We start from the raw sequence: 64,869 nt of genomic DNA, 5'->3' as shown, positions 1-64,869 counted from the left end.
TAGCTTAGACTTTTGGATTTTATTGTCCTTTCAACCATACAATACAGTGCGACAAAACAACATTTTCCTGGTTAATGGGGCGAGATAGAACCACACTACGAGACTGAGACCACACAGACCAACACAGGACTGCATGCCAAACAGGCCGACCTAAACAGTGCAAAACAGTACAAAATGGCAGCGCCGTCCATAGACTATACTGTTCAGGGTGGATAAAGTGCCATATAAGCCCATAGCAGGTAATGCATAGCCTATATAACTATGTTTTTATTTTTATTGTATCTTCAACAATCAAGGTAAGGATGATTGGATATATGAACACCAGAATGTGAAACTCATGGATGGTAGAGGTATGTGTTAGAGATAATGCCATAAATCTGATGGAAAACCTTTAGAGTGGCCTTGAAAGGAAAGTTTTATACCTTATATACTTGACTTGCCTCTATGACATATCTACTTTCTACAAGTGGTATAAAGGCTTTTATAATCGTTTTTTTCTCCAGGCTCCTTTTTCTTGTCTTGGTGCTTTTTATTTTCGCTCGGAACATTGTGTCTCTAACGAGTCACGTCCATCGAGCAATTATGATGAAATTAAAGCTATTTTCCATGGCTGGTGTTTGCCCTGGTAATAACCACGGTGAGATAGGCTTCATTCATTTAGCATTTTAGTTCAGCTCAATTCCTGTCGCATTAGGAAGAGGAGCAAAATCAGACTGTCACTCTGATAGTCTTCTTAATGGTTTGGTGATGGCCTGAATTTTTTTCCTCTTTTCCTTTCTCGATCCTCCTAACCCTATCTCCCCGCCAATTACGCTGTTTAATCTATATGTAGATAATGGTGTCCGGGACCTCCCTGTTGAAATGTCAGGTGTGAAGAGGTTATTAGCTAACTTTTAATTACTGTCCATCATTCAGCAGGCCGTCTGCTAGATGGGCTCCTCTGTCTGTCTGCTTATCTGTGCCGTGAATGCTGCCTGCGAGCAGGGAGGAAAGGCAGCCATTTAAAAAGCACTGGGTCGCTGACTTAATATCGCCATTTCCACACCATTAACAGGACTGTTGGCTGTGCGGGAGTGAGACAGGTGTGGGGGTGAGACGTGTGTGGGAGTGATACATGTGTGGGGGTGAGACGGGTGTGGGAGTGAAACACATGTGGGAGGGAGACATATGTGGGGGTTAGACATGTGTGGGAGTGAGACATATATGTGGGTGAGACATGTGTGGGAGTCAAATGTGTGTGGGAGTGAGACAGGTGTGGGAGTGACACAGATGTGGGGGTGAGAGGTGTGGGGTGTGGGAGTGAGACAGATGTGGGAGTGAGACACATGTGGGGGTGAGACATGCGTGGGAGTGAGACACATGTGGGAGTGAGACAGGTGTGGGAGTGAGACAGATGTGGGAGTGAGACAGGTGTGTGAGTGAGACATGTGTGGGGGTGAGACAGGTGTGGGAGTGAGACAGGTGTGGAGGGAGGAGACGTGGGAGAACAGTCAGATCGTGTCAAACTGTGTCACGAACACAGAGATGAGAGAGAGGAAAAATAGGAGGAACAGTAATACAGAACAGAAATTACGCGGGGGGTGCATTTCAGGGCTGGCCTCGTTTTCCATTTTGGGCCCTGCCCTGAAATGCACCCCCGCGTTATTTCTGTTCTGTATATTCCAGCATCAAATTATTCTTGCTGTACATTGAGGGGACTAGTATGAGTAACCAGAGTACGTTTTATGTATGTGACACTTTCCGAGTTAGTCAGAGTCAGAGTTAGCGGGGGGTGCATTTCCTGGCAAGACACCTGTCTCTCTATTGGGTGTTGGGTGCTTAGAATAAAATAGCTCTAGACTCACAGTCTCTTAGTGCTAGCTTATGTCCGTGCTGCAGGTTATTTTGGCAAAATGTATAACACAGGAAGAAACATGAGATCACCAAGCATTAAGAAAAATTATAAAAATTTAAGGAAAACATTTTAATTTTAGGGGTGAGATGTGGAAGAAAACTCTTGCGGTTAAACCTCTAAAAGGCAGTTTGTTAGAAAAATTAGAAATGTTGTGTTCTTCAGGGGAATACTTTTTTTGTAAATGGCTATTTACACAAACTATCTCGGACTCAGTCCTTCTTTGCAATTTTGTCAGACATTTTGTTCGTTTTTGAGAGCCTCCAATTATTGTAATACTGACAAAATGGATCAATAAAGCTGGTCAGGAGTATTTAGCTGACTGCTGGTGTATTAAAACCAACACACTTCATCATAGCTTTGTTGAGGCTAAGTACATTCCAGGGTTTAGAGGTAATTTGCAATCTGTTATATGCAATATGTTTCATGAGTGGTAGCCTTGGCACAGAGACTTCTAGGTGTGTTTATTGGCTGTTTTAGAGGAATGAGTAATATTGCTATTTAGGTGCATTTAGAAATTGTGCCAGCTGGGGAGTTGTATAACTTGCCTGAGATTTTGTGGGGGGAAAACAACTCAATTTACCCCACCCACCAAACACACACACACAGTAAAATGTGTGTGAAATCTTTTTTTGTTTGTATGGTGGCATCCGTCAAAGTGGTAAGCATGTAGATACACACTGCTTAACAGACGCACACACCCCAGAACACGGACACAAAAGACAACTCTTGCTTTTCAGCCCTTGAACTGTCTTTGAGCGGATTTACTATTTTAAACTCTGCTGGGCCAGGCACTGCCACAATGATTAGAGCGCCGGGGAAATGAATATTTCCCCAGTTTGGTTTCTTTTCTCCTCCCTCGCCATCTTTTACAGCTTAGAGACAAATTCCGTTTGAGGCGATCTGCTGTTATTCCAGTCGACAGCTTCTCTGTGATGGAGGCTCTGGTTACAGAGCGTGGCTCCTGCTCTGCAAACACACACATACACACACACGCTCAGACACACACACACATGCACACACACAAATGCTCACACAGACACACACACACGTGCTCACACACACACATTCCTGATGATCCAAGGTTCTCCCTGTTTCAGCGTTCCAGAGAGGAGTGAGTAGTGTTAGATATAAGAACCACAGGATGAAAGGATTCTTGTAAGATGAGATATCCGTACACAAGGCTTCTCCCCAACCAATCATTTTGGCTTCACACCTCACACTACAAGCATCGCGGGTGTAGAATTCAAGTATGTAAAGCCCATGACAAACCCCCCCGACCGTCTCAGCACACGCACGGACACGCGACACGCCTCGACTCTGAGGAAGCCGTTTTTTTCTCTCCAAAAGACGGCATTGAGAAACCGGCGTATGGATTCGCATGCTGTTCGCGTCACGTGCTGCGAATGACCTTCTCTGTGGGCGTCGGGGTGTGGATGGTGCGGTTGGAGGCGGCAGTTCCTGCCTCTCCTCTGGGGTGAAGGACTCCTGTGTGCTGCCTCTCCGAGCTCTGTGGTGAATTACAGCTGACCTGTGAAGACCCCGGCCTCGCTGATCCTACCTTCGGAAACCCCCGTCATCTGGATCGCATTGGGCTCAAATGGAGACCAGAACCTCTTTGTCTGGAACAGGGAGGGGAGAGGTGGGAGAGAGGGGGATGCCGGGAGTGAGGGAGGTGAGGGAGGTGGGGGGGAGGGAAGGGGAGGGGGGAGGGGAGAAGTGGGAGAGAGGGGGATGCCGGGAGTGAGGGAGGTGAGGGAGGTGGGGGGGAGGGAAGGGGAGGGGGGAGGGGAGAAGTGGGAGAGAGGGGGATGCCGGGAGTGAAGGAGGTGAGGGAGGTGGGGGAGGAGGGAAGGGGAGGGGGGAGAGGTGGGAGAGAGGGGGATGCCGGGAGTGAGGGAGGTGAGGGAGGTGGGGAAGGGGAGAGGTGGGTGTTTCTACTCAGGAGTACTGGTATGTCTAAATGTGTCAATGTGCAACCCAACACCTCTCATTCACACACACACACACACACACACACACACACACACGAGACAACGCACACTACACACACACACACACACACACACACACACACACGAGACAACGCACACTACACACACACAACAAGGACAGACAAATGCACCCCCTTTCAATTCACGTTAGGGAACTATATTATCCCGTGGAAAAACAATTACCAAGCGAGGGAGGAAAATGTCAAGAGAATGTCTGTTGTGTGGCCCTGTGGAGGCCTGCTGCATGGCTTTATCATCAGCAAGCCCTTCAGCCCCTCTGCCTCCAAAAATACAGAGCTGACCTTTGACCCTGGTAGTCGTGGCAACACGGATAAGAACAAAAATTGTTTCTGTAGGTTTTTTGTGTGTGTGTGTGTGTGTGTGTGCACTTTTCCCCCATCTTATAAAACTACCAGACAGAAATATTGATTAAAACAGGTAAATTATGAGGAATAGTATTTTTTTTATGAGACCAAAAAAAGGATAGGAGAATAGCTAAGTGTAGCTTCTGTTCTAAATTCCTGAAATCTTCTTTGAAATAAACTGTCAAAAAGGCTCAAGAAGCCCACACACTGTAGACCAAGAGGTCTGAGCCGGAACATTCTCTCTCTGTGCTTTGATAGTGACGACCAGAGCTTTCTCCACAGCTGTGTGAGAGTGAAAAGTAGATTTCTTCACAGAACATTGGTTTAGTCGGGCCCTCAGTGGCATATTTCTGGAGCGCTTGACGGAGCAAGCTCCAGGAAAAGTTAAAAAGCCTTATAACAATCCTGGCTAGGCTTGGTAGTGCAGGCTGTATCCATGCCAGAACAACACATCGAGACACAAATTCACCTGGCATCGACTAGAGGATGTCTGTGTGTGTGTGCTGCCTGTAAACCTGGGTGACACTTCTACAATGGGGAAACACATTAACTACACAAACACGTGTATAGCTATTGAGCGTGTGTGTGTGTGTGTGTGTGTGGTTTTCTTTCTAGAATTGTTCTTTGCGGTCTGTGTGGAAAGGTTAATTGGTCAGTGCGCTACAGCCAAAGTTCCCAGCCTCCACCCTGCCCCATTGCGCTTGATTAGCATGAAGCTTTCCAAAGACACCAAACAGCAACATGGCTACCATCGCTGTGAGCCTGGTTAGTGTCTGATGTTAAGCTATGATGGTGAGCTCTTACCTTAATCAGATCAGTCAGCGGGTAGTAGAAACCCCAAATCCTCTGCAGGGAGCAGCAGTGGGAGGACTAAAATGGGGTCTTACTGCCCCCTGCTGTTTGAATTGAGAAGACATCCTTAAGGCTGATGGTGTAGGCTTGTGAGTTTGTTGCGTTTTTGATGTTCGTCAAAATTTGGACCGTTTACCACTCTTGAACAGGCTCGATGCTATAATCAAACACGAACGCACCCATTCCTCCTCAACATCCCGGTAGCGATTCTGAGCGTGTTATTGAAAGAGAAGGGTCCTTCATTTGGGCTGCTTAAGAACCCCTTCTGAGACAGAGACAGGCTGAGGGTTTTTGTAATCCCAGGTGTTGTAAATCAGGTTGTAAATCAGGGAGTCAGGTGGCTGAGCGGTTAGGGAATATGGCTAGTAATCAGAAGGTTGCTACTTCGATTCCCGGCTGTGCCAAATGATGTGTGTCCTTGGGCAAGGCACTTCACCCTACTTGCCTCGGGGGGAATGTCCCTGTACTTACTGTAAGTCGCTCTGGATAAGAGCGTCTGCTAAATGACTAAATGTAAATGTAGAATGTAAATGTAAATACTTGGTGCTCTGCATGTGTCTGAAAGGCAGTAACAGTAATCACCCCCCCCCCCCCCCCTCCCCGTGATTGCAGCAATCAGGAGAGCTGAAAACGGCACCCTATCAGCAGCCGATCCATGCATACGGAGCTGGCCGAGAGACATAGGTACAGCCTCTCCCTCTCTCCTCTGTTCCCGTCTTCCTCTCTCTCTCCATCCCTCTGCCTCTTGCTTGGTGCCAACTGCCCCCTGCACACAGCAAGGGGCAGTTTCTGGAGGGATGGGGGTGGATTGGGGGTGGGGGGGGGCAGAGAGATGACCCTGCAAGGGTGGCTGTGGGGGTCAGTGCTGTTGAAAAGTCTTAGGCACCCAAGATTCTTGACATGAACATTGCAACGCTGATAACGTGTTTTGTTTCACTTCATTCGTTTCTTTAAAGCCTTTTTAGCTTTACTCGCTCTACATTTTTTATTTGTGCCTTGCTCCAGTACTGTACACGACCTTCGTAAGAGCAAGACAAACCACTGTGATACGCTTCTTTTCTTAAAAAACATTGTTTATTCCACTTTGAGGACAGTATTGTGTATTTGACAAGACAATGGATACATAATGCCAGAGCATACACTGTATATAATTACACTGTTGAACCAGTGACGCAGTGTTGGTCCGAGTAGGTGGGTCTATTTATCGAGAATGTTCTTTGTACGTCAGACCCCCCTGTGCCAGCTCAACACCAGAACACCGCTGCTAACTCCATCATTTCAGTCAGCAGAGCGCAGACTTTCACACATGCATGGCAAATACACCGACAAAACACCGACAAACTCTCACTCACTCCCTCAGACATACACACGGACGCATACACAAACACCCCGACAGTTTTTCCACAGAATTAACGTCAATCCCAATCCATTTGCTATGCTATAACCCCTGCAGCGTCTGAGGACTGACGCAGTGTCACAGACAGGTACGGCTGCTCCAAAACCCCTCAGCTTTCAGCACCACAAGCATTCCTGGTAGTTATATTATTAGTAGGTTAGTGTGTGTTAGTTCGTTAGTCTGTTAGTCGGTTAGTTAGTTAGTTAGTTAGTGTATGGAGCTATCCTCTGCTCCAGTGGTTAGTGCTTTCTAACGCCACTACAAGAACAAGGTTAGTAGGGTAGTTAGAAGACCAGTCTCACATACCAGACCTTCTCCTCCTCAGCACCGTGGAGTGACCTCCCAACGGCTCGGTTAGAGAGATGCAGACGCACCTCCTTCAAAACACGGTGCGCCCTAAAACAGTCGATAAGAATTCAGCAATAATCTATCCCATGCTTTTTGATCGTGCTGATTGCACGGAGGAGAGAAGGTGTAGAATGCTGACATGTAACTGAAAGACAGTCACGGAAGTCCTGTTAGTAGGGGTGCGTCTTCTCAGGCTGTTAGTAAGAGGCTATGATAGCTCAGTTAGCCCTGCAGCAGGACAGAGACGCTGGGTGCTGCTCCAAATAAGCCGCAGAGCCTTGAAAACCACCCTGTTGGCGTCGTTGGCCGGACTCCAACGGCTTAACGGGTTGGCCACAAAATAAACAAGGGGTAACAAATGTGACGCAGGTCGTTTGGGATACAATAGGGGAATAGAGAACAAGGTTCAAAAAGCAAAAAGAAGTGTTAGGTACACATGGATAGGCATAGCCAAGATTTGAAACATTCCATTTCACTTTTTCCGGAGTTCCCCATCGTTAGTGTGGGGCCAACTCATTCAGCTGGTCTCTTCCAAACTCATACCTCGTGGTTAACACTGTGTCTCATCCCCAAATCCTGAAACCATTCTCTTCATTTTAAGGAAGATAATGTATTGTTTATTTTGATGCACTGAAAGTTAGAACTAATTGTGTAAGGCGTTAGTATACCTATGTCAAAGTGACCCGTATCTGGCATCAGAAAGGTTGCAGGACCATGGGAGAGGTCAAACAGAGGGCGGAAGGGTTAGTGAGGGTGTTAGAGAGATCAGGCCCAGCCTGGATCAACCAGAGGACAGATTAGTAAGATCTTTGAAGGGCCTTTCACACTAGACGGCTACGATCCACACAGACTGAGTCGGCATCGATCTGCATCCAGGAAACCTTCCGATTTTTGACGCCTGCAAATTGCTTTTCGCCGCTTGCTGTGACAAAGCGGTCCACCTCAGCCTACTGCTGACGGTTACAGACCATCTCCAAAGCAAGTCTCCTGGACTAGCCCACACACGCTGAACGTTTGTTTTGAAGGCAGAGTGCATGACTGCACCCTGTGAACTGCTATGGAGCCCTGTCAGCCAGTGTGGATGGCCCTTGAGAAGATATTAGTAGGCTAGTTAGATGTATTAGTCTGATTTAATCGGAGCATTCGCTGTTGAGGACCTACAATTCTAGACCCCACAGACCCTTTGTGGTCTTAAAACAGATAACACATGCAAAAACACACCATATACATATGTTCACACGCACGCACCTACAAACACACACACACAAACAGTCAAACCTCAGACAAGACACTTAGCAGATGAATGTTTGTTTCGGTAGATTCATGAAGCTGCTGTACAGCCATTCCAGTGTTAACATCATCCTGGTACTAAACAACTACAACAAGAGCTGCTCCATCTACGAAATAAAACAGCTCATATCGACCCCATTTCAAACGCAGTAACAAACGCATAAACAGCTATTCACATTCAAATAAAAATAAACACAAAATGAGAAAAGGTGAGCAGTTACGAAGCCGTAATGACACTGTCCTCCAGCAGATCGTTAAGCAACTGCAGCAAGTCAAGCTGCACACTTCCTAACAGCCTAATTCAGATATTTACATAAAGATTAGTGAGGGGCTTCGGGCTCGACTCAATCATGTGATTAATGTTAGACTTGCATCCACAGGAGGAAGTCAACAAGGTGTTAAACAGTGTTGCCAAGGTTACCGGTAGATCAGGGCACAGCTGACAGGGTGAGGAGAAGCAGGCTCTACAGAGAGGTGTAAAACGGACTGCAGAGATGGGCTTCGTTCGGCACTGCTATGCCTGACAAAAGGGTTGTCGTGGCGCTTGAAGCAATAAGCAGGGTTAGTTACTGAGAGAGAGAGTGTGTTATTTAGGTGAATAACTGAAGGGAACATAACAGGTTCTGTCTTGGCCTTGGGTGTGGTCCTACTGAACACACGAATGAGAAGACAGCTTCTTCTAACTTGATGAAGTGAGATTGATATCTCACTAACAGCTAGCTGATGTACTTCCCTAAACCGTTTGTCAGTACCTAACACACACAGCAATGAAGTCAGCCCTATGCAGTAGTGTCCGTCTTCCAGTGGGTGAAAGGCCGGGGTTCCAGTGCCCCCTAGTGGAAGCCATGGTGATGACAGGTGACAACTGCAGAACAGAGCAAGAGGCCACACTTTTAAAACAAGGCAATCAGTTAATTTACCATCATCCTTCTCCATTTCTAAATCTCCCTTCTTGTTTCTCCTCCTCTGACCCGCTTGATCCAAACTGACTATTTTTTCCAGCATGATGTTTAAATCCGGCATTGAACCAACATTAAATCAGCCACACCGACAGATTTCAGTTTAATCAGATTTTGCTGTGTTTTTGTCAGGTTTTTAGCATTCTCTAGAGTGTAAGCTTTCAGTGTATAAATAAACACTCTAGTACTAATCTCTCACATTCTCTTTTTCGCCCTCATAAGCTTTTATCAAACCACATTTCAACACAGTCTAGGTAACCAAATATATGAGTCAGTTGGCTGAGCGGTGAGTGAGTCGGGCTAGTAATCCGAAGGTTGCCAGTTCGATTCCCGGTCATGCCAACTGACGTTGTGTCCTTGGGCAAGGCACTTCACCCTACTTGCCTCGGGGGAATATCCCTGTACTTACTGTAAGTCGCTCTGGATAAGAGTGTCTGCTAAATGACTAAATGTAAATATGAGCGTTTGTAAAAAAAAAAAAAACTTATATATAGAGAGAATTGTTTTACGTGTTTACAGAATTGCCCTTGCAGTAGACAGCTTCTCATCATGCAGGCTAACGTCGATGAGTCCTCCAAGGCCACAGGGTCTATCCCACAGTCTTCCTCTGCAAACCTGAAGAAGAACACAGAGCAGAGACACAGAGCAGCAGAAAGTAGAAGGCACCCTCCTCTAATACCTGCCCCCCGTAACGCCACACCTCGGACAGTGTTCTGTCCGAGTGTTCTGTCTCAGTGTTCTGTCCGAGTGTTCTGTCTCAGTGTTCTGTCCGAGTGTTCTGTCTCAGTGTTCTGTCCGACTGTCCCAGTTTTTCACAAATCAAAGATGAATGGCAGGGCATAAACCTGTCCATAACTGACCTAGGCCAGGCCAAAAAAGCCAGCCGCAGCATCATAAAGAAATACAACACCTGACTAGGATCTTTACCATAGTTTATTCTAAGCTCATATCAAAATCTTTTTTCAACTGAGGTCATCGACTGATGTATCAAATCAAAATGTATTTGTATGACAGGCATTAATAGATGAGACACCATGCAGAGCACATACCCTTTCCTCCTCCTGCTTCCATCAGTAACTTCATATGCCCCTGTGGTCGTGAGGAGACACACCACCTGCTGGACCATGCTGGTGCGTAATTATTTGTTCTTGTGAAAGGGAAAAAAATAGATTGCAGATGAGATAAGACCTGGTTAGCTAGGGGTTATGGATCATGACTGCATCTGAACAGGTGTAATTCTCATGGAGATTCCAAATTGGCCTCATTATTGGCCTTGTGATTAGTATCGGGCGATCCAAGCTGACAGATATCCCGGGCAAAGAGAATAAACTATATAGGCTAGGTCTGCAGGTCTTTCTCGGTCGCTGTCTATTAATAGCCAAAGGCAGGTATCTTAGCTACCCTATCCTACCACTGTTCAAACTATAACCTGAAATGTGATATTTGCGGTTCTTTCATTACACACCTGCAGAGAATTTGGATCTTGAAACCGTTTTGTATTCATTATGTTTATAGGCGTGCCTCGTCAACAGTTTATCTTTCAATTAAAGTCCAAATGAAAAAATTGGCATTAAAATCTTATCAAGACGTACAGAATCAAACTAATGTGGACAGAGAATACATTTGTCAGTCGCATATCACTTACCATTTAAACTACCTTTCAACGTCAGCAGGCTATCATAACCCACACCTGGCCCGTAGTCCTCTCGTGACCTAACGAAACGATCTTGTTTGGAGGATAACGTAATGTATCAGCGTATTGTATCTTCTTCCAAAATCATTTTAAATACGAATCGTCTAGGTTGCGAAGCCTCAAGAAGTCAGATGATCATGACCGTACGTGGCTCGACCAGGCTCGGCTCCCTACCTCTTCCTTGCCCGAAGACCGAGTAGGGAGTGCCAAAAAACAGCTGCGCTCGTCTAGGTTTATGGGGAACAAATAAAAGCGGAAGGCTGTGAACAAAGAAGTATTTGGATTGTGCGTGGAATGAACCAGTGCGCAGATGTCCGCATTTTTAAAGGAGCCTGTGCGCGTATCCCAGCTGCCACGGGTTCCATTGTAATGCTGTCTCTGTCGATTTCCACCATCTGCGTTCCCTGAACAACCGAGCGTGTCCTCGGGCGCACAGTGCGCACTCGTGGAACCTAGGCGCCACAATACCTGTTCAACACAATATAGGCTACGCATGAAAGTATAATGTGCGTATTTGTTTGAGAAACGTTTAGAACAGAGAGTTGCATTTCTCGTGCGTTTGATTCCGCTATGCCATCTAGGAAATAATGCATTTTAAAGATAAGCTTTGACAAATGACACTCGTTGCTCCCATATAATAATTTAGCAAATACCGTTTTTGTTTTATATATTAATCACAAAATGTATGTGTAAGCAATATAAAAACGAATATTAGTTTATTTACATCCATTGAAAATCTTTATTCAGGGGGATACTATTACATTATCTGGCAACCCTGTTCAAATATAAAGTAGGCATAATTGAATCTTGGTCGTTACTGGCCACCGTAGTCGTCCAAAACAAACATACGCCGTGTTCGTCTTTTTAAATCAGAATAAGACTACGCTGAAGTGGACCACATTTTTTAAACAACCTTAAGATTAATCAGACTTTATTGAGCCTTCACACGTCCGCTGTGACATCGGTTTTTCTATGCATCGATCATCTGCGCCGACATTTGCTGGTTTGTGTCAAGTTACCGATAGCCTTTTTCTCAGCAACAGTCGAGTTGCAAATGATGATGCCGTTTTATCGAAATTTAACATCAGCTGTATTGTTAGTGCCACTGAAAAGCTCAGGCCTTCCAGTTCGACTACTTCTGAAGTGGAGTATGTCCACGTGGCTGTCACCGATTCACCTTTGACTAATTTGATGGATCACTTCGATGTGGTGGCAGACAAAATCCGGAGTGTTGAACTGCAGCATGGACACACCTTGGTACACTGTAACGCTGGCGTAAGTCGCTCTGCGACTTTATGCATAGTGTATCTCATGAAGTATCGTAACATGACACTTTTGGAGGCCTATACATTTTTGAAATCTTGCCGGCCAATTGTGAGACCCAACAATGGATTCTGGAAACAACTTATTCGATACGAGTTCAAGCTTCGTGGAAGTGCCACTGTGAAAATGGTATCTTCTACCCTGGGAGATATACCGGACATTTATGAAGAGGACACCAAAAACATGGTGCCTTTTTAAAAAGCACTGCGTACTTAAAAAAAAAAAATTGCCATCAACGGCATGTGCTACAAATACAAATGTGTGTATCCTAGTACGAGTGTTGTATAAAAACAATCAGTGCAAGGAATTGTTATCGAAACGATAACGAAACCAGGCTCATTATAAAACATGATTGAACCTTACCGAATACACCAAACATTTAATTTCACACCCCATTCATCTTTAATTGGTCCAGCATTCAAAAAAACTACGAAAGTTTGTAAGCAACAAGTTCTTTGGGAGAAATCTTGTACAATAGTGACAAATTAAGAAGCAGACACACAGTTAACATGTACATATATTGGCACAGTCATTAGTGTCCACTTGTTGTCTATAATAGACAAAACTGTTCAGACTGTACATTTGGCACAGTTAATTCTAATGTAACTATGTGAAATAAAATGTCTTGCATTCTGGATCAGCAAGAAAAGCCCATCTCTAATCAAGGTGAATTACAGCGTTTTGGGAACCACCCTAGGAATGCTTAAATGACTCATAATCCATGCCATCAATCGCACATCTTGTCAATTAAATCCTTCAAGATAGCTTCAGTGCAAATACTAATAGCAGGCAACTTTTAAATCCCCTCAATAATGGACTCACTTTAAGTAAGCAATAAATACACTACTCTACAACGTTGGGATAGTAGGTTCTGCCCATTACATTCATTTGGCCATCATGGCAGGTTAGAAAGCACTGTCCTGAAATACCACCTGTAAAGTAGGATTTTGACCAAACCCTATAAGAAATGGCTTTGCGCAGCAAGACAGAAGTTGGACACAGAAAAAAAACATTTTCTCCATTAATCCCCCCAAAAATCTAAGAAAACACCCCTGAGTTGGTACTGTGTGGTGGGATTAGTCAATACGAAAGGCTGACAACATAAATGGAAATGTATACAGTCGAGAATTCTCATTTCCACATAGTCCCTCAATAAGGCCACAGTGACCACTGCATAGTCATGCAAAAAGCAATCCATAAAAATAAAATAATTTGGCCTACATCGTCTCACAACTCAAATCACAGAAAGTGGAATCAAAGTTAATCTAATCACACACCAACAATCAAATCGCAGATTTCTAACCAGCAGCTGTATGTTGACTGTCTTCTACATATTCTGATCCAACCCACTGATTTTCATGACAGTAGAAAACTTCACATTCACAGCAACAGGGAGGACTTAGTAGTGGGTGAACTTAACCCCCCTCGTTTGTACACACATGGACTGTTCACTACTGTTTGAAAATCGTGACAGATTTCGACCAATTAAAAGCCTGCATGCTGTTCCAGCTTTTGGTATTCTGTGGCTTTGGGTCGACGTGAAGATCTGGACTTCTGTCCCTCCACAACACAGGCAATGATCTGGAAAAATGAACAGACAGTCAAACAATGTTTAGCGATGCGCTAATGATGAAAGCTCCAACTTAATAAATAGGAATATATCAATTGGTATTTTACTCAAAGCCCTGGTTTTTTGCCCTCACTCATTCCAAAGAACAAGTATCAGCTCTGTTGAGATTCTGTGAATGATCATGACATTTAAAAAGCGTCTCACATACCTTACGCTTGTTGTGGTAACTAATGTAGAGGACTGCCACCAACACAGCTGTAGACACGAGATAGGCAAAGAAGTGGCTGCTTTTGGCATCCTCAGGGGCGAGAGCTTCCCCAGGGTGGTTCTTGTTCTCCACATCCTCAAGTTCTTGATTCTCCACTGGCTCTGTCTCCTTCTCCTCTGGCTTATTCTCCTCTGTCTCCTTCTCCTCTGGCTTATTCTCCTCTGGCTTATTCTCCTCTGGCTTATTCTCCTCTGGCTTATTCTCCTCTGGCTTATTCTCCTCTGGCTTATTCTCCTCTGGCTTATTCTCCTCTGGTTTATTCTCCTCTGGCTTACTCTCCTCTGTCTTACTCTCCTCTGTCTTACTCTCCTCTGGCTTATTCTCCTCTGGTTTATTCTCCTCTGGTTTATTCTCCTCTGGCTTATTCTCCTCTGTCTTATTCTCCTCTGGCTTATTCTCCTCTGGCTTATTCTCCTCTGGCTTATTCTCCTCTGTCTTCTTCTCCTCTGCCTCCTTCTCCTCTGGCTTCTTCTCCTCTGTCTTCTTCTCCTCTGCCTCCTTCTCCTCTGGCTTCTTCTCCTCTGTCTTCTTCTCCTCTGCCTCCTTCTCCTCTGGCTTCTTCTCCTCTGTCTTCTTCTCCTCTGCCTTCTCTATCTTCTCCTCTGTCTTCTTCTCATCTGCCTTCTCTATCTTCTCCTCTGTCTTCTTCTCATCTGCCTTCTTCTCCTCTGTCTTCTTTTCCTCTGCCTCCTTCTCCTCTGGCTTCTTCTCCTCTGGCTTCTTCTCCTCTGGCTTCTTCTCCTCTGTCTTCTTCTCCTCTGCCTCCTTCTCCTCTGGCTTCTTCTCCTCTGGCTTCTTCTCCTCTGTCTTCTTCTCCTCTGCCTCCTTCTCCTCTGGCTTCTTCTCCTCTGTCTTCTTCTCCTCTGCCTTCTCTATCTTCTCCTCTGTCTTCTTCTCATCTGCCTTCTCTATCTTCTCCTCTGTCTTCTTCTCATCTGCCTCCTCTATCTTCTTCTCCTCTGTCTTTTCCTCCTTTGGCTTCATCCCTGCCCCCTTTGTGTCAGTATTTAGCTCTGCCTTGCGTTCATTTTCATTGGCTTGAGTGTCTGTCCCGGACACATCGCGTTTGTCTGTAGGAAAACATGCACAGAAGACACAAACACGGGCATGTTAGAAGCACATTCAGTAAAGGCATAGAAAATAGGCACCCTAGCTGATTCCATTGAAATAATATCTATTTGAGTTGCCTTATTGAGCTAAACAGGCTGTGAACAGAATAGAAAGATATGCATAGAATCAGAAGAGCACTCTCTCCACGAGATCCAGTTTTTCTAGTTGAGTTCCGCATGAACCACATCCGTGAACATGTTCCGCAGTGGTGGGAGGGGAAAGTACCTAAACTAACTATGTTATTAGAAAAATATTCATAGAGTTGCTATTACTGCCTAACACAGTAAACCGAATGTTGCAGAATTTATTTTACAAATACAAAACACTTACCTCTTCTGCCATAAAAACTGACCAGCAAGAATAATAAAAATATAGCCCGCATAACGGCTGAAAGCTACCTTCAATCTCGAAAACAAATGTACTGATATGTCAGATACGTTGTCAGCGGCTGTGTTCTTCTACAGTCAATGAAACTGCAAATGTAATGACAAAGCAACTCTCTGCTGCCACGCATAGGTCATTAAAAGACATTCAGCCTAGCAAAATATTAGCAACGCTGTCTTCCCGAAACGTTGCTTTGTAAAATCCAAGACAGACCCAATGCCCAACGGTTTAACTCGCTTATTTATGTTCGCAATAAAATAACGACCAGACGAGTTAAAATAAATGATTACATTTTTCATCACTAGGGCCTACTCCAGCAGAGGGCAGTAGCCTACAGGTCTACGGAGCAAGGCCGCGCAGGTTTACAGTAGGAGAAATCGCTTGTGCAATTTCCTTAACATTTTAAGCAGCCTCTAGAGGCTATATTGACAGAAAGCTCAGAAAATGAACTGGATGTCGTGAATCATATGGTATTTCAGCATGAAATAATTGTCCTACATTAATTTGAAATATCATGTTGTGATTTGATTGTTTGATCGAAAACTAGGCCTCTGTCTGCAGTATAGTAGCTAGTTTAATTTCAAATTCTAATGCAATTCAGTTAGTAGCCTAGCATTGGTAGCTCTATAGTGCGTATGTTTTAAGAGTAGCTTCACTAACACTGGTTCTATATCAGTGAAAACATCAACATGATTCTTCTCATCATCCATTAATCTTTTTTTAATATACATATATATATTTTTTTTTTTTTTTTTTTTTTTTTTTTTTTTACATAAGACAGCATGAGGCTGAGATGGGAGAGAGTATAAGCATCCTAACTTAATTCCGAGGCGTTTGGCTTCTCAGCAGGGCTCTGGAGACCTGCGGATCCATGTAATGAATGTGTCTTAATTACGGTGTTTGACATTTGAAAACTCCAATGATCCCTCTCATTCTTGAGAGACATTTGCATTTCTTCTTTAAGGTCAAATGCATGTGAATAATACATTAAGGAGGGTCTTAAGCTCACAGCCTGCCATAGTCTTCATAGAGGTGCCAGCTGAGTCTAGTCGAACTCAGTCAACGTTGGGGAAACAATCAATTAATATCATGTTGGGAGATCAGGTGAAGAGCAAACATGCCTTCTAAATAGTTCCTGCATCCAGTTGTGACTAGATGCACGCTAATAATGAGAGCAGAGATGCATTTCTCAAATATAGTATATATAGCTATAGCTTATTATTTATTTTGTGCGTGAGTGTTTTTTTTTCCTGGTTTCACGAAAGAGCATGGATGTAATATCATGTGACACAGTGAAGAAAGCACACTAATGGAAACAATAAACGAAATCAAATTTAACAAACCACGCCCGGGGTGTCCATCTGGAGAACTGTATCGTTACAAATTAGCCGCACTTGGATTTCAAACCGTTTTCACAATTCCACCTACCTATTATAGCCTACATTTCATTTGTAAAGGTAATATGGATCTTGGTTTAATTTCTTGACGCTAGCTTGCTGCTTTTCCTGCATTGTTAAACACTCACACCCTCTAATTTCATTTAATCATTTGTGTTTCATCAGGACATCGAAAGGCCCCTGCAGAGGGACATGTCTGTTCAATGTCTCCACATCTTACATTTGCAATATCAAAGGGTTAACCTGGAATGTATTCAAGATCAAAGGAGTCCCAAAAAGGAGCCTTGGCAAGAGACTGAAATAATTTAATGAGCAGAAATTAACATGTATTAAGTCTGGCCTTTCGCTTACATGGCATGTGTCTAGCATGAAGACACTCAAACACAACAGTATTATTGGGTAAACTGTGATTTGTAGGGAACGATGGTTTTGTGGGGAACCAGAGAACACAATAAAAGTAACTAAAGCTTATTAAAGAACCGTGTTAAAATCTAATTATAAAAGTAATATCCACATGCAATGACACGAGACAACTTATTTTCAAGTCCACAACATAAAGTATTGGAAGTCTGTATCCAGACAATGTTTATATTAGGTAACGAATAGCATTAATCTGGAAGGAACATTTGAAGATGTATTGACAGCAGTCATGCACAGGCCAGGTGTGCTATTTTGCACTGCCAACATCCTACTCTTCCCACATAACTTATCGGTACGCTACGATGCAATCATCCTTGTGAAGTTGGCTCACTTTGACAGAAATTTCTCGAATGGTCCGGGTTTTTGGTCGGACACAGCTTGCATATTTCAAGCCCGTCAGTCACCTGGAGACTTGATTTCATAATTTGTTACTGTCTGTGGAGAGTGTAACACTGCAATAGAGGTGTAGCCTTAAGGAGCCTGTTTTACCAGCTGGATTTGACAACTCATTACCTGCAATTTCAGTGACGTGCTGGGGAGGGGGTGGAGGGCTGGTAGGCATGGGACCACAGAGCAGGGCCTCTGTCTGTTACGGTGGGAGACAGAAAGACAAACAGGCAAGGTCTTATTACCGCTAACGATTGGATAAAACATGGGTGTGAGACTGACAGCTTGGGTTTTCACCGCAGGGCAAAATTGGCAAACAAATCCTCGGCGCATCCGTCAGTTCTTCAGCCTGATGCTGGAGGTCTAGAGCGCGAGGCCCGGGTGAGAGAGGGGATGCCCTTGTCTCGGGCTTTGGGCCTGTAACTGACTTGATGTGATACGACCCTTCTGAGACTGTGGACAGTATTGATGAGGAAAACATATAACATCCTCACAGCGCGTCCTTATGGGGAGCCAAGTATACATTTTCCTCAACTTCAACCAACAAACTGTACCTGCATCCATTATTCCTCTAGAAAGACTTTATTCTTTTGGCAAAGTAAGAAAATATCCCATGTGGTCGAACTTTATCTGGAGTCAGGTGGCTGAGCGGTGAGGGAATCGGGCTAGTAATCCGAAGGTTGCCAGTTCGATTCCCGGTCATGCCAGCTGACGTTGTGTCCTTGGGCAAGGCACTTCACCCTACTTGCCTCGGGGGAATGTCCCTGTACTTACTGTAAGTTGCTCTGGATAAGAGCGTCTACTAAATGACTAAAATGTAAACTCTAGACAGTCTCCTTATGTCCCCATGTTCTATCTCTGTACCGGTATCGATCTTTCAATGACTGGAGCTCAGACAGGCCAGACATTTCCACCCCAGCACCACACAGGACCTCTGCTCTCTCCAGTCCTCAAGATATGTCTGGATGAAGTCCAGAAAACCCTCTCCACACACTGCAGACACACACACTTCCCATCACGTGACGCCCTCTTCAGCTTGGTCCCTCAGCCACGGGATAATTGGTTCGTCCCTGGCATCCGTGCCCATCTCCAAAGCCACCAAAAACTGTAACCTACCTTGTGTATTTTTCACTAATTGAATTGCCTAATGAGATCCCAGGGGGTACATCCTATTACCTCGGAGTTAATTAAAGCGTCAGCGGTGTGCCAAATGGTGAATAAAGAAGCAAGAGAAGTGAGAGGATCGAGGGAAGCGACTGACCTGCTTTTTCTGTCGTTATTGTGGGACTGTCTTCACTCCAGGAAGGAACAGATGTCTATTATTTTTTTTATTATTTGTATTTATTTTTGGCTTCACATTTTGTTACCCTGGCACAGCCTTATATTTTCCAGTGTGGTTAGCCTAAATTCTCCTTATTAAAAATTAAGCTGTGATTCCCCCACCCTATCCGTCAGACTTTCTATGAAGACATTCGTGGTTATTAACTGAAGCTACAAACACATAACTTTATTAAACATAAAGTAGATTGCCCATTCTGTCAGCTTGTACAACTTCATACTATCATATAATTTTAGTAGATGCCTAGTATGTAACGATTTCTGCACAATCATACACGAGTACCCAGTTAAATACCTTCAGACGAGCGTTTCATGGCTGTAGTATCAATTTAAAGAGTGAAAATAAAAAGAATTGCCAAAAAACCCATAAACTATTTAGACATTACTCTTGTGTACAGGAAGGAAAAGAGAACCAAGCACGTTTAAGAAACATTCTCAAAGGTTTATTTAACATGTCAAAGGAAGGGTCACACACAATTTTAAAGGAAGGGGGGGCGAGGCCTGAAAGTTTTGACCAGTACTATGAATAAACTCAATACTAACATTAATTAAGTTCCGGCTAAAAGATAGTGTTTTTGTTTCTTTTTGTAGTTTTTTTTTTAAAGAAACTTTTATACATTGGTTCTTTTATACAAGTAGTTCATTGGATAAATGCATCAAAAAAAGAAACCAGTTCTGCAGTAAACTTTACAAAAAAATACATTTTGTTTCATTGACAAGTGTTGAAAAGGAGGTGATCAAATATTGACCAATAATAATTCTTCCTTTTCATTATTAAAAAAGTTGTTGCTAATATCTATTTTTTTAAAGTAGAAGCAATATACAGCACGATAAATGAGGGGGGGAAAAAAGAGAATTGCTTTTTTAGACTTAGTCAGTTGATTTGGTTACCAAGGAGAGGGGCTGTGACTGGAACAAGGCATGGTGTGAGTGCAGTGCAGCCTGGTGGAAGGGAGAAGGCGGGGAAAGCATCGAATGATGCAGGGAACTAAACGGGATTGGACGAGTGAGGATAGACTGACCACCTGAAGAACCAATGGGGATGGAGATGCTTGGATGAGAGGAGGAGGAGGAGGAAGAGGAGGAAGAGGAGGAAGAGGAGGAGGATGAAGATCCTGGAGGTTTGCCTGGTAGGGGGAAGTGATGGTGCATGCGTCCCTCTGGCTTGGTGGTGAGGGACAGGGGCTGGGCCTGCTCCGAGTGGGTGGCGGCCGGGGCGGCAGGCGAGGCCAGGGCTGCGGAGGGCGTGGCCGGGGAGTCCAGCATGCTGCCGTGAGACGAGGCAGGGCTGTCACACATCTTGTCGGAGGTCAGGTACTGCACACACTGTTTCTTCCTGATGGAGAAGTCTGAGGGAGACACAGGGGGGAGAGGGTCAGAGACTTCCCCTGTTGACGACTTGAAACTAGAAACCCATCCACTGGAATTCACAACAGAGTCACAACCGGCCCAAATAAATCTGTAACGGACCACAACAGAGGACATGGACACAGACCCATTCAAACAAAGGGAACGACACGGACACAAGAGGACAATGACACAAAATTACGCTTAATTTTGCGGTCTGATTATGAAGAACGCATGAGACCGTGTGAACAGGGATATTGGAGGGGGGGGGGGGTTGCCAGGGGAGGGTGATCTGAAGGCTCCTGAGAGAAGCATCAACCAGACATACCTGCCACTACTAGCACTGAACCTCATAGGCTGCTTGAGTTTAGAGAGAGGAGAGAAGTTAGTAGAAAAACGGCACTCGTCGTAGAAGCATAAGAAAGGATAGAGCATAAAAAGGTGTTATGTTGTGGCAGGCTGAGAATAACCCCCAATCATGTTGAAGAGACAAAGTGAGGCCTACGACAGTGGTTAAAAGGGTTAGGGTTAAAAGGCCTGTAGGTGGACCTCTCTGGCCCTGAGAGAAGAGAGTGTAGAACAGAGAGAGAGAGAGAGAGAGAGAGAGAGAGAGAGAGAGAGAGAGAGAGAGAGGGAGGGAGAGTGAGAGGGAGGGAGAGTGAGAGAGAGAGAGAAAGAGAGAGATGGAGGGAGAGTGAGAGAGAGAGAGAGAGAGAGAGAGAGAGAGAGAGAGAGAGAGAGAGAGAGAGAGAGAGAGAGAGAGAGAGAGAGAGAGAGAGAGAGAGAGAGAGAGAGAGAGAGAGAGGAAAAGGGGGGGAGAAGTTCTCTTACCCTCTGGTGTTGAGTCTGGCTTATTATCTCTCTTCCTCTTTTTCCGTTTTCCCTGTGTGCAGATAAACATAACAATGTGTTCAGAGAAAACAACCGTTCTTTATCAAAGTGAAAGCAACTTGGTGTCGACCCCGCGCGACAACCAAAAAAGCGAGTCCGATTGTTCTCGTTCCTTTCTGGACGCCGTGGAAAACGAGAGCAGCGTTTCCGCCACGTCGTGTCGGAAGAGCTTTTCCTACTCACATAGTTGTCTCTGGCGGACCAGCCGGGATAGAGCTGCGAGTGGAGTTGTCTCTCCTTCCTCGCCAGCTCGTAGTATTTGGCTTGATCCTCTCTCGTCAGCGAGTGCCACTGCAGGACACAGACACGACCAGAGTCAGGCGGAGGACAGTGTTACTCGTCCCCACACAGACACACACACCCCACCCGCATGCACCGACACAACCACACACACACGTACACGACCACACACATACACAACCACACACACGTACACGACCACACACATACACAACCACACACACACGTACACGACCACACACATACACAACCACACACACACATACACAACCACACACACACACACACACACACACACACACACAACCACACACACACATACACCACCACACACACATACACACACACACACACATACACACACACACACACACATACACACCCACACACACATACACAACCACACACACACACACACATACACATACACAACCACACACACACTCTTACCCGTCTTCCCAGGATCTGGTTGATGGCTGCGCTCTCCTTCAGGGTGCACTCAGCGACCACCTTGGCCCTCATCTCCTTCATGTACAGCATGAAGGCATTCAGGGGCTTCTTGATGTGAGGCTTCTTATCCTCCTCCTTCTTCGCCGGCCCGGGAGACTTCCTGCTGCAACAGGAAAACACACGTTTCAAAAAACCAGCCAATCACAGAGACGATCAAATCAAAACTAGATAAAAATAGATATAAAGATAGAGAGAGATAGAGGTAGAGAGAGATAGAGGTAGAGCTAGAGAGAGATAGAGATAGAGAGAGATAGAGGTAGAGAGAGATAGAGGTAGAGAGAGATAGAGAGAGAGATAGAGGTAGAGAGAGATAGAGAGAGATAGAGGTAGAGAGAGATAGAGAGAGATAGAGAGAGATAGAGGTAGAGAGAGATAGAGATAGAGAGAGATACAGGTAGATAGAGGTAGAGAGATAGAGGTAGAGAGAGATAGAGAGAGATAGAGGTAGAGAGAGATAGAGAGAGATAGAGAGAGATAGAGGTAGAGAGAGATAGAGATAGAGAGAGATAGAGGTAGATAGAGGTAGAGAGATAGAGGTAGAGAGAGGTAGAGAGAGATAGAGGTAGAGAGAGATAGAGAGAGATAGAGGTAGAGAGAGATAGAGGTAGAGAGAGATAGAGGTAGAGAGAGATAGAGGTAGAGAGAGATAGAGGTGGCACGCCGGCTGTGATACTTACGAATGCATGGAGGGGCTCATGTGATCTCCGTTGGGCTCCTGCTTGATGGCTGGGGAGACGATGGCAGGGTGGGGGATGCCCGTCTGATGCAGGCCGTGGGGGTGATGGGGCACCATGTGGGGGGAGAAGCGACTGGACACCAGGCTGTGGGGGCAGAGGAACCACAAGCAACGGCTCAGTCTCTCACCCAACTTCCTCGACCGCGTGCGGCGTGAGACGGGATCACGCGCCTCTGAGCCGACAGTTTAGCCCCCCCCCCCCACACACACACACACACACACACCTCCAGAACGTCAGTCTAGACTTCAAGGTAACGCGTGCCCGATGAGCGACACATTGGGTGTTTTTTCTTCTTCTTTCAAATAAAGGCTCGTTCGGGAGCTCGCTTTTACCACCACCCCTGGAGGTGAGCGGAGTGTGGTGTTGCCATGGTGACGGAGGGCAAGGGAGGCAGGGGTTAGGGCTGAGGGGTGTCTGACACCTGAAACCACTTTCTGTCGCCACGTTCCAAAGTACAGACGGAGCTCTGGAGCCCTGGCTATGGAACACCTTCTCCCCCTCTGCCCCCTCTCTCCCCCCTCTCCCCTCTCTCCCCCCTTTCTCTCCCCCCCTTCCTCCCCTCTCTCCCCTCTCCCCACAGGAACACAAAGTAACACTGTCGTTGACAGAGAAGAACAAAGTTCTTCGACCTCACGTTCTGGTTCTGACACTTGGGAAAGGCTTTAACTGCTTCATGAAAATCCATAAAATCAATCCCTGATACGAATAACGAATAACAACAACAGCATTGTTCGTTAGTGCACTGGGAGGTTTTCTCTATTTGAACTGAAACATAACATGTTGTGATAACTCTTCATCCACGCTGTATCCATCTTTAAAGACAGACATCTTGAAGACAACTATGATCGAAGCCCATCATAAAAGATTTTGTACTTAATACATGTTATTGTTTCTGTTGCAAAGCGCTAGGAAAAACTATAATTGAGACGTCACTTTGAGACTGTAGCTGAGGAATTGCAGTAGTTATTACTGAACAGTTTTACTATTATTTTTGTTCACCCCTCGTTAATCAGCAAGCCCCTGTAATAGATTTTGATTTTGTCGTAATTGTTATTGCTATACTTTAGCAATTGTTACACTGTATAGCATTATTGTAGTATAATTACTTTGGTTCACCGCGCCTATTAGCTGACATGTGGTCATATGTTGCTGCCATGCGGCTAGTAAATAAATGTAGAAATAGGCAGTTCTGATCATTCATCTTCTACTGTAGTTTCTACATGCACTGTTTGGATGTCAGTTGGATGCATTTGTTATAAGCGTCCCTTAAATTAATAACATTTAAAACTTTAACGTAACATCATCAGCTAGATTCTCTTATTCACAAAAACCTTCAAAAGGTGCAAAGTAAACTTTACGAAACTCCGGCATGGGCTCCAGATATTGATCACAGAGAGAAACCTCTCCTGAATATTTCATTCGCTACTAACACCGGAAGGCTCACTACAAATTTTTCCAATTTTGACAGTTGGGCAGAGAGTTAAGTCTGGTGGGACTTGTCAGTTCAGATGAGCTTTGATTTGTCCTAATCGATCCTCAGCCCCTTTCATCTTAGTGTGTGTAGCAGTACGTCTCCCAAGATGGGCCAGGCTGAGGAGTATCTTGGAGAGTAAGACAGTGCTGTCAGAACAGAGCCCTCCTGAATGCCAATACTGTTCTGTCTTCGGAAGGCCGAGCCCGTCTCGGAGAGACTAAGAGCCCAGAGATCCTTTGTAGTCTTGACACCGCTGGCTGTCTATGATCCGATATTCCCGGTGCCCTAACGCTGCGAAACACTGCCGGCGGACAAGAGCGTGAGGAACACGAGAGCGCCGTGTAATGGAAGCGGTAGATATTAAATGTCGCTGTTCTGGAGAGTAGTGGGGGGGGGGGGGGGGGGGGGTGTCAGGGGCAGGACCGACCACTCACCTGGACATGGAGGCGTTCATCGCCAACGCAGGGTAGGGGTGACGGAAACCGCCTGGGGGGATAGAGTACATGGGCTGGCCTTGTCTGGGGGGAGAGAGGAGGAGAGTGGAAATATCACAAGTTAATCACTCATAAAAATGTCAGGAATGAGGTTTCTGGCATGCTGAGGGTGTGTGGTGTGTGTGTGTGTGGGGGGGGGGGGGGGGGGTACTTACTGAGGCACCAGCCAGCCCAGGGGGTGTGGGATCTGCCCCACGGCGCTCGGAGACAGAGGGTAGTAGGGAGACAGCTCCGACGGTGGGGGGTCCGGGGGATCCCTACAGGGGGGCAGAGAGGGGGGCGCGGGGGTCAGCCTCTCCATGCTGTGGGGGTGGAGAGATGGAGTGGACGGTACCGGAAGCCGGGCCTACCTGTCTTGGGGGTCCAGGATCTCAGGGGAGAGGTGTGAGGGAGGGGTGCCCGGGGAGAAGTGTTCATTGCTGTAGGTGATCAGGGGGGTCAGCGGGTGCACGTGGTGGGCATGCTGCACCACAGGGACCTTGTTCGACTGTGGGGAGGGCGAGAGGTGGGGGGGGGGGAGGGGGAGGAGAGGGAGGAGAGGGGGAAGAGAGGGGGGGGGGGTTTAGAGACCAGGAAGGAGAGACCAACCTCTCAGAAGAGCGTAAAAACTCAGTTTCAAAGACGCGTGAACACCTTTTGAAACATAGTAGCAAGCGTGTACAGTCTCCCGCCCGTGAGCCTGGAATAACAGCTTTTTCAAGAGAGACCAGCAGCCATCCTGTGGGAGGATGAAATGAGTCCTGACAGAGAGTATTCCCTGCGTCTGGGACTGCTCCTGTAAACAACACAGGCTGGGTGTGTGTGACGGTCGCTGATGCAATCTGGAGCGCCACCAAGGAACACTAAAACGGCGTCGGACACATGCCAAGACCATTAGCTGAGGAGAGAACAGTCTGTTCAACCCAGCGTTTTGAACAACAGGGTGCGCCTATCCAGGATTTACACTGGATAACCCCCCCACCTCCTCCCACCCCCCCCCCCCCAGACAAAGGGTAGAAGGTGGTAGTAGGAAGGGAGTGGGTGGGGGGGGGGGGTGCACCTGCCAAGGAGCAGATATCTTATCTCTCACTGGTGACACCTGGCCCACCTCCACTGATCCGGATGCAGGGAAATGCTGCCCTTTGGTTCGCGGGTCAGGTGGGGGAGTTCAACCTGTTCACTCAGATATATTATCTGAGCGAAGACGACGAAAGGATACTTTTACTGTGGTAAAACGACAGCAACACTGATTCAATCATGGAGGGGGGAAACTGGAAACAGATACTTTGCAGAACTGAAGAAATGTTCATATCCCGGCAGCGCTTTGACAGCTAATTCACATAATTTATTTTGCTGTCAGAGAATATCCAGATCTCACTGTGGCCAAAGTGCTGCGATCCAGCAGGCCTGCTCTGGACCAGGGGCATGGTGATGATGATGATGATAATAACCTGTGTCTCTTACTTTCATTAGGACACTGCGGTGGCTCCAAGTCATTTCCCCCGGCCGTGCGTCCTCAATGGGCCGCTTGTTGGCCTAGCGTCGTCACAAGAGAGGGCCAGAGGGTGAGGGGGGCGGGGGGAGAAAGGAGTCTTGTTCCTCCAACCTAACCTTTCTTCAGGAACCCTCCCTTCCCCTCCCCTCCCTCCCTTCCCTCCCTCCTCCTCCCCCCCCCTGCTCTCAGTTCACCAGCGCGGTCTGGGAGGGAACAAGGTTTGCATTGAGACGCCAGTGCACGCTCCCGCTTCACGCTACTTAAGAATTGTTCCAAATCCCGGGCATGCTTTTTCTGTCACTTTTTCTAATGCAGGTCCAACCTGTTTTTAGACACTTTTGAAAGCCTTGGTAAACTTGCTGCTCCTTCAACTAAAGCCTTCTTTGATTTCAGTAATGCTGTTTGGATGATGTTAGTGTTAGCAGATAAAAATGTTTGAATCATGAGTCATTAAAAATGACTTAAAGGAGATCAATTGGAAAAAGGTTTTTAAATATATTTTTGTATATGTTGTTTTTCAAAGATTTTGTAATTCAATTTTTTTTTTTACCGGTCTGGTTGGATTTATTAGCAGTAGGATAAAAAGGTTTCTGTATTATATTACTATTTCAAAAGGTTGAAATTTTGAAATCTTTGCATCCATGCTCCATGTCTATTTCACATAGGCTTTGTTGCTCTACTTCATGTACAATGGGGCTGAATATTATTCTGTATAAAACACTGTTTGGCACTCCTAGGCAAGAGTGCAAACACATTGTGGGAAGCACTTCAGTGAGAATCAGAAATCGCGGCCATGAATAATTCATACGTTGAATTCACCAATCGTGCATTCGCTCTGCACATCATTTTAAGTTAGAAAAACACTGGATTTTAAAAAATCCCAAATGTTTTGGACTATGTAGAGAACGTCCTGCACGGGATAAACCCTTCTGTGCTGCTGAGCTCTCTGAACCTCTGTGAGGGAGGGGGGGATATCTCCTTACCTGCCTCCAGGACATAAATGGTTACCTCGTCCACCGATCACTAACAACTGCCTCAGAACCCACAGGGAAAAAGCGTTCGGAAAGAGAATAGAATGATAGCGCTCGTGTAAAAACGGATTCATTTGGGCCGTCGTTAAAGAACAGAAAAGCAGTCGAACACACGACCTCCGTCGTGTCAAAGTGAGGATCGCGGCCAAAAGTTTAATCACAGCCTTTAACTAAGCGGCCTCACTGAGGCCCATCAATACCTCCATTCAGACGGGGTGTGTGTGGAGGTAATGCGCACCCAGCCCCCGACAGCCTTCATGATCCATGGACAAGGTGTAATAAGGAAACCGCAGGAATACGAGCCGTGTTTTAAATATAAACAACTCGCACGTGACAGAGCCGTCTATAACCAGTACCCCTCGTTAACTGACGAACATCGACCGATTTTAAAACAAAAGCCATCCAAAAAAATGTTTGGAAGTTCTTAAGATAGACCTAAAACAGAATAACATGTCTCCTGGCTGTCTCCAGGCTGAGAGTCAACAGACAGCAGTCACAGGGAGATGAAACCTAGCAGGAGCTTGCTGTGCCAGGACCCAGAGACAAGGTGGCTGCCTGTTCAGCAGCCTGTAAGGCCCAGGATGGCAGCACCTTGCCTGGACGTTAAACTTGGAACCTGGCTAAGAAAAGCATGGGCCATGGGCGGAGGGGAGGGGGGGGGGGGGGGGCAGAGAGGGGGGGGGGAGGGGGTAGAGGGGGGTGGATTTCATTCAAGCAAACATGTTTTTGGATCCTGCACATCTGAATTGAATTACTAGGCAAACAGAGCGCAGACCAAAACTGAATAACCCTACCCTGCTTTGTGTGTTCCTTTCTGCAGCGCCACCGCTTCTGGGTGGGATGCTCAGAGGCCTTTTCAAAACTCCGGGAAAGAAAGAGCCCAAAGAATGCCAGGCATGCCGAGGAATCCAAAGCCTTGTTTGTCAACGGCAACAGGAAGCGGACGCGAGCGAGTATGCGACCGTGTCGTTGTGTCGTATGCCTTTAGAATCCAGACTGCAAGCTCTTGGTCAAGGACAAAATATATATGTCTACGCTGTTACATGTTTGTTGCTCCCAAATGCAGCACCATGTTCCTGAATGTGTCAGTCATTGCAGCATAGTGTGGGGCTACCTAGGTGAGTCTAGATCTCAGATCAGTATTCAGCACAGGGCTATCCAAGCCTTTGATTTTATGAAGGACTCTGGTTGTTCAATGCCTACTGGAACACAGCCAACCCTCGGACAACTCCCTGTCAAAGGTCTGGGGAGTGTGTGTGTGTGTGTGTGTGTGTGTGTGGGGGCCTAGAAGTAGGTATCACGTCAACAAAAACTTGGGCGCTTCACGGTCAACTTGGGCCGTGAAAACCCTCTCATTCAGGCCGGCGTGTTGAAAATTGTAATGGACGCTCAACGGACTAGCCATCTGTGGAATGCGAATGCGTGTCATTGTGCCACTTCAATTCACTTACCGAGCAATTTGGAGACTAAGTGAGTTATGACATGCTGACACAAGGGACCCTCGCCAGTTGTCACAACGTCTCAGGTCTGCGACACAACAGAGCACCCCCCCCCCCCTCAGCAGTGACAGAGACCAGATCCGGTGACTGCTCCTGGGACACTAGCCTGGTCAGTTCCACCTCATTAAGCGCTCACTGCTCTCCTTGTAAGCCAGTGAGGTGGCCAGTCACTTGATAAGCGATGCTAGCTTTTCAGGACTGAGTGTACGCTGGACACATGAACGAATGACTGGGCTGGGTGTGGAGGAGTATCGACGACATGATGGTGCTATTCGCTGTGTAGACACATATGCCACATTCAGACACTGGTCTCCACCCTCCGCACCCTAGCCTTCAGACCCCAGCCTCCATACGTGTTCATCCTCCAGCCTCTACTCTCCAGCCCAGCTCAGGACCTGCTGGTGGACTGACAAGCCTGAATCACCTGGACTAGGATGGTCTTTGATGTATTATTCATGACCAGGCAGCCCTCTGAACACTGGGGCTTGGTATGGGGGGCGATGGGTATGAAGGGGCATCCATAGACACGCTGACTACCCCCCCCCTCCCCACACACACACACACACACACACTTTACTAGCAACAGCAATACCAACTGAATGCTAAACAAACCTGTCTCTTGAATAATTGAGGCTCTCTGGCCGAAGCAGGCTCCGATTAGCATACAGGCCTTATGGACCCCAATCTGCACCGCGACACGACAGACTTCCCCCGGCCTCTCACATCGACAGCAGACTCTGATTTCTATTTCACAACCCTCTATTCTGTTCCCCAGAAGACACAAAAGAGAGGGAGAGAGGGAGAGAGAGAGAAAGAGAGAGAGAGAGAGAGAGAGAGAGAGAGAGAGAGAGAGAGAGAGAGAGAGAGAGAGAGAGAGAGAGAGAAAGAAAGAAAGACCCCAGCTCCATACTAACAGTCCATCCTTATTTGTGGGCATTAGGAGGAACGATTGCTGATCAGGAGTCAAGAGGAACTTGATCAAAGGCGATGATATCATCCCCTGACTGTCACGGTTCAACAGCTGACCAATCAGCTCAGACCCTACCGTGATCACATGACCCAGATCCAGCTGGGTCATCCTCTGGCTATAGACACTCAACATTTACCCCCCGTCGAAGGGGGTGTGCGCTGCATGTGCGCACTGCCCCCTGCATCCCACCCCCCCGCTCTCCGCCCCCAACACACACACAAATATTCCATGTAGTCAATATGAGATGAGAACACACTCCACGGCCAGACGTCATGAATATACAATGTCAGGTCATGTAATGAGCGCTCGGCAGAAGAATAGCACGAATATATATATACCTCTAAAACGTGAGTGCTTGAGGAGACCCGCTGGTGCCCCGTAACTCCCCCTCCCCAGACTCTCTGGCTTCTGTGTGCCCTGGGCGGTAATCTCAGGCCCCCCACACGCGTCTATCCGCTCCCCCTGCTCTCATTAGTGCAGCGCTGGGCCCTGGGGGCCCTGTAGGCCTGGGGAGTCAGACTCCTGAACCCCCCCCCCCCCCCCACGCCCCCACACTCACCTCCTCCTTCCTCACTCCTCCCTCCCCTGCTCCCACTCTCACTCATTCGGCGGGGTAATGAGCATATAATCAGCCTGGATCCCTGTCAGAGGGTCTGGCTGGGATTAAGGCCCAGGGTAGGGGGGGTGGGGGGGAGGGAGTGTGTGTGTGTGTGGACTACAGTTGGGTGTTTCGGTCCGCTCTCCCTGGGCCCAGGGTATGTGCTGGTGCCTCTCTATCAGAGCTCTGGAGAGGGGGGGGGTTCCAGGTCCTCTGAGGAGCTGTGTGTCTGGGACGATGGGATCTGGGTCACGGACCTCCCCGGATCAGACGGGGGGCTGGACAGCAGGCCAGAGTGTGGTCACGGGGGTGAGGGGGTGGGGGGTGAGGGGGTGAGGGGGTGGGGGGGCGGCGGAGGCTGGGGGGGGAAGTGTAGGGGTGGGGAGGCAGACCTGAAAAGTTCGACCTGAAATGTTTGGCCACATCTAACCTTTAAGAGAGGTCTGAACAAAGCCAATCCGTCATGGCATGGCCAGCTTGGACAAACAAGCACGCCAATTAAAACATTCCCTTTGGACACAAATTCAGATGCGACACGTCAAATGGCATTATCTATAATACATCTCTCCACTGGTCTTCGTGGTTTGCTCGATGCAAAGTATGCGCATAACGTTCAGACACAAAGCTAGCCAGCACACAGCGTGGTCTATGTCTCTTTGTACATGGATCCTGAGGCTGGGGCATCCATGACTTACTACTGTGGAAACCATCCACACACAGAGACACTTATTCACCACAAGTCTTCAATGCAACCTTTCATTTTCTCCTTGATTCAATTGGCATTACCCCGCTGCCTCACTGTGACTGTTTGCTGTCCCATGCATTTCATAATGTTATATATTAGGTAAATAAAATAAAAGAGATTGGCTGGAACAAAACACAGCACACAGGGTCCTGTGTCCAGCAGAGAGAGAGAGAGAGAGAGAGAGAGAGAGAGAGAGAGAGAGAGAGGGGAGAGAGAGGGGAGAGAAAGAGAGAGAGAGAGCTGAACTGTCACTGACAGGTCAGCACTTATTGAAATATCTTTAATTGGCTTCCAATTGGGGGTGAAGTCAGTCATAGAGCAGTCACTGACTGCCCTGGGCTAGCTCTGCTCCCTGGCTGCCTCAGAGACGAGCCCTCAATGAGGACTTTGTCAAGTGCATCTCTGCGTTTGTCATCCAACCAAAAACTAACTGCGAAACCAAAACAAGAGCCGTCTAGCCAGGATCCCCACGGTAACCGGCTGAGTTACGCCGTCGGCATGGTTCCCCCCAGCGCCTGTCTCACCACAACAAACAACCGACAACATCCCTGAGAGGAGATTGTTCATGGTATTACCCAGTAGAGGCGTATCCTGGTGTGTTCACCACACTGCAGGACAGGTCTAGCTACTGTGTTTATCTAATCTTGTCTCCTCAGTTCCTCCTCCCGCTGCGGGTCGACTGACCCAACAGGTCTGCTCAGGTCACACCTCGCCCTCGGATGACTACCGAGGCTGGGCTCGTCACCACTCTCTCCCCCGAGGGTGGAGGATCGCAGGGAGCAGGGAAGAGGCGAGCTACATGCTGAAACGTTGGAGGGCGGAGGGAGCGTGTGGGGGGGGGGGGCGTGGGAGGAGGGGGAGAGCGTGCTGGTGCGGAGGGATGGGAGGGGAGGGGATGAGGGTCGGGGTCAGTTACTCACCAGGTGTCCAGGGGTGGGGGTGCGGGAGTCTTTGAGGCCTGCTGCTCCTGGGACGTCCAGCCACTTCATGTGTAGGTACTGCAGGAAGAGAACGGGAGGATTAACAAGAAGAAGAAACTGTCGCCATCGACAACTTCTACTCTGAAACACAACTTCAACTACACCACCCTTCTAGCCCATACAGATATAACTCAACACTCTCCTGCTCGCTCTGGGGCACAGCCAATCAAACACCAAGCGTTCCAAGGCTGAGGTGTGCGACCTGGCACCGCTGGACCAGAGTGGACGGTGTCATAAGTGGCGTGACTGCCAGCAAGGAGGGAGCCTCCACTCTGACAGGCGTGCGTGTGCAGAAGACCAGGCCTCCACTGGAGGGGGGGGGAGGGGGGGGGGGAGGAGGGAGGGGGGGGAGGGAGGAGGGGGGGGGGAGGGAGGGGGGGGGAGGGAGGAGGGAGGGTGTGGGAGGAGGGAGGGAGGAGGAGGGGAGATGGGGAGAGGGGGGGGGGAGGAGGGGAGGGAGGGAGGGAGGGAGGAGGGGGAGAGGAGAGGGGGGGTGGGGGTGGTCTGGCACAGGGGGGAGAGGGCTGTGAACACAGCAAACTGGAGCAGGACTGTGAAATTGCCGTTTGTCAGGGAAAAACCAGCTCCCAGCTGTGGGTGTCTGTCGAGGTGCGGGTGGGGGTGGTGGAGGGGTGGGGTGGGGGGGGCAGCTGGAGAGCGGGCCCAACAGGAGAGGGTCTGGCTGGGTAGCAGGGGAGAGAGAGAGAGACCCGGCGGAGAATCCAGAGTGAGCCCCCTCGATGGTTTTGGCCTTTTGACCCGGACCACACTAATCCCTCCTCATTGTTAGCGTCATACTATTAGCATTAGCATCAGGGTTTTCTATGGCATTTTTCACGTGGCTATCAAAGCTGTTATCATTCGCTTTAGCATGGGGTTTCCATGGCGTTTCCTAGTAATAACTACAGACTTTTGAACACTATTGTATTGACTGATTGTTCCCGCGATAGCAACGTCTCCCAAGCAGGACCTTAGTGGACTGGATCATGTATAAAGTGCTCAAATAGTCTACGGTCTCTCTGCACTCGTTGAGGCCCTCCCGAGCTGCAGTCCTGCACACATCCGAGCTCAACCATCTGGTTTGTGAATCAGTTTAAACACCGGATACAGCAGATTGTCATGCATGTGGATTTTCTCGATGCTATCCAACGATTTCAAATTAATTAAAGGGGTTTTTCCTGTGCAGCTTTTGCATTTGCGCGAGCACACGTGGATTTTCTGTATCACGATTCATCCAAGTTGCCTTGCGGGCATGGAATGCTAGCACTGCCCAAATACTTTGTCTCTGTTGCAAAGGATGTTTTATAATGCAAAGGATTCTAAAAGGAAAATGCCTCGTATTTCTGGTTGCTTGACACATGTCTATCAGGCAAAATGCAACTATGTCGGCATGAGCTACCGCAGAAAAGATACGTCAAGATATTTATATATATGTTTTGAATGAAAGCCTGGTTAAACATGTCAAAAGACTCCCCGAGAGAGCTGACAATCATTTGAACAAGATTTTTTTATTTTTTTTCAAAACGTCATTCATCATGAGAGTTTTGGGGAGGAAGGAAGCTTGGACGACTTCAGGTTAAAAATGGCAAAGACATTACAGCAGGAGAGGGGGAAAAAAGCGAAGAGGGAATAAGGAAAAAAAGACATTGTGGGCACAGGCTCAGGGTATTGTTTCCTGACAGCTGGGGTCCAATAGAGCACAGAGGGAGGAGGAAGGGGTTCCTTTTTCCCATCCAGAAGGGGGGAAATTCTTAGAGTTGACATCAGCCCTCCTTATTTCAACCATACTGCTCAAGGCTGAATTGCAGGTTCCAACTAATGGGCCCTCGTCCATACAACTGTCAGGAGCCCGTTGCTTTTAGGGGCTGCTAGCTCCCTATTGAAACTCGGCTCAGCTCGGAGCATGCTGCCTAATGAGAGCTGCTTTCTATGGAGAGAGGGGGAAAAAAATTCACCAAAACAATACAGTTTTCACTGTCTAATCTATGTCAATCACGAATCCCCTGCACAAATGAAACCAGCTCCATTGTGAACGTTTGCTCTTGCATGACCGTACCCCGCCTCCCCCCCCCCCCCACCGTGCCCCCAGCTCCCCCCGCCCCCCTCCCTCCCCTTTTTGACAGCTACTGCCAGGACAGGGGAACATACCCTCAGGCACTTTTATAAGAGCCTGCTTTATATAATTGCCATCGCGCTCCATGGCGCTACCGACTGCAGACACCCGAAAAACTCTCCAAGCTTCCCCTGCAAGATCCAGCCTCCCACACTCTGGCCCCCCTCACCTCCTCACACTCTGACCCTCCCCACCTCCTCACACTCTGACCCTCCCCACCTCCTCACACTCTGACCCTCCCCACCTCCTCACACTCTGACCCCCCCCACCTCCTCACACTCTGACCCTCCCCACCTCCTCACACTCTGACCCTCCCCACCTCCTCACACTCTGACCCTCCCCACCTCCTCACTCTGACCCTCCCCACCTCCTCCCACTCTGACCCTCCCCACCTCCTCCCACTCTGACCCTCCCCCACCTCCTCACACTCTGACCCTCCCACCTCCTCACACTCTGACCCTCCCCACCTCCTCCCACTCTGACCCTCCCCACCTCCTCACACTCTGACCCTCCCCACCTCCTCCCACTCTGACCCTCCCCACCTCCTCACACTCTGACCCTCCCCACCTCCTCACACTCTGACCCTCCCCACCTCCTCACACTCTGACCCTCACCACATCCTCACACTCTGACCCTCCCCACCTCCTCACACTCTGACCCCCCCCACCTCCTCACACTCTGACCCCCCCCACCTCCTCACACTGTGACCCTCCCCACCTCCTCACACTCTGACCCTCCCCACCTCCTCACACTCTGACCCTCCCCACCTCCTCACACTCTGACCCTCCCCACCTCCTCACACTCTGACCCCCCTCACCTCCTCACACTCTGACCCTCCCCACCTCCTCACACTCTGACCCCCCTCACCTCCTCACACTCTGACCCCCTCACCTCCTCACAAGTCTCTCCCCAGTGAGGCGCCGAGGCCGGGGCGGCGAGGCCGGGGAGTAGAGGCCGGGACGTAGAGGCCAGGGCGGCGAGGCTGGGTACAGGTACTGACCAGCAGAGCAGGGACCCAGCAGACAACAAGGGAACCAGGGAACCACTCAGCAGGACTTTGGATTATTACTGTTTAAGATGAGTACGAAAGAGATTTTCTAAAATGATTCCGTGACAGACTTGTCCCTTAGTTTTGTTCAAAAACAACATTAACAGCTCAGCAAGCTTCTGGATAATTCCCTTCCGAATTCTTTTCTTCAATTATTGCTTGAAATTAATTCCAAATTGCCTTTTTTTCTGCGACAGACTTCGTCCCTTAGTTTTGTTTAAAGTATGAGTGCGGGAAAGGAAATGAAAACAGGGAGTAAACTAAGAAGTTAGTCGAAGGAAAGCCGCTTCGACAGAGCGGAAACACGCGGCTAAAGGGATCTCCAACGTTTGTGAAAGATTGAAAGCCTGGATAAAGTAAATTCAAGAATTACATCTTACATTAAACTTCGGGTAGGTCTGTAATGCTCTACATATGCCCCTAATTTCATTAGGAGCAGTCTGAGCGTACCGCTGGCCTCGTTCAGGATGTTGCCCTGGCGAGGAGTAGGCTCTGATAAATAGTGTCACACACACCCACAGCTGGGGGGTAGAAAACCAAGTTAACAAAGTGAAGTTCAGCAACTATCTGATCCATTTCCGGAACTCTCTGTCTTCCAGCCTTCCACAGCCTCCAGACCTCAGAATAGACATCAGTGGCCTGTGCTACTTTCCAGAGGGGGCCTTGATGCGACAAAGGTGGCGACGTTGCCATATGCATTTTCCAAAAAGCCCAGATGAAGGCCCTTTGGTTTTTCGAACAGAGAGAATGCGGCATGTGTTCTCTGAGGCTTGCTGCCTGCCAGGGCCGGGTTCTAATTGTTACACTGCTCTTGCGGAGCTGAGGGAGAAGTCGGCCAAGTGGCTTTGTCATCTCTGAAGAGTGTGGTGCCTCGCTGCTGGCCAACATCAGAGCAGGGAGCGGGGAGGCAGATGTCTGGACATTTGTTGTCAAACTAAGTCAGACGCTCTGCCAAAAGTGACAGCGAGAGAAGAGAGAGGAAAAAAAACATCCCAAACTTTGAGCGCAGGGAGACTTTTGAGTCCCTGCTGCACCTCTGTCCTTGTCCACCTCGGCGACGACACACTGCTCATGTTCTTCATGTCATTTCATTGACAGGCACGGAAAATACATTTACATTTACATTTAGTCATTTAGCAGACGCTCTTATCCAGAGCGACTTACAGTAATCACAGGGACATTCCCCCGAGGCAAGTAGGGTGAAGTGTCTTGCCCAAGGACACAACGTCATTTGGCACAGCCGGGAATCGAACCAGCGACCTTCTGATTACTAGCCCGAATCTTTAACCGCTCAGCCACCTGACTCCCTAAAATAATAAGTTCTAATGTCAAAAAGTATTACTTATACGTTATCTCATTATTTAAGGGTTACTAGATGGCTATTTATATCTATGTCTATATCTATATTATATGTAAAAGTATTATTAAATAAAAACTTTAACGCTGGAAGAGGGCAGTGATTCTAGCTGCTGTTTATTCAGACTAGCCCTAAACTTGCAACGGGGCCTCACTCTCCCCCCCCCCCCCTCCTCTTCCCCTCTCCCCTCCCCTCCTCTCTCCCTCCCCTCCCCCCTCTTCCTGAGCACCAGGGAAGAAGGAATGCCACCACGGATTGCTTCAGCAGATAATGTCAATCACCAACTGTGTGCGGGGGCCCCTCCCCATTGTTTTGCTTTGGCCCCCCCGACACTAAACAAATGGGCCACACAGCGTGCTGTTGGGTCGAGGTGTTAATTACCCCCCATCCATATGAAGAGAGGCTGCAAACAAAGGCCTTGACAGTGCTTACACGCCAGCCCCTCCCAGCCCCCAGCCCCCCTTCCCCACCCCCACCTCCACTAATATCACCTGCTTATGCGAGTCATTGACACCATGGCTTCATCTATGCATGACACACAATCATATGCTTGCGGGTTGAAGACAATCGTAGCTAATAAGGCCCGCCCATGGTTCCGTAGTTTGCATTGAGGCCCTTTGTTTGCCCACATTAGAGGTAATTACACATGCAGTTCTTAAGCAAGCCCCTGGTCCTCTGTGCTAATTAGTGTTTAATGGATGGAGGAATGATAGAGAGCATAGCCCTGGGCATGGCTACAGCAGTTTGTCTTGTGTGGGCTGATAGAGAGATAGAGAGAGGGAGAGGGAGGGAGAGAGAGGGAGAGGGAGAGAGAGAGAGAGAGAGAGAGAGAGAGAGAGAGAGAGAGAGAGAGAGAGAGAGAGAGAGAGAGAGAGAGAGAGAGAGAGAGAGAGAGAGAGAGAGAGAGAGAGAGAGAGAGAAAACATGATGGGAAAATATTTAGGTGCAAACATAATTGATGGAAAAAATAACTCTTTACCATGGATATACAGGCGTACAGTATTTAGGTCCTACCTATAAACACAGTTACTGTTTATGCCTGTTTCTGCATAAACATAAACTGTTCACCTGTTGGGAGCACTGAGAGAACATAACAAGACGATTCGATGCATTGTCTTACTGTAAACTGAGTATAGCGTACGTACAGAGGGCAGACAGGGCTCCCGGACCCTGTAACAGCAGAAGTCTGTACATCTTGAGCAAAACACGACTGTGTTTTTTTTTACCTTTAACAAACTAGGATTCGGTCCGTACAAACACGGAGACACAGAAAACAACATGACACAAACGATCACATGGACGGGCGGCGTGAACGGTTTGCCCCGTCACTCCGTACCCTAACCCCCCCCCCACCACCACCACCCTCCCCACCCCCCTGACCCCACCGAGAGACACCCGCTGGTCTCCCAACAGCTAGCATGCGGCTAACGGCTAGCGCACTGAAAGTGTCCATTAGCGCCCGAGGGAGTGAAGTTAAGTGACTGTGACAAGGCCACTCCCCCTGGCCGTCAGGCTCTCCATTGTGACCCGGCGGGTCGGGAACGCACTCTCTTGTTTCGTGGCCCCCACGGAAAAAAACTGGGTCAGAGGTCAGCCGCCCAGAGTGCGCCGGTTTCCACGGCAACGAGGCCTATTAAGGCCAGGCTCATTGGCCTTTTAACATGCTCTCGTACACAAAAGAACTATTAGCCCAGAGAGGGAGAGAGGAGAGTGAAGAGGGGGGAGACAGCGTGAGGGAGGTCTTAACAACACGTCTGAGAGCTTTTCCCAAGAACTTTGAGAGGTTCCTCCAAGCTCCAATCTGGTCTGTACCAAACACAACATCCAGCCACCCTGAGGTCTGGATCCCAAACTTCCCTGCCATGTTCGTCTCCCATAAAGAATTTGTTTTTAAGTTTTGGACAGACAGCAGCCTGATGTGTACTTAGATATCTGCACAACTAAAACACTCTCCTAACCTCCTGTGCGAAGAAAGCGATGCATGTTCCTCTGTAAACAAAACCAAACAACCCAAACGACTCGGCAAAAGGAATCACAAACTCCAAACGCTTTCCTGTCACATGACTGCCTCGTGCCTATTCTCAACTGTACCAAACGAGTCTCGGGGTATGGTACTTGCCTGCAACGCCAATGTGTTAGAGCAGCACTTAGACATAATAAATATATATTATAGTGACAGACCTAAATACTTGTGGTTTTTTGACGGGATCGAATGCTGCCCAGCTGAGTCTGGTGATTGGCTTTCTTATTTTGTTATCATGTTGCTGAACCTTGTCTAGTCAGGGCTTAACCCCCATAGCTTTCAGTAAAGTGAGACCGCACACTCTACATTTTACAACGTAAGCACTTATTTGTTTCAGGGTTAATTTGAATATTTATGTTTTTTTCTGAGGGGGGATGTGGGGGGGGTGACATGATCTTGAATCATTGCTTCCTGCTGCAAGAGCTTTAGACAGTTAAAGAGGAGGGAGGGAGGGAGGGAGGGAGGAGGGAGGGAGGGAGGGAGGGAGGGAGGGAGGGAGGGAGGGAGGGAGGGAGGGAGGGAGGTGAGGGGAGGGGAGGGAGGGAGGGAGGGAGGGAGGGAGGGAGGGAGGGAGGGTGTGTTCCTTTAAAACGAAGCAGGCCACAGTCTTTAGTTCACTTCAGTCCAGTTTCCCTATCTGTCGGGCCTCACTGCTACGTGAACACAATGAACGAGCAATTGTCTTAACAGCAACACAACAGCGAGTCGAATAAAACGGAATGTAAAATTAGAACCACAAGAAAATAATCACCCATCTGGCGCAGGGTTTACTATTCTCATAAACGTAAAGGAGCAGCAATGCTGTTTAAGTCAATTATGCGCAGTCAGTTATGTGGTTTTCCATACCTGAGGTAGCTTGTTTGTGAGCGTTACAGACTACCCTGTAGATCTGTGTCAGTTGCCTCTGTGGGGGGACCCCAGCTACACTGATCATTTCAAAGACGTTTGTCCTTCTCATTGTTTCCTTCTGGCATTGTTTGTCCAGTTGTGCAGGAACACAACCTTTTATTGTTCAGGGAGAAGCCAAGTCCCAGTTACAGGCGTGAAGCCCTATATAATTAAAACCAGAACATGTGGTGGTTAGCAGGGGCTGGCTGTAGCATTACTGCAGAGCTCGATGTAGAATAGGTGTGTGTGCCTGTGTGTGTGTGGGGTGTGGGTGGATGTGTGTGTGTGTGTGTGTGTGTAGGGGTGTGTGTGTGTGTGAGGGGCGGGGCGGGGAAGGGTGTAAGTTGGTAAGACTAAAACCAAATCAACACAAATGACACTCCACTGAGACCCACACATGTCATTCATAATCAAGCACACACTGACTTCAGACAGCAGGGTTAGCAGAGTAGAGCGTCTGTAGTGCATGGTGCTTGACATGGTTGGGTAGAAAGCAATGAGCAGACAACCAAACATCCTCACAGAACAGACTAAATACTTCCATCTAGTATTCCCTCCTGGACTAAAGTAAAACACATAACAATCCACTTTCTGTGTACAGAAAACGTGGATAAATATTTGTGGTTCGGAGTAGATTTCATCTTAAACAACCGTGAGCCTGCCAACTGCTGCAGAAGTGTTCTGGGGAGAGAGCACACATAACCTGGGTTTATTTGGCCTTTTAAGACCAACTGAGGGAGAGGCAGAAGGCGAAGAAGCACCTTCACGAAAAAGTCAGTTTGAAAACGCAGGGCGAGTGCTGGGGGGAAGGAGAGAGAGGGAGAGAGACAGAGAGAGAGAGAGAGAGAGAGAGAGAGAGAGGGATAGAGAGAGAGAGGGTTAGAGAGAGAGAGGGAGGGAGAGAGAGTTAGAGACAGAGAGAGGGATAGAGAGAGAGGGTTAGAGAGAGAGAGGGGGAGAGAGAGAGAGAGGGAGCAAGAGAGGGAGCAAGAGAGGAAGCGAGGGAGGGAGAGAGAGAGAGAGAGAGAGAGAGAGAGAGAGAGAGAGAGAGAGAGAGAGAGAGAGAGAGAGAGAGAGAGAGAGAGAGAAAAGGCCTAAATTAAACACATTTGTTTCTGCTCTCACATACCACAAGTCTTATGAAAACAGAGGGCTGATTGTGTTCACTTACGGCCCCTCACTCCCCAACACCACCCAGCCCCCTCCACCAACACCACCACCTCTCTGCCCCTGCCCCCACATCCTCCACCCCAGCCCCCTCCACCAACACCACCCCCTCCACCACCACCTCTCTGCCCTGCCCCCACACCCTCCACCCCAGCCCAGGGCACCACCACCTCTCTGCCCCTGCCCCCACACCCTCCACCCCAGCCCCCTCCACCAACACCACCACCTCTCTGCCCCTGCCCCCACATCCTCCACCCCAGCCCCCTCCACCAACACCACCACCTCTCTGCCCCTGCCCCCACATCCTCCACCCCAGCCCCCTCCACCAACACCACCCCCTCCACCAACACCACCCCCTCCACCACCACCTCTCTGCCCTACCCCCACACCCTCCACCCCAGCCCCCTCAACCAACACCACCACCTCCACCACCACCTCTCTGCCCTGCCCCCACACCCTCCATCCCAGCCCAGGGCACCACCACCTCCCCCCACACAGCTGCTTGCAGATGCCTCCTGTGTTTGCTCAGCTAGCAGGCACAAACCTCAGTCTCAGTCCGGCCTCGACTCCACACCCTGAGTCAGAGCCCTGCCTCGACTCCACACCCAGAGTCAGAGCCCTGAGTCATCTCCACACCCAGATTCAGAGCTCTGCCTCATCTCTAAACGCAAGAGTCTAACCTTAAAATCCCTCTCCTCACAATGCTAACTCACTCGACGTATATACTTTCCTGTCGCATACCCTCTCTCTTTTTCTGACTCTGTCTCTCTTTCTCTAACTTGTACACAGATACATAAAACACTCCACATTTGCGCATTGCATTCCTATTTCTCAATATATCAGAAGTTTACCACAAGTCACTGAATCATAACAGCCAACAGACGTCTCTCTGCAGACACTTAAAACAAGCATACAGATTTAATGTGACTGGAGAATCACTTCTTACCAGAAACTAGACAACAGACAGAAAGAGAAAATACCTCTAACTTTAAAGAACAACCTCCCCCAAAAAGAAAGAAATAATAAAATAAACTAAACAGCCCAAATAATATTAAACAGAGCTGAGGTCATCTGATGCACTGAGCGAAAGGCCACCCCTTTCTCCACCCTGTCAGTCGTCAGATTCCAGAAACATCCGTCTTCGGAAGGGCGGCTTGGTGAGCCCAGAGGAGGTCAGGAGGCACTTCTACCTCCTCAAGGTTCAATAAGCCTCACGAGACCCAAACAAGCAGTAAACCCAAGCAGGGGACCTTCACCTTCCTGGGAGCCTCCCTCTGTCAACGCTGGACTTCACGTCAGAGATTGGAGGGATCCTAAGGAACACTAATACTGTCATTGAGGGAGAGTTTATAATAGGCCTGGGGGGAATCCTTTTAGAAATTACAAGTTTACAGTGAAACTACTTATGTTAAATACAATAAAAAATTATTGGAAATAATACATCTGAAGGTTGCATATTGCCTTTCATATCAGGTGGCTGTTTTACCTATCTTTCAATCTGTGAGGGGCGGAGAGATTAGGATTGAGGGCTGCTGCTAATATCAGATTTCCAGAGCAGGAGCTTAGGGCAGGGTCCTACCAATTACATTGAGAGTGTTCAGGAATGCAGAGCCAGACCAGCCCAGACCAGACCAGAAACATCCAGAGACTAGCGCTGAACAGACCAGTCCAAAACAGCCCAGCCCAGCCAAGACTAAACTAGACCCATCCAGACCAGTCCAAACAACACTCATCCAAATCAGCCCCGATCCATCCAGGACCGCTCAGTCGGACATGCAAGCTGGACATGCAAGCTAACAGCCTTCAGGGAGAAACAACGGCAGGAAAATATCTACGTATAACAGAGATTCCTCCCAGAGAACCCCTCGAAACTACCCCAGTTCACAATGAAACTAACTTCTTCTCAATCTTAAGTGCTCGCTCCTGCAAACAATTACGGATGACCCAAGCACTGTACGTTTGTGGGTGTGTGTGCATGAGTGCGTGTGTGTCAGCGAGTACGTGTGTGTGAGTACGAACGTGTGTGTGTGTCAGAGAGAGAGAGAGCCTTCACGAAGGAAAGAGAGAGGGGGGCGGGGGGGCGAGGGGAGCTTGTGCACAATTACAGCAGGGATTTATGGCCTGAGAAACAATTTATAAATCACAGCGCCTGAGCTAATGTGATCCAGACCTCTCTACATGCAGCTGCAATTTTGGTCTGCGTGAAAGAGCATAATAAGCCTGACTGGAGGACATTTTTGGGTGGTGGTAGGGCAGAGAGAGACTGACACCGTGGGTGGGGGGAGGAAGGAGGGAGGGAGGGGTCTTTGGCTAGAAAAGTCTCGAGGTGTGGGACTATGACTGTGAGACACTTTTTGAGACCTGGTGTGAGATTATTCTGAGGTGCGAAACAGGATTTTGATCTTGATATAACGCTTAAATGTTCTCATGTAAAACCTCACAAACAATACGATTTCTTGCACGCAAATAGTAAGTCAGATAGCTGTAGTCCGATGAATACCCTGTTGAAGTGAGGTCAAAGGTGACTAGAGAAAGAGACTTAGCGAAAGTAGGACAACTGGGAAACACAACAGCTTTTCAGCAGAAAGCAGAAACTGACAGCTTCCACTAAGATCTCACAAGCCTCAAGTTCTAAGAAAACGTCATGAAATCCATGAGGAAATATACAACCATGAAAACCCCATCAACTAACAACATTGCAAAGAAAAAACAAACAAAAAGATTTCTTTTTTGTTTCTATTATGAAAGCAGCCACAGTGAAGTGTATTGTTCTGAGTGTGCGTAGCTCTGGGCGGGTGTGAAAAGCAGAGCGGATGCACAGAGGGAAACCCAGGATTAGCTGCCCACTCGGCCAACTGCCCCTGAACCTTGACCCCGCGACCTTTACCCCGGGGGCAAACAAAGCTCTGAGTGACATCTGAAATAGGACGCCCTGTAGGGAGAGAGTGTCTGGACAGGACTCAACTGACCCATTAACTCTGTTGATAAGATTTAGGGCTTTCTCGACCCAGCCACCCCCCCCCCCCCCGCCCCTCCCCTCCACCCCCACCTTCCTCCTCTCTCTTTTGCAACTCCTAAACCGTGCAGGAGCACACACAGCTATATCAACGTAATGAAGCAAGTCGGCTAATTTGAGGTCATGCTCTTGATCTGATTTAATCCCGTTTATTGTCCAACACCTCAGTGTTGTCTGAGGGCAAACAAATGAACAACTTAGCCCAGGAAGGTGAGCACCAACCTGAGACAGATAGACAGATATATATATATATATATATAAAAAAATACTGACAAACAACAAGAATGAGGTAGAATATTCATCTGTTGGTTTGGTCCCTGATGCATATTCAAAGAAGGGGGTCAGATGGCTGAGCGATTAGGGAGTTGGGCTATTAATCAGAAGGTTGTTGGTTCGATTCCCGGCTGTGCCAAACAACGTTGTGTCCTTGGGCAAGGCACTTCACCCTACTTGCCTCGGGGGGAATGTCCCTGTACTTACTGTAAGTCGCTCTGGTTAAGAGCGTCTGCTAAATTACTAAATGTAAATGTAGAGACTCGCCAAAAGTCGCTGATAGCGGATGACGTCAACATACTACGATCATTAGCATATTGTCAACATGCTACAATCATTAGCATATCGTCAACATGCTACAATCATTAGCATATCGTCAACGTGCTACGATCATTAGCATATCGTCAACGTGCTACGATAATCAGCATATCGTCAACGTGCTACGATCATTAGCATATCGTCAAAATGCTACGATCGTTACCATATCGTCAACAAAACCAGTGGGGAAGGCTGACGGCCAGTGTGGGCTGGATGAAGTGAATGCGAGTACTGGTCCGCACAGACCGCTTCGAGCCACTGTAGTATTTAAATCAGGCAAGGAGGGAGAAAGCCTGGGCGAAGCATTCTGTAGCTCAGCTGTGAAGCTCTAAGCCGTTGCCCTGGGTTCTTTGTCCTGCCTTTCAGGGGCAGTCTGAGGTAGTCAAAGACCCTATTCATGACCAGCGATCCCCCTGCCAACACACCCATACAGCCCAAGTCAAGTCAGCCGGGAGCTATAGACCCTTCCCATTTCACACGAGAATCAGACCTGCCCCTAAAGCCTGCTTCAGGGGTTTCCAATAGCTAGCTCTTCCAGCCCATGTTCAAGTCAAACAAAAGACCTCCTTGGCCTACTCCATGTCATATAGGCTTGATTAGATCTTTTTATTCTAATGTAGCAAGTCTGAAACTGCAGCAAATAAGTCTTTCACGTTAGCCGGGGGATTTTGTCCACGACCATGTAAATTGGGGGAGGGATTATTTTGGGGAAAGTTGTGGACCAAGCAACCGAACACAAGGACCTTGAGAGTCTTGAAGAAAAAACATTCGCTGAATACTGTACATCCGAAAACAGGCGTTGTGAATAATCACGCCGGTCGTGACCGGGACTTGACAGAGGCAGTTCTCAAAGCGGTTCTGGTTTACCTGTCGACGTTGTAGGATTACAATCTGCAAAATTACAACCATTTTACTTCAGATAAATAAGGCCACCTCAAAGAACCATATAACCAAATCTCCAAAAACTAAATCACTGAATAATTCAAGCCGGACAGTGAGGGGAATCCCACCACCATTCAGAGTCCAAAAGCATTGCCGGAAAAACTCAAAAAGGGCCTTTATTGTCAGCATGAATCAATAACGTGACATAATACTCTGAACAGAGACCAAACAGGCCAGGGTTCTTGGACGAGCGCTGGCATACACCATCAACAGAAGCAGACACTGTAAACATCTCCTCTTTACTGAGGTTATCCACAAGTCCTGCTGGAGATAAAGGAGCCACACATTTCAGATGACTTGTGTCTACTGTGGCTTTAATAACATTTAACGCTGTGCGGAACATTGTGACTCCTTAACGAGAACAATTGGTTTATTGGGGTTATGTGGAGGTAGCTAAGACCACGGTGAGGCAATGAGGAACAGAATGTTAGAACAACATCCATGTTGAAAAGCTAAGCTTTGGCCAAACAACATCTTCGAAACAAATTATAGCTCTGCGCTGAAAGCACTCAGTTTCTCTACATCAGTACTATTATTCTACAAATGACTTCAAATCAGCAACATTGTTAACTCCCTCGGTTCAACAAATTGATAGTTTCTTTCAAAAACACTCCTCTTACTATGGCACTATGATCTAAACTCCTGGTATATGGAACTTTTGGTATATGCAGCGGCTGCATTCGACCACAATCAAACCGTGCTGAGAATGTCTTCCCATGTCAAAATGGAGCCCTCTTAAACATCCCAAAATTCAGCACCACAAATGATCTACTGTAAAGTCTGCAAAGTCTGGCAAGGTAGTGTATATTTATCTTTACGGGGAACGAATGTTCATCGTTAATCATGTGTCATGTGATACGAAGACACAGTACGAGTGTCTTATAGCTGTGTGTGAGCGAGAGTGTGCCTGTGAGTGAGTGAGCGAGGGTGTGTGTGCGTGCATGTGTGTGTGAGCTAGTGTGTGTGCGTGCATGTCTGGGGACCCTCCACATCTTCACTGAGGTATCCCGGCCTGTGAGCGTGGAGCGCGTGCAGGTGCAACGTGCTGGCGCTACATCCGGTCTCCAGGGGCCTCGAGTCGGCCCGGCCACGGCCCGGCGGATGGATCCGGCCTGATTTACTATTTCAACAAGAAGAACAGCTGCTCTGCTGACTGTCAGCTAGCTGCACCCTTGGAAAGATACCCGTCCTCTTCTTAATTTAGTCCAGGTCGGAGCGCCCGTCATCTGCAGCTACAGTTTGACGACGGTGTTAGACAGGACTGGGACATGTCTACTGTCCTTAAAGGTTAGCCAGGAAGCCTTGAGAAAGCAATTTTTCATAGCCTTTAAATTAACTGAGGCAAACCCAGATAGTCATCGTGGTACCAAGGAACGCAGATGGATCGGATAGCCTCCTCCTGCAGCCTTCTGATTGGCCAGTGAGGGAACAGCAAGGCATTCTGGTCGGCTGCAGAGTAGCGGGGCCGTCTGAGTGAGAGGAGCCCTCAGATAAGAGAGAGCCTCAAGGTCTGGAAGCTGGCCGACCCCGGGATAACGACAGGAGGAACAGTGGAGCCCGTATCGCCTCTCGTTTACACTCCCACCAACTCATCTCATCAACAATCTCTCCTCTCCCCTGCTCTCTGGCTCTCATGCTGCCTGCTCTGCTTCAACTGAAAACAGCTGTTTTGAATACCAGATGGATGAAACCTTATGTCGATGGGGGGGGGGGGGGCCTCAAGCCTTACAATCAGGTTTTATTAGCGTGGAGTGAGGACTTTAGTGTACGCATTAGGGGAGCTAACATTTCACCCTCAGCGAGGATGCGCTATGTGAGGACCAGATTTTTACCGTGCGTTACAGGACCCTGGGAAGGCCTAAGCCTGCCGCATCCCCACCCAACCGCCCCCCCCCCCACCATCCCTCGCTACCCCTCCACACCCATCAATCAGCAGTCAGGCCCATCACCAAAGTAGAAGGGGGTTACTACCGAGAACCCCCCTGATAAAATCAGGGGGCCAAACTCCCCTCATCAGGGGCTTGAGCCTAATAGGGGGCCACAACAGGGGCCTTGGACTTAATTCTACAGAACATGCACTTTCCAACCAGCTGCTATTCCCATGATATATGATCCAGCCAACCCCCCCCCCCCCCGTCTCCATAAACCTCCACATATTTTTCTGCAAAAAAAACAAAAACAAAAAAAAAGACATTCTGGGGTGATAATTATCAGCTGTATGGCCTTGCTCTGAGCTGGGCTGTTCAGCAGGAGATTCCGACTGCTGGTGTCAGGCCTCAGCCCTTACCTCCGCTGGGCTTGACGCCTTTGTCTCCGGGACTCACACTGCATAGCTGCTGCCTTAGCTCATCCAACGCTCGGAGCGCCATGACGACCCATCCCCAAGACGAGAAAACAAACGCACATCTGCTGACGACGGTTTCCAAACGCTACTGAGCAACAAGACCAGAGCGGTCTCCTGCCGCCAACTGGTTTTGGTGGCTTCGCATGAGCATGTTCACGAGTCTGTTTCAGCATCGACACGTTTACGAAAGTAGCTCATCTGTAGGTATATCCAGTGTGAGGTAATGAACTGCATTACTGCTTTCTACTGTCAGGCTCAAACTAGATAAAGCTTGAGTATTTCACAACGGTGGTTCGAAAGGCTTTCATGTTTAACGTTCAACCAAAAGTCGTCCGTCAGTTGACTTTCTAAAGGAAATGTACTGTGCCGGATCTGGAACTCTCTGCACTAGTTCTGGCCAAACCTAACGAATGTTGAAAAACACATATCTCGGATAAATACATTGATAAAAACACTTTTGCACACATATTCATCTTGGCACTTCAAAGGGATTCATTGATGTCACAGAACGCAGGGAGTGTGGGGCAGGAGAGGGGAGGGTTCGGTTATCCTTTCCTCAAAGGGCGCCGAGATTCTCCTGATGGGCTCTGCTCTTGAGAAGCCAGAGATGGCTATAAACAGAATTTCTAATGGCAGGAGGGAGGGAGGGAGGGTAGGTGGTGAGCTAGCAGGCGAGGGGTGGCGGGAGGTTTTGACGCCAGCTCCTGCTTCCCACAGAGACCCAACAGGGAGGAATAGAGTCCAGGACTGGCAGCGTTTCACACACTTCTGCACCAGCGCTGTTATGAACTCAGTAGCAGCATCGTTGAAACTGAGTGTAACATGCAAATGCCAATATTCACCCTTCGCCTGAGAGAAAGATAGTTGGGCCGAGATTTTGCCCCCAAAAAATCTGAAACACAAGACTTCCATTGCTGTGAATGCGAATCAATACAGAAATTAACACACAAATCAATACTAATATGAATACCCAGATCTGGTTGGCATCATTAGTATGATTCAATATTGTTGAATATACTCCTATGCCAGTCTAGAAATCCACTATTATGAATTCATAATTTTAGAGTTGAGATGTAAGCAGGCACCATTCTTCATGGTGAATACAAGCTTTTTCCCAAAATACTGCCACTTAATTGATGTAGATTTGTTTGGCTTTGAAGAAAAAAACCTTTCCAAAACATAAATCTAGTCAAAAATGTTAGCTCTGTTTACACAGTGCTTGGTGAAAAAATATTTGCAAGCTAACGTTCAGATTACTTTCAGCAGTGGCCCACAACGCTGAGGCAGTCCTATACACTGTTACTACTGTAGCACAGCACACACACACAAACACACACATACTCTCCCACACACATACTCCTACACATTCACCTATACATACTACATATTTACACACACACACACACAAACACTGCAAGGTGAGTAGAAAAGGCAAGTGAGCAGCATGATGAAAAGTCAACTCCACATCAGCACTGTTTGCTTATGCAAGGAGAGGTCCTTTTTATTTCACAGGACAATGTCACTATTTACTTTTCTTTGTCTACACATTTTACCACCAAAACCACCAGACAAACTGGAAACAAAACGCCATAGCCCCGAGATTTTTTAAACCAACGTGTGACGAGACAAAAGATGTGAATTCACAACAAAAAGTTATGACAGACTGATTGACTACTTTACAAGGGCTATCTAATGTCCTACTATGCGCTTGATGAATGTTTATTTGACTGACTAAGCCCTCTCACTCACCTGACATCTCTCACACGCATGAGGTATTTCACTCTGGGCTGTCCTGTGTTGTACTGAGTGAGTAATGCACTGCGGTACAATAGACGCTGTTCTCTGTCTAAGAGATGATGTTGTATCTCAGTTGTGTCAGGGAGTCTGTTGGCTGAGCGGTGAGGGAGTCGGGCTAGTAATCCGAAGGTTGCCAGTTCGATTCCCGGTCATGCCAACTGATGTTGTGTCCTTGGGCAAGGCACTTCACCCTACTTGCCTCGGGGGAATGTCCCTGTACTTACTGTAAGTCGCTCTGGATAAGAGCGTCTGCTAAATGTCTAAATGTATCTCAAACAACAAAACCTCATTAAGAACAGTCTCTATTACATTTGTGGAATCAAAAGGACCCAAACAATGACTTGAATGTGTAATAGGACAGGCAAACATAACATGACATTTTACAATCCAGCAACTACAGCTTTTAAGACACTGGCAAAGAGGGAAGTGACAAAATATGGATCTGACAATCTGCGAAACCTGTAATCATGCATATTTCCTTCAGCGGGCCTGCCCGGTCAGAATATCTCACGTCTATGGACACAAGGCCTTAGAACATCAGCGTACTGACGTTCCAGCCAGAAGAGACCGTCTCCTTCACCCATGACAGCAGTCTGGAGAAACACAGACTCCAGCCTTCCTCTTCCAACTCTCCGTGGATTACAGTGGAATTTCGACACAGAGCAGGCTTTAAATCAGTTACGGCTTTGGTCCCCTGGGGCCTGCGCTGCCTCCAGTCCCTCACATTGCACATCCCATGGTTGCCACAAACAGGCTTGTCTAGCTCAGCATGTAATGCAGATATCACAGTTTAACGTGCAGAGATATTACATTCGACATGCAGAACGCAGAAAAATAAAACAGTATACAAAATGCGGATGAGGTTTTAATCATTGTGTTGTTAGGAGACCGGAAGGGGGAAGATGTCCACAAACACATCTTGAGACGAGAAGACTTGTCTGACTAGCTCAGCTCTCCTCAGGCGCATTAAACACATTGTGTTTCTCATAATCCATCCCTACTCCATCTAGAGACGGATGCAAAGCAATGCAACAACAACAAAAACAGGACAACATTTCCATTACCCCATAAAAAGCTAGATAAAATGTGCCCTTTTGAGAGCACAACTGCAAAATATTTACTTCACAAACCATAAACCCAACTCTCCTCTTTGGAGTTAAAAAATATCCAACTTCAGGCAAATTAGCCATTCTGTTTGAGAGCTCTAACCCTGACTCTTATCCGTCAAATCCTGAGGAGAGACTTTTCTCTCGACTCACATGCATATATATGCACACATTCATCTAGCGCAACTTAATCAACCTCAACAGCTCTTATCCTCTATGGAGAAACATATGGATGTCAAAGCCTGGGGTAGCAGCACAACAGTCTAGCACTCTCCATTAAGTCAACCAATCAAGGTGCCTGGTAATATGAAGAGCAAATGCTCAGTGCAAACATCGCTGCTGACCTCATTAGCTAAGCTAACTTGTTGACCCAATGTTTATGCGGACCAATGGCAAATACTCTCAGTCACAACAGCTGAATCTTACTCTGTCTAAATGAGCAAACTGACTTTAAAAACTGTTAGTCTATGAGGGGGGGGGGGGGGGGGGGGGGGGGGCAGATTGAGCTCAACATCCAATTATTCAAATTCGAAGCATTTAGTTTAGAGCAATCATGAGAATGTTTTCTTCAGTTTTGATAAGGGCTTCTGCAGTAAACATGCCATCAAAGCTTAATGTGGTTTGCGCAGTTAATCTCTACTGTATGCCAGCCAGCTGGTCATTGTCTCAGTGTTTTACCACACGTGATGCTGATTGACAGAGTAGGTTAAATCCATCTCATCAACCTCATTTTATATTCCTCATAAAATGTGGCAGCTTAAAGGTTAAATTCGGAATTTGTATCATTGTTATTTTTTTAAGCTGCAAAATCTGGATGGAAACCTGACACGATAACAAGCTTTTTCTTTCAGGGGTTGTTTGTTTTCCTGAACAGAACCCTAACCATAAGGAAGTGAGGTTCCTGGTTCCAGACGGTTTTGTAAGAGACACAAGAGAAACATCCAGAAGTACACATGGAGGTTATTGCTGCGTTGTCGCTCCACTCCCACAATGCAACTAAATAAGATGGATATTTAATCAAGACTCTGATAAATGTTCAGTTCAAAGTTGAAGCTTTCTGTGTAAACAATGATTAGGTAAATATGCAAACTTGGTTTGAAAAAAAAAATTGTTCATCTGAAAACCGACAAACATTATTTCTAATAATCATGCCTTACTGTTTAAAATAGTCCACGTGTATAAATAAATATTCTTTAACCATTTCCTTCGACCCCATACATCCAAAGTGATGTATGAGACCAAAAACAACACATGGACCAGGGGGGCGACAGCAATTTGGTTCAACCCGAATGTCTCCAACCGACCCCAAGTGAGAAACCATTAACAAGCTTAAATAACTAATGTCTGAGACCAAGTATGTTTCCTAAATCCAACTAATGTATGCATATTGTTATCTCTACAAAAACCTCATGGCTTTGGGGACAAAGGGGGGGATCTCTGTAGGGGTATGCAGTATCTAGAGTAAGGAGACTAGCCATTTAGTTAATGAGCACCATTGGAGACCTCCAATGAAGTCATCAAGAGCCTGCTCTGAATAACAATGGTCAACTAACGCCTCTCTAATTGAATAGAAGGTAAAGAGTGGCAGAGGAGTCTCTGTTTGGGACAGAGAAAAGCTGACAGAAAAGAGGAAGGGGGTTGTGGGGGAGGCGGGGGGGGAATGCTTTTCAGTCAAATGTTCGACTGCTTCCCCCCCCCCCACCATCACCACCACCAAAAAATGAAGCTTTTTGGGGGGGTGAAAATGCTCTCAACAACAATGAAGCTGTGTCCATTAGGCGTTTGGATCAACCGAACGGTTCTTTAGTGGCAGTTGTTGGCATGGGAAAGATCATTCCTGATCTTGAATGTGGTTAAAATTAATATGAAATTAATGTGCACTATGAGCGTACACATGTAGTAAACTACAGTTTAAATGGACCAGGCCTCAAACCTTAACAGTAAACACTATACTGAAACAGCATCCTTAAGACTTAGTACTCATATGAACATGTCATTGACAGTTCATTGCTTGTTATTAACCTACATAGCTAATTAGGAAAATAAACCAAGAGTAAATTACACAAAATGTTTAAAAATATAACTTACAAATCCTGAATTTATGATCAGAATTATATGCTAATACTGCACAGTGAAGATATCTTCACAGATTAAGACAATGTTACTATACATTCAACCTACACAATTGCCACAAAAAAATCTAGCAATAAATTGTCTTCAATTACACTTAAACAAATAGTGATAATCATACAAAACCAAAGCCACTTCTGACTGATCAACTCTTCTATTGCCTACAAAATTATATAGCCTACAAAGGTATCGAGTTTAGTAAGTGTTATGGTTAAATAGTTTTTGAAGACTGACATAAGAAAAGTCCCTAAAGAACAAAGAAGTGGTTACTCCTTGAGAGGCCACTCGGAGGGAATATGGCGGTGTACTTGTGCAGAACTAACTTTTACGCATGCCATCGGAGTATGGCAGTGGACCTGCCCGCATCGTAACGCAGTTGTTACATTGTGGCCTCGGTTTGTGGCGGACACTCACCGTTCTCGCACTCGGTGACAGGGAGCCATTGGAAATGTAGTGGTTGGTAAGATCAGGGATCATTAGAAATGGGTAGCCAGGATAATGAGGGCTTTTGAAAAAGCCACCATCTTGCTGTCTTCTTAGTGCTATGGGGACAAGAGCATGACAATTACATTTACAGTTTGAAAGCAGTATTTTCAATGCAACTGAAACCAAGCTTCCAATCCAGTCTGTTGTGCACGTGATAAAAGTTTTTACCTTCGCTGAAGTAATCTCTGGTTTTCTCGTAACTTTCTAAATCTGGTCTTGGTAGTGGACGCCTCTCTGCTTGCTAGAATAATAAACAAAATTAAAAAAATATGAAAAACCTGAATTATGTTATGAAACTGTTTGATTAGGACGCATAAACAGTTTACGCTCAATGTATGTTTTTTTCCCAGTGCAACAAATGTTACCTCCGAGTCTGAAGAGCTGCTGTTGTTTTCCGATTCGTTCACTAAAGAAGATTTAACATCATCCAAATCCCGTTCTGCGGATACATTTTCGGAAATTTTCTCCTCTTGCTCGCCCTCGTCTTTGAAAGGTATCATTTCATCATTTGCCCCCAGATCATCCCCCCCGCCTCCATTGAGCTGTGGCATGTTTGCTAATGCAACTGTCCCCAACTATGAAGCTAAAAGAATAATATGTGATCACTCGTACAGTCCGTTCTCTAAGGAAGAAACGTTGTCCTTAGCCTACTCCAGTTCACAGACTGAAATAAACTGAACAACGGCCGTATACAAACAATGCCACGTTTTCAAATCTCCATTTTGATACAATGAATTATATCCCACTTTTCCATGATGATAATTTCTCCAATAATCCACAAATTAAAAAATGAATCAAATAAGGCGCCGACAGCTGGATAAGGAGACTTCACAAAGTTTCTTCTCCACTCTTCACAGTGAGTTACTTGTAGCCCTGTCTCTCCGTATGGTGCTGAAGAATGCAAGTCCACCAGTCCTCCTGGGAAGCTAAAAAGCAATTGAAAACTGAACGATTGAATTTCAATGGTGACGTCCAATTTCACTTAACATTATCCATAAGTAAACAGCTATACTTCTTCGGAAAAAAAGATGGTTGTATCTATTTGTTTTACGCACGAGTCGAAGCAAGATAAAGTTCGTTCGTATTTTCGACAAATACTATTTGCTTACTTTTCAAAGTTTACATTGCGATTGTATCTCTTGGTTTCTCAGCTGTCAAAGTATACCCGCCACAAAACAACAGTATTTTCTGGTTGATCAAAATGTGCTCGCTCCTTCCACATTAGCTGACGGTGAATGCGCTCCAAAACTACTTGGCTGTTGAAGTGGAAGAAAAGCGCAGCTTATTCAGAGAGCAGAGGAGGAGTTAGTTTGCGCTGAAAAACGACACTTCATTCACCATGGCCAAGTTGGGTTGCTTAAAGGAGCAGTTTCACAATTTTTACTTGGGCTTGGAATATCTGAACTTCCTGTTACTTTAAATACGGTTGTTAATATTAAACAACAATTATTATTATTATTATCGTCTGCGTATCGCTTTTTATTATGTCAGAGAGAGATATGCTGATAAAGAGATGACCCGCTCTGAGTAAATGCGGTCATAAACCTATTTAATTCCTTTTCGGGTCCACACAGGAGAGGTCTACAATCTAAGACGATCCTTCACCGGGTTGGTTCACTTACTACAAAGCGTGTGTGTTAGGTTCTGCACCATTGTCTGCCAGCCCTTTCTCCCAAGTTAAGCTGCCGGCAACCGTGTAACCCACAGCAGTGTGATACTGAACAGGCTTGCAATAGGAGTTTTTATTACTTGTCGCCATGCTAATTGTTTTTAAGCGTGTGTCCTAGGGCAATATAATGGGGAAGGAGTCGGACAGGCCCAGGCCAATAGAGCCAGGAAACCGTTGGTAAGACTGTAAGCACTGTAAGCCTGCTTTGGTGATGCAAGCCTCAACCTGGAGGAGAGTCTATGGAGGCCTCAAGTCTCCACGTGTTTCTCTTCTGGTGAGATGAGTGTAACTATCATCACACTACTGACAGAGAGAGTTCAGTCTGGTGTTTTTTGTTGTTTTTGTTGTTTTTGCTGAGAGAAACTTTGGCCCACTTGACTCCTCCTCATGAGGGATATAGGTCATTAAATGATTTATTACGAACGGACCTGAAGATATGAACAGTTTTGAACAGTTCTCGAACAGCTCTTTGCTTTTTGCCCCCAAATTTCTCTCTCTCTCTCTATCCTCTATTGTTTTTACCTTTTCCCCTCTCTCTTTCTCTCTCTCTCTCTCTCTCTCTCTTTTTTTTTGTTCTCCCTGCACATATCCTCTTTTTGCTCTGCTTTCACCTTTCTCACTGAAACTCCTATGGACTTCCAATTCTCTTCTCTATGATGCAATTTGACAGGCTTCCCTCTGTCTGGGAGAAATCTCATTGATGTTGTCGACCGCGTGTCAGCAGGCCCAGGTTTGATTGACACTGCAGCAGGGTCTCCACGGGCCTCATTAGAGCACTGCTCCCCCTGGGTGTTTGTGTGTGTATGAGAGAGCTGGAGCCAGAGAGAGAGAGAGAGAGTGTGTGTATATGTTGGTGTGTGTGTGAGAGTGTGTGCATGTGAAAGAGAAAGAGTGTGTGGGTGCGTGGGTTGCGCATGAGAGTCAGCTTGTATGCGTGTGTGTGTGTGTGTGTGTGTGTGTGTGTGTGCGTGTGTGTGTGTGTGTGTGTGAGGGAGAAAGATTGTGCATGTGTTTGCACATTCGGACTGTGTCATTATGAAATGTGTGTATGGTGATCTTGAACAATAGAGCCCTGGTCTAGATTTCCACACAGCTCAGGTGAATACTTGCCCTTAAGGGTCGGTATCCATGTCCCCCTGCTGTCCAGCGTGCACACAGGTGTAGAATATAATACATGTATCCCATAAAGATGTTCCAAAATGATAACATAACCACAAAAGTTACTCCCACTAAACTATTTAATATCTGCTGGCATGCATATAATATGAAATATATGAGAAATTGGACGTCATTTTCAGTGAGGTATTACTATAGTAGTTCCTATTTTTACATGAGTAAACTATGTCTGAAGTATGACAGTATATGTAAATATAAATGTGTATGGAAAGGATCAACTGTGTCCCTGAAGACATAATTACCTTCATATTCACTGTTACTCACACACCATGCAACACTTATGAATGATTTATTGAATCAATAATGAAATTATCCTTGAAAAGTCAGCATAGTGACACAAACAGACGCCTATCTGCTCCTGAGCGAAATGTAAGAACTAAAAAACAGTGCTGCTGCCCGAACGGCCGTACAACTATGAATAATAGTGTACCATGCAAGGGCACCTTTCGGACACAATGAATACTAAATTACCTCTACAATGTGTACATCAATTGGATTACAGCTGTTCTGCACTGTGCTCCAGTGTTCCGAGTAAGGCTGTGTACAGCCTCTTCTTAAATGCCCTTCTAGAATGCTTCTTATATGCCCTTCTAGAATGCTTCGATCATTCCAGCTCTCTCCTTGGCTCGCGTGTTCCTGGAGGATTCGTTTTAACTGGGAGCTGATGAGAGGTCAGGAGAGATGCGAACAGCCACAATCTTAGCCCGAGGGCAGATCGACTGGTGGCCAGAAAATTTATTCAGAGGGTGCTGTCCCTGCATCTGCCTTACTTTGAAGTTTTTCCTCTCAACTCTGGCTTGTCGAACGTGACTATGTCTCCAGTGTTTCTCACAGAAAATATAGGGAGTGAGAGAGTGAGAAGAGAGAGAGTACAGCATATGTACAGGATATGTTTTTTGCGTTTGTTTAGAAATGTGTTTGTGTGTGTGCAGGCATGTGTGGTGACTGAAGAGTGGAGCGGGTGTAGGTGTGCCATCCTTGCTTTAACGAATTCAAGGTCATCCTTTCATGCCTTGCCAACCTTCGGTCAATCAGTTTCTGATCAAAGTGGTGCTTAATTCAGAGCTAATTCCCCCCTCACAATCCAGACTTTTTCTCACTGTTTTTGCGGCGTTAGAGGCACTGCTCTCTGTGTTGTGTTACAGGGAACACATCACGGCGATTGAGAGCCCAGTTATTCTCAGACTCGCATGTCCTGCTTCGTACGTTGAAGAGCAATTGCAGGCGAGTTCGACTCCACTCATCCCCGACATCCTTTTACTCTGTCACCCTTCCTCGGGTTAAAATCTCAATCCGTCGTTTACGATTTCAAAGTCTTCTCGAATCCTAGTTTCCTGATCAGTGATCAAGGCCACGCTCCCTCCGTAGATCTGGGGGAAGCTGCATCCCAGCTGGATCCAATACGCCTTCTCTTTCTCCCATCTCCTCCCCAGCGCTTGCTGGGCGTGGCAGCCTCACGGCTCATGCCATCATGCATTTCATTAAGTAACATCATATCCGTTTTCTCGAGAGAAAGGAGTGTTTTTTAAGATGCTATGGGTGTGTGTGTGGTATTTAAGATTGTGCGAGGACACTATATTAGATGACAGGTTTTATTGCCCCGAGGGTGGAACTGAGACAATGAACCAGGAGAAGAGTTGAAATAAAATACAAATGTTTCAGTGTTCAGAGTTTCAGATCTCTTCTGTTCCTGTTTGAGGTTTGTGTTACAATGCGAGGATGTCCTCACAACATACATGTGCTTGTTAAGATACCTGCCCTGCACAATTACAACGCATCGATGCACAAGCCTTTCGACTCACACAACATATACAAGGAAGAGCTACGAAAGCTTTTCAACTCAGACAAAATGCACGAGCAGGAGCAAATATGATTTTACCAATTTAAAGCCGATGTATAGCTATAGAATTAGTACATCTCTCTCTCTCTCTGTCTCCATGTCTCCCTCCCCCTCTCTCTCTCTCTTTCTCTCTCTCTCTCTGATTCCTTCTGACACAGAGCGTGCTAAATTAAAGGACTCCCTAAAAGATTGTCAAGATGAGGGGGGGAGAGGAAGATCAAACATGTATCAGTGTGTGCTCCTTTGTGGGTTGCCTACAAGTGCGCAGGGCTTTGATTGAACTACCTGCTCGCATTCTCTGTGTTGGAGAGGAGGCTTTTAAGGAACATTATTTCTGTGAACTTCAAAGCCTGCCAAATGCACTCTCCGTCTGAGTGAGCGGCCTCTTGAAAACGTCCTTATATTTTCCAAATGGACAGGAAGAGGCCCTCGCCGGCATTGAGGTGATGTTAATGCAGTACTCCGCTTGTTTTCCCCATAACCCTGTTTGTCCCTGGTGAACGATTGTGCACCAGACTCCCCAGTGTGTAGCGCATGCAAAACTCCCAAAGAGCGTGCTGGTCTTGGCGCAACTGATGACCAACTAATGACACAATTGTCACGTGTCTGGCAACAGATATTATTTTTAAACCGCGAAAGTTTTGTCTTGTACAGAACATATTAGTCAGTATTCAGTTCATTGAGGTATAACTAACCATGTACTTACTGTAAGTTGCTCTGGGTAAGAGCGTCTGCTAAATGACTAAATCTAAATGTAAATAACTGAATTTAACAGCAGTTAGCACACACATACATGTAAATAAATGAGACATGTAGGACTTGGAGCAGGCACACATTGAACAGTCCAGTCTATAGATCTCCATGATAGCCTACTCATCTATAAATACCATGAGCCGTTTTATTGATCCAGTTAACGTGACTGGTTACAAGGCCAGAGTGTTTAAATGTCTGTGTTATCTCAGCTGAGGATGCACTGCACAGTTCCTCAGAGAGCTGGAGGTCCTTTCCTGTGATGTAACCCCTACAGGAGCGAGAGGCTGTTGACTTTATTTAATATGTCCGCCAGATTTTTTATGAGTTTTACGTGCACGAGATGGTTTGCATTATGTATGAAACTTGGGCCGAGGCATGGATGGCTGCAGACAGCTGGAAGTAACTCGAGCCTCTCGGTCACTTATCAGCTCTGGCATCCCTGCCATTTCCCATAGCAATCCTCCGACCAGAAGAATCCACCCTTTGTTTCCACCTCTGTGGGCCCTGTGTTAACCCAGCAATGCCTTTCTGATTGTTGCCGAGATATTCAAGAAAATGGTTGATTTGTCTTTGTCCGTCCTAAACCAGCAGTCTTGTGATATCCCAGCTTCGGTGCGTGTGTGAGGCGTGCATGTCTGCGAGCATGCCTGCGTGCATGCCTGGAAGCTAGCGCGTTGAGGGGCATGAGGGTCCGGGGAGGTGGAGGGGGGGGGGGGGGGGGGTTATGGGGAGTCGTAGCTGTGGTTGAGCAGAGAGCCACTGCACCTGCCCTGTGTGTCAACAAGGAGTCTGGAGCACACACTCGTGTTAAGAAGTGGCTGCCACACCAGCGGGCCTCGGCCAAAGCTGCTTTGGTTTTCTCAAAGACAACAATGCCCACACTGCTTTGTGGCTAAGTCTGCATCACAATGCTATCAGCCGGGCGCCTGGTCGGTGTGCCTGGTGCGTTTGGCCTGCGGATTATCGGAGCACTCCTCGCACGGGCACTCTGGGCTTCCTCGTGTCCTCTGTTTTTGTGGGTCTCCAGTTTCCAGGATGCTGGCTGACTGTCTGTTTTACACATAGAGACAGGCTCCCCAGTGGGGGGGTGCATGGAGGCTACAGGGGTGGTTGGAAAGAGGTCAGGGAGAGACTGTTATGCTATTTCCTTTCTCTGGCCTTGGGAAACTGCACCGCAAGTCTCATGCATATTTTTAGTGTCCCTGCCGTTTTATCATTATTTTTTTGTTAATGCGAATCTAGGAGAAAGCACAGATTTCTTCGACTTTATGGTAGTTCTCATTTCTCTCGTGGATTGCTTTTTTTACCCGTTTTGTCTTTTTTATCGTTACATATTTTACGTGGAGAGTTCCACGTCCAGAATATAGTCACTTGGTATAAAGCACGAGGTCTGGAAGACATCATCTTTATTTGTTTGAGTGTAAAACTCCATAGAATCTCATTACCTTTGTCTGGCATGTACCTTATCCTCCACAGGAGTCCGATAGTTTGTCTACAGCTGGGGGTTTGGGTGTGGAGGGAATGCATGTTGTGGAAAATAAGTCTTGCTGTTATTCCTGGACTCTCTCCGAGGGTCGGTTAGACCAAGCTAATGCGAACAGGAAAAAATCTCTTTACCCTCATCACAGATGTTGTCGAATTTATTAGCTCAGAGTACACACGTGGTTGTGAAAAAAATAACCTTAAGCGGTTAATTTCTGTTGGTGCAGGACGATACAGTCAGTTCTTGTTTACTGAAGTTGCAATGTTTGACTGGTCTTATTGTTTTTCTGTTCTGGTATTGAATTACTCTTCTGGCATGGTGCTGCTGTCTTGGTAAGACACGTCAGGATAATCAGAGAAGTTTTTCGCGTTGAGCTCACCCCTCTCACCCCTCTCTCCCCTCCTCTCCACTCTTCTCAGGACCATGAAAGATATTCATGGGATGGACTCAGTGAGGAAGAATGCCATATAAAATTGCTGAGTCGTCATGCCCGTTGACGTTCAGCCTGCCTTCACAAGTTAACCGTCGGAACGTCCAATGGCAGAGGAGATAGTCTCCCTTAGACGTGTCGTACCTGCTGCGCCACATTCCTGCAAGTGCCCCACTTCATCACCTCACCCTTTCTCTCTCTCTTTCTCTCTCCCTTTCTCTCTCCTCTCCCTCTTTCTCTCTCTCTCTCTCTCTCTTTCTCCGGTGTGTCCAGAGAGCCAAGTCCCTTGCATATATACCCCAGGAATATTGTGTATTTCAGTTTTTGGTATATTTGTATATTTATATGTGGCTTGTACCCACAGACTCAAACAAACTGTTTTCACATCATTAACGTTGACTGCCGCGTCAAAGCACCACTGTTAGACAATAAACAACAACAGCAGCAAGGCGTCTAAAGTGCTTAGCGTCCTAACTGAAAACATATTTGTGCACGAGGAAAACTGTTTTTAACCAGACTGTTATTTCACTACTTATTCTGCAACGCAATTATCACTTGGTGAAAGAGCTTAAAATGTGCCAATAAAAATAAAGTAATTTCTGTTTAGCTCTAGCCTGATTCTCTCGAACACTTCGCCTGCAGCTGGGCCTTCCTCTGGAAAACAAACAGACCTTTGCAGCTGCGGTCCTCAAGACAGCAAAAAGGGGAATTTTAATCCTGTTATTTTTTTTTTTGTGGTACTTTGGCACCGGTCAGATTTATTCGGTCGTAAAGAGAGAAAAAGCAGCCCGGCATTTGAGTGAGTGAGGGAAGCAGGGAACCAACTCGTGCCAGATCCAGCAGTCGACTTAAAAACACACCGGAGCAGGAAATGAATACCGAAAGGTCAAAGTGCAAGGAGAACATTCGAACCACGCTCTGATAGTAGATAGCTAGCATACCTAGATCGGACAGATAGCCACACACATTCATGACACCGACTCATTCTGACAACTCCAAGGACTGGGATTGTTGAGGGCAAACCTACCAGACCCGTCACCGAACGAGTCTGACGGGGGCTGGGCTCCACTGACACACAGACAAAGCCATCGTCCAATCTTTAACGTTCATCTCTCAGATCTGCTTCCTTTCAGTTGGACAGGAAACCAAACTATACCGGCAGGCCCCCAAAAACATGTCCAGCTGTCACTTCTTCCAGACCACCGACCTCCAACTGACACCACAGACCGGGTGAGGTATCAGTTGAGAGGGTGAGAGGGTGAGGGTCAGGCCTCCAGGAACATTCTAGATCCGTAACACAAACTCCAAGCATCGGCTTCAGAATGGCCCGTGGACAGAAGATGAGTGGCGTCGCATGTGACACCTAAGCTCCATCGCTCTACGCTCACACAAGCTCGGTCATTTCACCCTTTGCTCACGCCTGTTCTTCGTGAGCACAAAATCTTCATCCACCAATCCCCAAGCTTTCGAGATCCATTGAATGACCTGTAGCCGTTGAGTGCTAGCCATGCACCGAATTTATAAACGTTAGAAGCCATTCCTTCACTCATACCGAATGATAGATCGACATCCAGCCTTAAAATGTGTTCAGAAACACGCTTCACGTGTCATATTCTTCAGATAACAGGTCAGGGAGTCAGGTGGCTGAGCGGTTAGGAAATCGGGCTAGTAAACAGAAGGTTGCCGGTTTGATTCCCCACTGTGCGAAAATGATGTTGTGTCCTTGGGCAAGGCACTTCACATTTACATTTAGCAGACGCTCTTATCCAGAGCGACTTACAGTAAGTACAGGGACATTCCCCCCGAAGCAAGTAGGGTGAAGTGCCTTGCCCAAGGACACAATGTCATTTTTGCACTGCGGGGAATCGAACTGGCAACCTTCAGATTACTAGCCCGACTCCCTCACCGCTCAGCCATCTGACTCCCTACTTCACCCTACTTGCCTCGGGGGGAATGTCCCTGTACTTACTGTACGTCACTGGATAAGAGCGTCTGCTAAATGTGAAATGTGAGATAATACCACCACACCATGCGCCAAGCTGATGAAACTTTGGCCAATGAGCATCTGGAATATCACACACTGCTGCATCCTTGCTCCATAAACAAGATGAATGTGTCTGTGAGAATGTCCAGCACACAGACTCATGTTAATCCCCCTAGACAGGGCCCTAAGGACAGGCTGGAGGGCTCTAAATCTCTACGATTCGAATCCAGGTGGGTTACCCAGGACTGGACTAAGAGGGAGATAGATAATTCACTTCTTCCCCACAAATCAAATAGAATGTTTTTAACATGGTTTTTAATATTGATGCGGTTTTTATTTGAGATTCACTTTGACACACACACGTATGCATGAAAACCCTCACACACACACACACACAAACACACGTACAATTCTTCACATTCTATCCACTTCCATCCACCACACACTTGTTTCTCTTCTCGGTGGGGTGCCTGCAGGACCCCTCAGTCTCTACAGCCCAAGAAGGAGCACCCTAACCAGGCACGTAATGGCTCCCCGGAGCCCGCTGCCTGCAGAAAGGCTAGTGGCTTTCAGTGGAGCTCTTCATCATCACGACTGCGATACCAAATGATACAAAGTGCTCGGTTTGCTGTGTGTGTCATAGTTTAAATCTAGTGGGACTTGTTTTTTTTTCCTGCGTAGTTGTGATGCGGTTCAGTCATTTTTGTTCCGGTGTTACGTAATTCAAAAGCTATCTTCAACACAAAGTGGGATGTTACGTTTCATATTCAGATGATGAGACTGCTCTTTTACAGTTTTATTGATTGTTTTAGATGGGCTTCACAGAGCGTCTCAGCTGAGACACAACTCTGTGGAAAGACAAGACAGAAACAAGCCTCTCATACTTGTTCTTCTGTTTAATGGACTGTCTCCCTCCAATTTGCCGGTCAAGAAGCCAAATCCTCAGTTCTGTGGAAAGGCATGTGTACTACGTGCCTCATCGAAGAAAAACACCATACTGAAGGAACTCACAAAGACACACAAAGGCTGCAAAGAGAGAACCCTAATGGCAAACTGACCACAGGCAATCAGGAAGTTTATAATGAAACGGTCAGTCGTCCTATTGTATTTTCAAAACCCTGCTTTTAGTTTCCTGAAACTCTTGAAACGCCGGTGTTCTGGAGAGAAAGCGAAAGACAAGAGCGAAAGGGAACACTTTTTTACTTATTCTCTCTTTTTTTTCATGCTTCACGCCAACCCCTCACCTCCCCCTTTAGGCCTTTAGGAGCATCCTGTGACCTTCGACCTCCAAGACAATAGAGTCCAGGACGTTTCCCAGTGAGCCGCCACGTAGGCAACAACAGGAACATGAGGGGTGCTCCTGGGAAACAAACTGTTTATTGTGAGGCAGGATGGACAGGGCCCTCAATCTCACCACTCTCTGACTTTCGCACACACACACACACAGACACACACACACATAGGCACATACAAACACATAGACACACACACACACATAGGCACACACACCCATATAGCCACCCACAAATACCACCCACCCTACACATCTGCACACACACACACACACAAGTCCTCTCACCTTGTCAGATGATTTATGTACTTCACAAAGCACAAAATTAAGTTGTTTGATTTACTTTGTTGCCTTGTGTTTGTTATCTGATCAGATATATTTTATATGTGATATTTTGGTCTCCCTTCAGGAAAGGAAAAGATGCAGGAGACACTTTTGTGTGGGTGTGTGCACGTTTGTGTGTCTGTAAATGTGTGTGTGCGTGTGTGTGTGTGTGTGTGTGCATGTGTGCATGGTGAAAAAGGTTAATGAGGATACAGGACATTATTCCTTTCAGCTGGGAACAGTTACTTTCATGAAAATACATGATCTAAACAGATTTTAGGCCTTCGGTTCTCTGCGGTATTTCTTTCTTTGGCGACGTTGAGTTTCCGTCTTGGGATCACTTCACTTGTACCCTTTTTGTTGTCCTCGAGTCATGAAGTAAAAAGACCTTGTCTGTCTTTTGTTGTTTTTATTCAATAAGGCATAAAAAGCCCTCTGTTTGTCTTTGGTTTCAAGGACACAGTCAATAGGGGAGGAACCTGCCTTTGTGAAGACAGAAAAGTGCCAGTTCTTACCAAGCCCCGTTTTTTTTCATACAGAATCAATCCAACTATAAATCATCCCTCTGGAATGTAATCACCCCAACTTGGGAATGCGAGCGAACTCTCATCTCTGAAGTGATGCTATCGCACCAAATACAAATTGATAGGTTGAACTATGACCTTTTCCACACACGTCTCTTCATCAGACAAGGATAGTTTGCTTTAAAGTGTGCGATTAAATTATTACTGTGTTTACAATGCCTTTTTCACAAACGGTGTGACCTATCTTGGGGTTAGAGGGTTTGCATGTTGGATATTGTGTTTTCGAAAAACGTACTGGGGTGCGTTTCCCGAAAGCGTCGTAAGCCTAAGTTGATCGTAGAATCCATCGTAGGACGAATCTTAGTTTTACGGGCCGTTCCAAAAGACATCGTAGCTAAAGTGTCTCTTGAAA

At 46.9% G+C, this 64,869-nt stretch overlaps 3 protein-coding genes and 1 long non-coding RNA gene across 5 annotated transcripts; 1 reads left to right on the top strand and 3 right to left on the bottom strand.

Annotated features, from left to right (window-relative positions):
• Positions 1–6,180: 6,180 nt before the first annotated feature.
• LOC136933043 (uncharacterized) lies at positions 6,181–11,172 on the bottom strand. Its single transcript, XR_010874793.1, has 3 exons — positions 10,741–11,172; positions 9,605–10,242; positions 6,181–9,001 (listed from the first exon to the last, which is right to left on the bottom strand). It is a non-coding gene; the product is annotated as an uncharacterized lncRNA (long non-coding RNA).
• A 446-nt stretch (positions 11,173–11,618) lies between these two features.
• zgc:153044 (uncharacterized protein LOC751678 homolog) lies at positions 11,619–12,746 on the top strand. Its single transcript, XM_067228194.1, has one exon. The coding sequence runs from the start codon at positions 11,761–11,763 to the stop codon at positions 12,307–12,309; it is 549 nt and encodes a 182-aa protein (XP_067084295.1). The 5' UTR covers positions 11,619–11,760; the 3' UTR covers positions 12,310–12,746.
• LOC136932892 (cilia- and flagella-associated protein 251-like) lies at positions 12,490–15,440 on the bottom strand. Its single transcript, XM_067228193.1, has 3 exons — positions 15,390–15,440; positions 13,890–15,019; positions 12,490–13,692 (listed from the first exon to the last, which is right to left on the bottom strand). The coding sequence occupies exons 2-3, from the start codon at positions 14,931–14,933 to the stop codon at positions 13,597–13,599; spliced, it is 1,140 nt and encodes a 379-aa protein (XP_067084294.1). The 5' UTR covers positions 14,934–15,019; positions 15,390–15,440; the 3' UTR covers positions 12,490–13,596.
• Positions 15,441–19,414: 3,974 nt separating this feature from the next.
• Positions 19,415–53,534, bottom strand: tcf7l1b (transcription factor 7 like 1b). Of its 2 annotated transcripts, none has more exons than XM_067227641.1 (12): positions 53,349–53,534; positions 53,152–53,224; positions 52,912–53,039; positions 31,916–31,993; positions 25,029–25,165; positions 24,834–24,935; positions 24,619–24,702; positions 22,651–22,794; positions 21,914–22,076; positions 21,407–21,514; positions 21,164–21,215; positions 19,415–20,334 (listed from the first exon to the last, which is right to left on the bottom strand). In XM_067227641.1, exons 1-12 carry the CDS (start codon positions 53,532–53,534, stop codon positions 19,856–19,858), a joined length of 1,734 nt encoding a protein of 577 aa, XP_067083742.1. In that variant the 3' UTR covers positions 19,415–19,855. The 2 variants fall into 2 exon arrangements, with proteins under 2 accessions (XP_067083742.1, XP_067083743.1); XM_067227642.1 differs by having other exon boundaries at positions 21,914–22,073.
• Between the last annotated feature and the right edge of the window lie 11,335 nt (positions 53,535–64,869).

Source organism: Osmerus mordax, chromosome 24, assembly GCF_038355195.1.
Source record: "Osmerus mordax isolate fOsmMor3 chromosome 24, fOsmMor3.pri, whole genome shotgun sequence".
NCBI lineage: Eukaryota > Metazoa > Chordata > Actinopteri > Osmeriformes > Osmeridae > Osmerus > Osmerus mordax.
This window is presented reverse-complemented; position numbering and strand designations above follow the sequence as displayed.

Coding starts and splice junctions, on each gene's coding strand:
- zgc:153044 (XM_067228194.1), top strand. CDS start 11,761: ATGCATCGATCATCTGCGCCGACATTTGCTGGTTTGTGTCAAGTTACC.
- LOC136932892 (XM_067228193.1), bottom strand. CDS start 14,933: ATGAAGCCAAAGGAGGAAAAGACAGAGGAGAAGAAGATAGAGGAGGCA. Junction 13,693..13,889: donor GTTACCACAACAAGCGTAAG/GTATGTGAGACG, acceptor TCATTTTTCCAG/ATCATTGCCTGTGTTGTGGA.
- tcf7l1b (XM_067227641.1), bottom strand. CDS start 53,534: ATGCCACAGCTCAATGGAGGCGGGGGGGATGATCTGGGGGCAAATGAT. Junction 31,994..52,911: donor TGTCACCGAGTGCGAGAACG/GTGAGTGTCCGC, acceptor CTCTTCCTGCAG/TACCTACACATGAAGTGGCT. Junction 20,335..21,163: donor GCCAGACTCAACACCAGAGG/GTAAGAGAACTT, acceptor TGTCTCCCTCAG/ACTTCTCCATCAGGAAGAAA.